This window comes from Ochotona princeps, chromosome 4, assembly GCF_030435755.1.
Source record: "Ochotona princeps isolate mOchPri1 chromosome 4, mOchPri1.hap1, whole genome shotgun sequence".
Taxonomy (NCBI): domain Eukaryota; kingdom Metazoa; phylum Chordata; class Mammalia; order Lagomorpha; family Ochotonidae; genus Ochotona; species Ochotona princeps.
In genome coordinates this window covers 50,174,234-50,236,298 of record NC_080835.1, presented here as the reverse complement: position 1 = coordinate 50,236,298, position 62,065 = coordinate 50,174,234, and the positions used below count along the sequence as shown (strand labels likewise).

Below are 62,065 nucleotides of genomic sequence, written 5' to 3'. Positions count from 1 at the left end.
CTCTGGTGTGGTCCCTCTGTCCTTGGGTTCAATAAAAGTATTGTACGTTCTTAGGATCATTGCAGGAAGTTAATTGATTAATTGCAGGACTTAATTAATGATAGAAACTCCCTTAAAACTCTTTATGTTTACTTATACTTAGTGCATAAGCTCACATGTCATTTGAACCAAAATCTCAAGAGTTATGGCTTACTTTTACATTGTAGTACTCAGTATCCTGTTACTTTACATAAAACATACATGTATGGATTAAATGTGTACTCAGTAGAGCAGGGTAGGAGGTAAGCATTTTAATATTAGGAAACCATGCTAGAAAAAAAAAACTATGCTAGAGAACTATTATCAATACCTAAAACTCCACTGGAAAGGAAACGGTGCATTTCATTCAAGATGAACTTGTGAAATCACTATTGAATTAATAAAGATTGTAGATCTCTGTGTATGGATGTATGTGCTGTCATTTTCCATGGATTCCAAAAACAATAAGCATGGGCTGTTTTCTTTAGGTTACCATTTCAATACATATTTAATTGCTTGTGTATTTATTTACACCAGTGTTATGAGCTACTTGAAGAGAGGAACTCAGTCTCAGGCAGGTCTCCAATGAACATACCTGACATACCATATGTTCTCAAGAAATATTTCATGCACATTCAAACTGCAGAAGAAATTTCTTGCTCCAAGTCATGTTTGCCAACTTCCACTCTTCTCCTACTCTCACAGACTTAAGTTACACAGACAATGCAATATGCATCTCTACTTTCAAATCAAAGATGAACTCCCAGTGAAACAATGGAGTTTGAGGATTTGGCAGGGGGAAAAGGGGCATCCCTGAGTCTATAGAACTGTATCATAAAATAATAAAATAAATAAATTTAATCTTAAAAAATTACAAGGAAAACTCTTGGCATCATTGTCTTATGTCCTAAATTGGTCTGTCTCTCCTGCACACTCAATTGAAAAGAGTATGTACAACTGTTACAGAACACGGTATGGAGATTGCTCAGAAATCTGAAAACAAATCTACCATATGACCCAACCATCCCCATTCCTGGGCATTTTCCCAAAGAACATCAAGTCAGCATAGGGGAATTATCTGTACTCCATGTTTGTAATCAGCTAGAGTCACAATAGTGAAGATGCCATACCAACCTTGATGTCCACCAACAGATAGCTGCATAAAGATACTGTACTGTATATACCTGATGGGACACTACTCAGCTGCGCGAAAGAATGAAGTGCTATCCTTTGTAACAAAACGTATGTGGCTGGAGACCATGATGCTTAGTGAAGTAAACTAGTCACCAAAAGACAAATACCATTTATTTTTTGTGATGTGAGGTAGTTGAATATAGGATACAAATAGGAAAACATCCTGTAACATGTAAGAATGAAGCTGATCTATTAGGATTTGATTATTATTTATAGCCCTTATCTATGTTCCTGTGGAAAAGCAGTTTTTCTACTTGTAACTGGTTAAACATTATGTCTACAGGTGCCTAACGCTTGTGATCATAAAGTACATTAAAAGTATGCTTCAGAATTGAATAAAATAAAAATAAATGTAGGAAGGAGACCATACAGAGAGGGAGGATGGCTAGAGGGAGTATGTATAGTTAGCTTCTAATAGTTTTATTTAGGCCTGGATTGGTAGCATAGTGGCTAAAGTCCTCACTTTATATACACCAGGATCACATATGGGAGCTGGTTCATATCCCTGTTACTCCACTTCTCACCTAACTCTCTGCTTGTGGCCTGAGAAAGCAGTAGTAGCTGACCCAAAGCCTTGGGACCTTGCATCTGCAGGGCAGACCTGGAGGAAGTTCTGGGATTCTGGCTTTTGAATGTCTCAGCTCTGGCTGTTTCAGCCACTTGGGGAGTGAACCAGCAGGCAGATAATCTTTCTCTCTGTCCCTCCTTTTCTATGTAAATCTGACTTCCCAATAAAAGTAAACAAATCCTACAATATTGTATCTATAAAATACATGAAAGCTGTTCCCTCTATATTACTGGTTTTTTCTAAATATTGCCATAATCTGCATCAAGTTATCTGTATGTTGCAAACTGAAAGAAAATGACCTTACATACCACAATAATTACACAGTTCATGCATCTTTACAGTACACTCATAATGCATATTCAATTCAATTTTACAAACATGGCAGATGCCTCAGGGTCCCTTCTCTTGACAATTCCATTTGAACTCTTATTCTTAAACATATCTGTCTTCTCCATTAGTTCTTTGAGAGCTAGGTTAATGTCTGCCTTGTCTATGTTGAATTCCCAATTGTCTGAAAATTATATATAGCACATATACTCAACACATACTTCATGAGTAAATCGATGGAGGGAATTTCACTTTCATTTAGCATATTAATTCCTTGTGTTTCATGTGGGTCTCCATCTGGATTTATCACTCAACCTAAAGATACAGAAAATTTTTGAGAGAGTCGTAGATAATAATTTTTTCACTAGTAAGATATATTTTTTGCCAAAATTCTTCTTTCTTTATTTTTATTATTTTATGGTTTTTAGTTTTGTGATATCCCAGCTATCCTTTGAATTTTGAAAGAAGCATTTTAAAACAGGCACTTCCAAGGCATTTCCAAAATAGACATTATTAAAATAAGCATTTTTAATTTATTATCTTCCCTTCCCTTCCCTTTTTTCCTTTCTTCCTTCTTTCCTTCCTTCTTTCTTTCCTTCCCTCCTTCCTTCCTTCCCTCCATCCTTCCTTCCCTCCCCTCCCCTCTCTTCTTCTTTTCCTTTCAGATTTATTTTTGATGATGTTTGCATAGTTGAGAAGGATGAATGCATGCCCATGTTAATCACTGATTACCATGAGAAGGGTTGAAGATTAGGGGAAAGTGGATGACACTCTTGTTTCCATTTTTCTTTTTCTTTCCTGTATTGGGGTGTAGGGAGCAGAGGAAAAGCAGAGAAGCCCCACCACGCATTCTAACGGCATCAGTATCCGGTGATGGAGAATGGCACCTGATATCATCCCAAGGTCCCCAATGTGGAGCATGCTCTGAAGATTCTGTTCAAGTGGTGTTGATAGCTCTGAAGTGCTATTGATTTTGTTGCTACAAGGATAAGGAAATCCTTCCAAGGTCCATCTCAGAGTCTCCATTCATCCAGATATTTGCTGTCAACACTGGGCTGGGAGAGTTGTCCAATTTGTTCTGTTCTCCATCCTCTATTGTGGTACCAGATGTTCTCTGAAGGCTCTGATTGACTGCCATATCATTTCTGTGCATCTGGGCATGCCGTCCACTGTACCATCTTAGCAACTGATGAGGCTCAGTTCTGATACATGCACTTCATCCATCTGACCACAGATAATGCAATTCTCCTTGTGGTTGGGGTTCTGAGTCCAGTTGTTCAGTTGGGGAAGAGGGGAATCCCCAAAGAAAGCTTGTCTGAAGTTAAGAGACCTGAATTTTGTGTGTGCTAGCTGGTGTGGGGGTTCTGGCTCAGTCTAGTAGCCGCGTCAGGCTAGCACACAATTGGTGACTGCAGTTCCTGGGTCAATTCTGTCTCCAACCCCATGTTTTATACAAACTAATAGCTAATGTGGATCAGCCCAACCCTGCCCACCGCACACTCAGCCATCATGTACATCAGTGGGAGATGCAGCCGATCAGAGCAATCCCAAATAAGCCCACCATGCCTGTACCAGCCCTAGTTCTTACACATTATGGTGTGTGCAGCACACTGGTCCAACTTATCCCACATCTATCTTATTCAGCTTTTGTACACAACAATGGGTGCTGCAGCCTAGCTCAACCCAACTGACCTCAGTATCCAAACAATACTTATGCTCTTGGGTGCTACCTTCTGTTTAGCCATGTTCACCCCCAGCTCTGGTTCTCATGCTCACCAGTGGGAGCTGCAGCCCATCAGAGGTGCTAATAGTTTCCACAATAGGCCCATTCCCATCCCTGGAGCTTGCGCTTCCCAGGTGGTTCTGCAGTCTAGCTTGACTGGACTTGTCCCCAGTCTCAGCACTTGACAGCTGCACTTACTCTGGCTCGTGCATGCACCAATGGATATTGGTTGCTTAGCTCAGTCTTACTCTCCCTTTAACCCAGCTCACATGCAAGACAACGGGTGTTGTTGCCCTGCCTAGCCCAGTCTGCCCCTGGTCCCAGTTCTCACACACTGCATTAGGAGCAGTGGCACAGTAGGGGAACTCAACAAGCCCCCTCCACCTGGTTTGCTCACCACATATGTCTTATATGTGTTGGTGGGTGCTGCGGCCCAGTCTGGCATGGCCCACCTCACCTCAGCATTCATCAGCATGTTCTATAGTTTGATCTGGCCCTGCCTGCTATCAGTTCCAGCTCTTGCTGGTTGGGGATTGAACCTAGCCTAGCCCAGCCAGACCCCAGTCACAACTCTAATATGAATTGGCTGGTGTTGCAACCCAACCTGGCCTGTCCTGTACCCTGTCCTGGTTCTCACACCTGCCAGTGGGTGTTATGAACTGGCCTATCCTGATTCGCCTCCAAACCTGACCCACACATTTGCCTGTGGGTACTATAACTTGGCATGGTCTGGGGTGCTCCAAGCTTTAGTTCTTGTGCTCACCTATAGGGACTGTGTTCTGCTGGAGGAGTTCCCCAAGCTCCTGTATCAGATTACCTCCCAGTGACAAAGGTTGCACACACTAGGTGCTTGGTCCAGCCCAACTCGAACCATCTTTTGTCCTTGCAGGAGCAACAGCTTTGCCTAACTGCCCTGCACCCATTCCAGCTCTTACTGTTGGATGCTATAGCCTAGGCTACCCCCAGACACAGCTCTCCCTTGGTTCGATAGGTGCCAGAACCCAGAACTGCCCATACTATACCCTCCCTGGCTCTTGTGAGCACCAGTGGGTGCCAATGTCTAGCCCAGTGTGGCATATCCCGGGCCCAGTGCACACTCAACCCGAGGGATACTACAGCCATGCCCAACCCAGATTGCCACCCTCATTACAGCTCTCACACTAACCAGTGGTAACCACAACCCAGCTGGGGCAGCGCTTTAGTTCTCCAACCAGGTCTGCTCCCAGTCACAGACCTTGCATGTGCCAGTGGTTGCTCTGACCTAGTCTGGCTAGTCCATACCCATCTTGACCTTTGATATCAGGTGCTGCAGGCTGACCTGTTACAGGTTGCCTCCAGTCCCAACCCTCGCTGGTGGGTACTACAGTTTTGCCCTACTCAGACAAGGGTCTTGTCTTATATCTAAGGAGTGGGAAAGAGGAGGCCTTGCAGACCAAAATCTAAACAAATGAGTACTAAATGTCCCTGTTCCTGACCACTAGATCCAACGTTTTTTGTCTCATCACATTTCTTTATGGCTACTCATGCTTCATCCAATATATCCATGAAAATGGTTTTCCTTGAGTCTCTGCTCTTCATTTCTGAAGTTTCTCCCTGTCTTGTAAAACATGGATCAAATAAATTTGTTATGCTTTTCTCTTGTTAAACTATCTTTTCTTATAAGATTTTGGTCAGGGTCCCTGGCATAAATGAGGGAAAACTTTTACATTTTTCACCTTTATACTAATTTTCTGGATTCTAAAATGTGCAAGTCATTACTATCAGCGTAGAGATGCAGGATGGTAAAGTGTTAATTTGATTGAATCAATGTTCTTATTCCAGACTGATCTGGGGCCTTGGGACCTGAGGCTGCTAGGTCCCACCTGGCTCAGTGCATTCTATTTTAAGTTCCCTAGAGTCCCTGGGGAGGACAAGGGGCATATTTTGGCAGCCCATGCACTCTGTCTTCCGTGTTTGCTTTTCCCTATTTTATACTTGAAGTAAGCTTGGTGCCTTTCGCACCCGTGACTGTCCTTCCTGACCCTGGGACTGCTTTTTGTCCTCTTTGGTCTGTCTGTCCTGTCGTGTTTCTGCAATCTGTTTATATTTCCATGTTTGCCAAATTAATTTGAGGACTGGACCTTCAAGGTAGGACCTGGTAAGTTGAGGGAGTAAAGTTGACGGGGAGTAGAATTATGAGAAACAGAGCTGGTAGATGGGCTCCAGCAAACAGGGAATGCCAACATTAGAACTTAGAAGAGAGTTCTGTGCTTGCACTCATATAAGAGAATGGCAACAAGAAAAGGGCCTCATAGGAACTTAATTCTTAGGTATTCTTATTATTCTTCCAAAAATGTTCCCAGATATTTCTTGAGGTAAAAAATTATAATCCTGATAATTGGAGAATAAGGAAAAACTGAGATGAGATTATTGGGCTGCTTGTGTTTATAGTCTATTAAATGTGAATTCAGAGTAAAATAATAGTGCGTGCTCTGACCGGGTAATGCAAGGTGGTTCCTGAGTACCATATGTGAGGATATTATCTAGTTTGGCTAGTGGTCAGGAAAGCCTGCTGGGGATAACACATGTGTGCATGTTATCTGAAGGAAGAGAGAAAATGGACTAGGCTGAAGAACTCACTGAGGCCAAACAGCAGTGGAGTAGAATTTTAGGCAGAGCTGGGTGACATATTCGGTGAATAAAGAAACCTTACTTTTGACATGCAGAAGGGATAAATGCCGCAGGGGCTTTTCATTTTGATGTTTCTCTTGCAGTCTGATGTTACTTACCGCAATCATGAAGACTGGGCAAGGAAAAGCACTGAATGTTTTTGAAATATAGTCTAAGAACTCTGTGCCCACAGCGGTGTCAACACCCACAGGGTCTAGTGAGTCATGATGTATATGCAGATGCCTCAGCAGGAAGCATGCATTGCAGAAGGAAGTCAGCAAGAGCCCAGAGCCTGTGGGTGCTATTCACACACTCAATGTGTCTGCCTGTTCATACTCGTGCACTTATTTTAGCAGTTGCAAGTAACTGGCCATATTTTGAATAATCCTTAAAATTATTTTCTGAAATCATCAGACCAAGTGGAAGTCATAAAAAAGGAAATGAGCGAACACTTTTGGATATTTAGATTGTGGGTCCCTCGGGAGGAGAGTGACCAAAAAGAAATGGGGGGACAGTGCTCTTTTGGGTTGCTGAAAAAGTTCATTTATAGAGTTTCAGTTCCTCTACACTTGGTAAAATAGTAGTCCAAACACAACCAAGACTTAGCTCATGTCTGTAAGCAGGGAGCTTAAGGAAAGTTAACAAGGTGCCTAGGTCAAAGCATTACTGAAATGGGGAATATATAAGGAGTACTATCTGCCCTTGGTTAGCTGATTAGACAGAGCACAGATGTTTGCTTTTCATCAACAATAACAGGAAAACACCCTCAAGAACTCACTGGGGGCAGCAAGCATGCTAGGAGAGGGGTCCACAGCCTCTTCTTCCTGGAGCTTCTTCTCAACAGGTTCTCAGCCTTGCATCTGTCACCCCTAGCTTATCTTGTTGGATGTGTTCTGAACACACACTTTATTCAAGGATCACAGAGATAGGCAAAATCCCTCTATCCACTGGCACATTTCCCATTCTGTATTGCGATGTCTTAGAAATCAATTCATCAACATTTGCCAGTGCATTAGCACCAGCTGCCTCTATTTACTTTGCCACAACAATCAATATACCTTGCTGAGTATTATAGAACAACTGTGAACATAGTGGTAGTAGTAGGTGTATGTCACATAGAAATGGGTTGTGGGCAGCTCAGGGAGGCACTATTAAGGTAACATGAAGACTCTGGACTGAGTTAATGATTGTGCCATGCTGCATCTATCTGAGTTGCAAAATATTAAAATATTTTTTTTTGTTTTCCATGTGCTTTTTAAATTATTTATTATTTTTAATTCATTAATTACATTGTATTATGTGACACAGTTTCATAGGTACTTGGATTCTCCCCACCCCTCCCCAAACCCTCCCACCATGGTGGATTCCTCCACCTTGTTGCATAACCACAGTTCAAGTTCAGTTGAGATTCCCCCATTGCAAGCATATACCAAACATAGAGTCCAGCATTTTATTGTCCAGTCAAGTTCAACAGCTTCTTAAATATACCCTCTCTGGTCTGAAGACAGAGCCAGCAGAGTATCATCCCGATCAATTAAAAGCTCCAACATACCATCAGCAAAAATTTACATCATTATGGAATTAATTGACATAGTAATGAGTAACCAATATGTTAAAATATTAATAAGCTTGAAGGAATGGAAAAAGTAAATGGGTACTTTGGAACATGCTGACTTTTTGTTGGCTTTTTAAGTCATTCTGGCAAAGAGAGGATAATTAATTCAAACATGAAAGAGTGAGGCTTATCTTAAAAATCATAAACTTCAGAATCTTCAAAACAGAACTTTCAGTTAAACCACGGATTTCCCATATTTCTATCAAAAAATAAACTTAAAAAAGCTACAAATATGGAGAGAAAATTCCAGAATCCAGACATTCAAGGAACAGAAAGAAAAATTCTCTCCAACCCCGCAAAAATCATGAGGAGCAAAAAATTTGTGTATTATTACAATAGAGAAAAGTTCAGTAATAAACACTGATTTTTCATTGAAAATTTGCAAGGTTGTATTAGACAAAGGCACTAATCGCAGAGCCAGTATACAACAGTCAGACATCTTGTCCAGGGTTTGTTTTCACAGTGAATTTGATTCAAAATCCTGACTTAGTAATTATTTTATGGCAATGTTTTCTTACGAAACTCCTAATTTCTGATAGGTAGGCAGGATTGGTTTCAGTTGTATGACTGATGTCTCTGGGAAAATATTGTTTTAGTACCATTCCACTTCCTTTATGTCTTAAAATAGGGACTGGAAGTTTGGCAGAGATTTATTGGCAAAACAAAGAGAAGAGAGATAGTTGATTATTTCCTGGAAAGGACAGCGAGGAAGACAAGGCTTTGAGGCAGATGTCTGTAGAGCAGTGTAACCATAGTTGTGACATTTTCATTTCCAGGTTGTGAGCCACATCCAATCCATGACCATCATGACCACATTCAATCTGAGTCATCTGGATCCAGGCACATTCATCCTCCTTGGGATCCCAGGGTTGGAGAAGTTCCATGTGTGGATTGGGATTCCCTTCTTTGTCATCTACCTAATGGGCATTATGGGCAACAGTGTCCTTCTCTACCTTATTTCCACAGAGCGCAGCCTCCATGAGCCCATGTTCTTCTTCCTTTCCATGCTGGCTGCTACAGATCTCATCCTGCCAAACTCCTGTGTACCCAAAACACTTAGCATCTTCTGGCTGGGCCCCCAGGAAATCAGCTTTGCTGGCTGTGTTACTCAGATGTTTTTTCACCACTGTAGTTTTGCCATGGATTCTGCCATCTTGCTGGCCATGGCCTTTGATCGCTATGTTGCTATATGCTTTCCTCTTCGGTACAACACAATTCTCACCCGTCAGTTTATTAGTAAGATTACAGTGGGCATTATCAGTAGGAGCTTTTGTATCATCTTCCCTTGTGTGTTCCTGTTAAAGCGCTTGCCTTTCTGCCGAAACTTTGTTGTCCCCCACACATATTGTGAGCACATAGGCATTGCTCGGCTAGCCTGTGCAGACATCTCCATCAATATCTGGTATGGCTTTGCTGTGCCTATAATGACTGTCATATCAGACCTGATCCTCATTGGTGTCTCCTACAGTCTAATCCTTCGTGCAGTCTTCAATCTTCCATCCCAGGATGCTCGCCAGAAGGCTCTCAGCACATGTGGTTCTCACATTTGTGTCATTCTTATGTTCTTCACACCCGCCATATTCTCTGTCCTTGCCCACCGTTTTGGTAACAATATTCCTCGCTCCTTCCATGTATTGTTTGCGAACCTCTATGTAACCATCCCTTCTGCACTCAATCCAATCATCTATGGGGTAAAGACCAAAAAAATTCAGGACAAAGTCATCCTCCTCTTCTCCCGCAAAGGGAAGCATTGACATGAGATTAAAAAGTTGGGAATGAAAGCAGGTAATTATACTTGATTTGAGAATGCTACTCACTTTTAAAATCCCTACAGTGTTGACTCAAATTTATATGCAACGGAGAAATCTACTATAGGTTGTAGCAAGTGGTGAGCCAAGATTACCAAGTAGATTTCAAAGGATACAAACAATTAGAGTTGAAGGACATACGTTTGCCTGAAAAAGATGGGAGATTTTTAGCTATTTTTGGAATAAAAGAGCATGTTAATCATATATAATGTAGACAGAAATTCTATGAAAATGTCTATGTATATTCCAGTGTTTAAAATTATATAGAGCAGTATATTAATTATAAATAATGTAGGCATATTTTTTATGAGTATATTTAAAAAGTTGAGTTAAGGTCTCCCAATTATGGAAACTTTGTAGGGAACTTTCCCAGTAAAAACCAACGATAACAGCAAAGATTACTGTTCCTAAAAGAATCTTCCAAGAAAATCAAGCATTTAAGACAGTAGTCTTCCTCAGACTTTAGTGAATGTAAGAATCACCTGGGGAACTCGATAAAAGTGCAAAATTATAGACTGTGTGATCTAGCTAAAGGGGATCTCTTTGTTGTTGAATAATTATGTAGGTGATATTGATATCTTGGAGTCTTGCTTTCATCTCATTCTGACGTTGAGGAGACGTCTCAACAAATTCACAGATTTGGTTAACAAATGATTTTTTTGGTATTTTTGAAAATAAAATAACTTTCTTTTATTTTCTGAACAGTTACTTCTGGATCAGTATATGCACCCATTATAAATGTCCCAGAGTTCAATGTCCTATCAATTAAAATGCATGATCATTTGTCTCCTTTTTACAATTATCTTCTCAGCCCAAATTTCTCTATTTTCTGCATAACTTTTTGGTTTCTGACACAATGCAATTTTGTGAAAAAACAAAATTCTGTCATATCTTTTAGTAACTATATAGATTAACCTTTTAATAACTTGATGTAGCAGACTTTTTATTTTATAAACATGGCCAAAACAGTATCATATCTTTCCTGATTTTCTGTAGATTGAACTGTTTGTCATTACTACAATAGTTCAAATATAAATGTCCCCATTCTTGAGTAGTAAGTTGGCCTAGGAAATAGATTTCCTGACCACTGCTATTAGGCCATGAAAAATCTTTGGCATTTTCACTTGAGGCCTTTAAAATACTAGAACTTGGAACCCAGCTGCCATGCTTTGAGCTTCTAAGATAAGATGGAGAATTTGTGCCTAACTGTTCTAGAGAATAGGACTAACTGAAATCCGAGCCAATGGTCCATGAAAAATGCCAAACTACCAGACATGTCAGTAAGCCATCTTGGACACTCATTCCCATGAAACAGAACTGGGTGCTGATTAAGAAACTGGTGATGGGGGCTGCTGCTTTGCTGTGGTGCCTGTATCCCACATGTACCCCAATTTGAGTGCCTGTGCTCCATTCTGACCCAGATCCCTTCTTATGGTCTGGGAAAGAAGCAGAGGATAGACCAAGACCTTGAACCCTTGCGTATATGTGGGACACCCAGAAGAGGCTCCAGGCTCCTGGCTTCAGAATGGCTCAGTTTGGGCTATTGCGAACATTTGCCAAGTGAACCATCAGATTGAAGATCACTCTCAATTTCTCCTTCTGACACTGTAAATATACTTTTCAAATAATAATAATTAAACCAATCTTTAAAATGAAACTGTTGATGCACTTTTGAATGTGGCTGGTCTAGAACTATAATGAAAAAATGACTGTTATGTGACTATTTCACACAGGAGTCTCAACTGCAATTATGCTGTCTCTGCATCACCATCTTATATCCTTCGTATTAGCATAAATAACTCCTTTATTTACTTCACAGATCTTCATGCTGCAAGGTCCTATGTACAAGGGACTGAACTAAAGAGATTTATATTTACCAGTTGGGTTTAGAGGCTCAGAACATGGATTTTAAATTCATCCCATAATGGAAAGAAGATTTGGGGATCTTAGAGAGTGTATTTTTGCTGCAGGAAAGGATACATATTGTTACACTTTTAGAGAGGACTGGGGCAAGTTTTCTTTTCTAGAGATGTCTGAAATGGTATCTTGTATCCCATGTAGTTTGTCGCCATGTGACCTTGCCTGTCTTCGAAAAGGTGCAGTCTAGTTACTCTACATTTCTTTGTGGAATGACTTCAGTGACTTCCCTGCAAAATTGATGTGAAATTTGAAGACATTTGGGGCAAATTTTAAGAACCAGTATAGTAAGCAGCTCTGTGGTGCAACAGATTAAGCCTCCACTGATTATCTTGGAAACCCACATAGTTGTTTAAATCCAAGTCTGTGCTACTCTGCTTATGATTGCAAAAGCAAGAAAATGGCACAAGTATTGGGTCCCTGGGAGACCCAGTTGAAGTTCCGCATTTCTGGGCTCATGGCTTCTGCCTTGACTGCCCCTGGAGTTGTGGCCATTTACAGAGTGAGAAATCCTGTAAGTTACTCATTTGTGTCGTCGAACACTTTCTGGACACTAGTACACAGCTCTTCCCTTCCCTTCCCTCCCCTTCCCTTCCTTTCCCTTCCCTTTTCTTTTTAGTTTTATTTACTTATTTACTTACATGTCAGAATTGCAGTAAGAAGGATCTTCCATCTTCCACTTCACTTTCTTTTTTTTTTTTTTTTTTGAATTATTTATTATTTAACTTCAGTAATTACATTGTATTATGTGACACAATTACATAGATACTTGGGTTCTCCCCACCCCTCCCCAAACCCTCCCACCATGGTGGATTCCTCCACCTTGTTGCATAACCACAGCTCAAGTTCAGTTGAGATTTCCCCATTGCAAGCGTATACCAAACATAGAGTCCAGCATCTTATTGTCCCGTCAAGTTCAACGGCTTCTTAGGTATACCCTCTCTGGTCTGATGACAGAGCCAGCAGAGTATCATCCCAGTCAATTGAAAGCTCCAACATACCATCAGCAAAAATTTACATCATTATGGAATTAATTGACATAGTAATGAGTAACCAATATGTTAAAAGTAAATGCGGGTTCCCCACTTCACTTTCTATATGGCTGCAATGGCTGGAGCACAATCATCCAAAATCACTAGCCAGGAGCTTCTTCTCAATCTCCCACATGGGTGCAGGGACCTAAGGATTTGGGCCATCCCCAGCTGCTTTCCCAGGGTACATTAATAGGTAGCCGGATCAGAAACAGAGCAGCTAAAACTCAACGTGGCTCCCGTATTGGACACCTGGACCACATGTGGTGGCTTTGCTCACTGTGCCACAGCACTGGTATCTGCTGGGCAGCCTTGATTGAGCTGCTGCTAAACAGCTAATATCCACTACACCAATTCCAGTGAAGACTGGAAATGACCACCATTGCAATGAAAATATTATCACTGTGTGAGAAAGATACTGTTAGTGAGAAATGTCCAACGGACTCCAGTAAATCTAGAGAGTCATAAGAGGTAATAATCGATTGTTTTAAAGCCACTTTCCTTCTGGTTAGCTTGCTTTGCAGAAATGAGAGTGGGACAATTTAATCCAAAGGCCTTGACATTTTACTTCATTCACTTAATTTCTTGAAGATATTTTAGAATTTATATTTGCACATCCAATTATTAATTATTCACATTTCAGACATTTCATGTAAAATTCAAACATTATTTAATATTTTATTTACGTTTGTATTGATTTGTTTTTGTTTGAAAAGTGAAGAGACAGGAATTACTTTTCCTTGAATTCTTCAAGGAATTGATAACAAACTGATAAATCAGTTGATTGCTAGTACTGCCCTCTCGCCTGTCTTGTTTCTCCCTGTTTCTTGATTCTCCTCCATATTAATTGTATGGTTTATTCATAAAAGTGCTTTTTAATATAATCTATCTATGTGTGTATGTGTGTCTTTTCCCCACCCAAACATAACTCTTAAGACACACTTTATTGTCCTTTGCAATAACACAACAACCCTATTTAATTCTCACTCTCAATACATTTTGCTCTTAAAGCCATAGATCCAACACTTTTCATTCTTTGAACTGTCAGTTTTTACTCTCTATTGAATCTTTCTCCCTGAACATAAACACTTGATAACATTTCTCCTAATGTTATTTCTTGATTCTAGTTTCCACCCAACATTATACCCAATTCTCTTGGGTTGTTTTGCAATATTAGCTTTTTGGAAGAGTTATTTATGCTTTTCGTTTCTTATTCTCTTCACCAATTTCTCCTTAATTTCTACCAAATCCCACGTTACTATTGCATAATTTCATTCTTTTCAAGGTCAATTGTGACTGTAACTGTTGTAACAGTGATGTTAGTCCTTTTACTGCTTGGCCTATCAACAGTATTTTAAATACTTCAACATACTATTTCAGTATACATTTTTCTTTTTTCACTTGACTGCAGCATTTATCTCCTAACAACTATTTCTTACTTGTCTCCTAACAGATATTTCTTTTTCCTCATGTAACCTGTAAATATTAGGGTCCAATCTTTATATAAATTCCCTTCTTTGTATCTATTTTATGATGATCTCATTAAACACACAGCTTTAAATATTACCATTGTTATGATAGAGCAGGTGTTAGCCACAGTGAATAAATTGCAACATGAATATTTGTGTCTCATATTGCAGTGATCTCAATTTTCTGCTAATGTGTTTCCTGAAAAGCCACAGGTGATAGCTCAAATGGTCAGGTTCCTGCCACCCTCACAGGAGACGAATTCAATTACTGGCTCCTGGGCATTTGGGCATGAACCAGAGAATGTGAGTTAGTTTTTCTATCTTTACCTTCCTCCTTCTTTCTGAATTTAGTGGTTCCAAAAGCCTGGTACAACCTGACCACACTTTTTGCATAAAGGTGGGACAGCCATTGACCTCTTGCTACAAGATGATGGTGACTCCTTCTCCTGCTTTAAAAAATGTTCAGCCTTTGGGAGAAGACCCTGACATGACTGGTACATTTCTCCAGAGATGTTATTTGTAAATTCAGCACTGGTGCTTCGAGTCCCAACAAAGCCTCCTTGGATTAAAAACACCTTCACAGGGTGGAGATAAATGAAAGTAGAGCTACTTGTGTTGGTTCAGAGCTTCTCTGCAGCTGCAGATTACCGAGGAGGCTAGGTGAGTCTTATACGTGATTGAAATGGACAGAAAGCAAAGCTGAAGACAGTTCTGCAAAGCCAAGGGCAGTGGTATGGGATGAAAGAAAGATATTACCTCATGCACAACAGTGATGTCCTTGGCTACTCTAGATGTCTGAGACAGCCTTCTGATTTTATTACACAAATTGCAATTCCAGAAATATAGCTTGTCTCTGAGTAACCTTAATATATGCCCAAAGTCATCATCAGCAGGTGCTTCTTTGCTTTGCACTTGAGTGCTTTATGTTGTACCAGTTTTAGTCTCCTACTATTTTCCTCTCTGCCTAAGGCAGCATAGTCAGGTGGATCTCTAGGTTCTGCCTTCCAGGAAACAATGACAAGAGTTTCTTTGTTTTTTCCTTAAAGTAATTTTTATGCACATATTAAAGGTATGAAGTTCAATGTCGAAACAAAGCCAGTGAAATGGTCAGTATAGACAAGTAGAATAGTTACTTTTTGCTCTCATATCAGACCAGTAAGGCTGGAATGAAACCATATTTATTTGGCAATGTGTAATTTTATTCCTGAGTGTCTAGGACCTTCACAGTATTTCCAAAGAATCTAGAGAATGAGCACCTCATTTGATATTCTATGTCTTTGATGTCTGATAACAGCTAGAAATCACCGGCTCTCCCTGCCAAAAAAAAAAAAATCCACAAAGCACCCTATTTTTTCTCAATACAGGCAGTATCAGAATTTCACATACATAAAGCTAGAAATCCTTGCTATATTATCCCAAAATTTTATTTTATTCTTGGCAAAACCAGGTGAACTGTGTCAATTAATGTCTTAATTAAAACCATTCCTCTAATAGAAGTAAGAAAAGCATTCTCTCACTTGTATCTTAGTGACAATGTAGAAAAAGCTTGCCCCCTTTGTGCTGATGATTCACAAGTTGATGCTGGTTCCTTGAACCAGGAGAATTAGTGAGAGGACCTTAGTGACCCTGCGACTGCCAGAAAGCCATCCTGTTTTCTATTTTGTGAAAAATTCACCTGACAGCAAATTGTGGCTGAATCTTGGATATCTGAGAAAAGTCTTTGATTTAGGAAAGAGGAAACACATGCCTTCGCCCTTGGATTATAGAACGAAGGAAGGCCAGGACAGTTTTCTGCTTGAGGAACTGAACGAGGCATCCTCCTTTCACTGAGGACATAGTTAGAAAAACGGAATCTGAGATTTCAAACTCACATGAGAAATGGATCCTTACAACTAACGTGTATTCTGTGACAGAGATTTGATTATATGTACTGAAGGGGTTTTTTTCTTGGTGTATTCTTAATAAATCCGGTGAAATATTGTAACTTGATGTTATTTTAGGAAACTGAGGATGAAGGGACGTGAGAAAATTAGTCCAGGAAAAACAGCTAGTGTTTAACTGGAGAAAAGCTGTCTTTTTAACCCAGGTGGTCTAAATCCAGATTCTCATCTGTTATTCTTCAGACTGGCCCACAGAGCGCTTCAAGAGAATGACAATATTGGGAGCCAAGTCACACAAAAAATGTTCATCGTTTAGAGTTGGAGATTCAATTTTATTTCCTCAAGGAAGCTTTCCCTGAGCGGGAACTGGCTCAAGTAACTTTTCTTTGTAACATAACTCATTATGGCACTTTATGCATTCCATTTGATTAATCCTGTGTTCATATTTATATTTTAAGTTTAATATGTCTTTAAGCATCTTTTTTATACTTCAGTGTATGTGAAATGCCTCAACTGATACATTGAAAACCCGCAAAACTTTTTTATAAAGGAACAAAATGAAAGACTAACCACAGAATACAAGTGCTCAAAAAACCTAAGAGATGGGAAAGAAGCACTCATGTTTAATATGGGTTTTGATCATCAACACTGGCTTATTGAAAACAAAAAGATTCTCAGAATCTAAGTGGGTGTGAAGTTGAGAATGATTGCTTCGATCATATATTCCCTATCACTAGAAATGGATAAGTAACTGCCACATGTCATTTTCAGAGCCTCACATTTGGAAGTCAGGCATCATAGATTCATTGATGTACAAATGCTTCATAACTTATTTCCTAACCAGATGGCAAGATTACATTGCATTGGCTTAAACATCTCAGATATGATCGAGACAGCTACTAAAAATCTTTACTTTTCCAAAATGGCTACAATGTGATTTTTTAAATTGCTTGCTTTAGAAATTATAAATGAATTTGAAATGTGCAAGAAGTTATGTAATATTACTAAAACTGGCAGGAAACGCCACTGTTATGACCTTAAAATAAAAATATTAAAATTGAAACTCATAGTATTATTATCTATCCAATTTTCAGTGTTAGAGTCAACTTGCAGTATGTGAGAAATGCATATTCTAGTTACTAACTGGATAAAAGTCATAATAGATTATTAGTTGGCCTTTTAATCATGCAGTTTCAGATGAGCAGGGACTGAAGGAAGATTATTATTTGTAACTATTACACAATTCTTTAATCCTATTATAGGTTCTACCACATTCTAAAATTCTTTTTAGGAGAGAATGACTGGATGAAGTTCATGTTAATACTTTGTCCAAAGCCAAAAATATTTGAATCCCAAAGACTGGACTTCAGCAAGGTAAGAACAATGAGACTGACTTCACCTTCGGGGTCATCCAAGGCAGGGGTGCTCAGGAGTTTTACCTTTCTTTTCTCTCTCTCTCTTTTTTTTTTAAAGATTTATTTATTTTTATTACAAAGGAGAGACAGAGAGGAAGATCTTCCATCCAATGACTGACTCCCCAAGTGAGCTGCAATGTGCCCATCCAAAGCCGGGAACCAAGAACCTCTTCCAGGTCTCCCACGCGGGTGCAGGGTCCCAAAGCATTGGGCCATCCTTGACTGCTTTCCCAGGCCACAAGCAGGGAGCTGGATGGGAAGTGGAGCTGCCGGGATTAGAACCGGAACCCATATGGGATCCCGGCGCATTCAAGGCGAGGACTTTAGCCGCTAGGCCACGCCGCCAGGCCCTTTGTTTTCTCTCTTTTAGCTTCCTATTCTGAAGCCGTGACTCAGGCGCCCTGTAATGTCTTCCGACTTAACTCATTGATAAGCTCCAGCCTCTGGCATGGCTTTTCTATTCCTTTGGCATTCCTCATCTTCTTGGAGATTTCCTGAGCATGCATCTATGAGATTTCTGGATTGACTAGCCTAAAATATCATAGTGCTAGAGTGGTCATACTCTAAAGCTGTTGGAGAAGACCAGGAGAGATACATTTTAAACTTTACTTATTCATTTGCTTATACTATTCGAAAGACTGAGAGAGAGAGTGTGTGTGTGTGTGTGTAAGTGAAACAGAATTCCCATCTGAGAATTATATTCTTCAAATGCCCACTATGGGGGCTCAGCAAGACCAAACCAGAAACCAGCAAATCTATTTAGGCCTCCTGGGGGTTGTAGGGCCCCAAGCACTTGATCCATCACCTGCTGCTTACTAGGGTGTGAATTACTAAGTAATTGGAACAGAAACAGGCAGGACTTGGTCTTAAATACTCAGCTATGATCATGTGCCAAGTGGTGACTTGACCTGCTGTGCCACATGAACACTTCTAGATATGTTTTTTTTAATCAGACCGATGTATATGACTAATCAGGAAAATAGAAATCATATATATATATATAATTACTTTATAAATGAGTTTAAAAAGTGGTGAAGAACACTTCTGGAAATGTAAACAGTGAAAACAATGATAGGGATAATAAATTCAATGAGACTGTGACTGATTTTTTAAAAAGATTTATTCGCTTTTATTGGAAAGGCAGATATATAGAGAGAGGAGGAGAAGCAGACAGGAAGATCTGCCGTCCGATGGTTCACTCTGCAAGCAGCCGCAATGGCCAGAGTGGAGCCTATACGAAGCCAGGAGCCAAGAGATTCTTCCGGGTCTCCCACACAGGTGTAGGGTCCCAAGGCTTTGGGCCATCCTCCCAGACTACAAGCAGGGAGCTGGATGGGAAGTGGGGGGGCCGGATTAGAACGGGCATCCACATGGGAACTGGCATGTTCAAGGCGAGGACTTTAGCTGTTATGCTACGCTATCATGCATGGCTGATTTTTTAGACGCACTCCCAAGAAGAAATAGCACTTTTCAATTATGTCCATTTACCCAAATCTGTTGAAAAATAAATCAATAAATCCAATTTTTCATTAATTATTCACTAAATATTATTTGCTGATTTAATGTATGCAAGGTGGAGTTGCTGCCAATAGGGAGAATAATGCTCAGAAATTTCACATATATTTATGAAAGGTATTTACATATGATTAGGCAGCTTGATATTTCTAAAAGCAGGCGTATGAAGATGTGCGTACTCTATTCATGGGGAAAAAAACCTTAAAGAAGGATGTCATAAGACAGACATTTTCTGACTTTTACGAGGTTGACAGGTGACCCCATGGAGATAGCCATTCTGTGCAGTAAGAGGACCATATTAAAAAGAATGCTGGTATAAGAAAAGATGCTTGTAGATATTTGATAGCTGGAATATGATGTGCAAAGTGGAATTTGGTGCTAGGTAATACTGGATGGGTAGACAAGAGCAAGCTCCAGAAGAGAATTGCATGATATTGCATCAGACTGCAGGAAACCCTCAAACTGGGTATCTTTGGAGAACGTACTGCAGAAACCACTAAAAGACACGTGAATATGTACAAGGAAATCACAAATGCCCGGGAAATTTCCCAGCTGGCACCATTACAATCCTTTAACTGAAGGGGAAAGAGGAAGATAGAATCTCCAGACAAAAACAGAGGCAGAAAGACCATTCCGATAGGGTTGTTCAAATGCTCTTCTTCTCACTTTTCTTCCTCCTTATTACTTCCTGCTGATGTTTTCTCATGCCAGATAGAATCACAAGTAGTCCTTCCATACAGTTCCTAAGTTCATACAGTTCCATAAACCAGGGTTCCAGGACCCAGAATGTAGTGGAGAGTACGTAATGGTAGACCAGATGAGGTTAATGTAAAGGAAGAAAGGGTTACATTTGCGTAGTAGTTGATTATATTTATGTTTTTAGAATATTTAGACAATAATATAAATTTTATGGAAGATGGAAATGATACAAATGGACACTGTAGACACAAAGTTACTTTGTTAATCCAAGAAGTGAGAGAACTGATGGGAAAGGAAGAAAAGAAATCAAATGGCTATCAAACACAGACATACATATGAGATGACATTATTTCATTTTCTCACTACTTTTAGGAGGATTAAGCTTCTGTGTTCTGCATTACTATGCACTCGGCATCTGTTGTCAATGGCACTGCCTTTCACCCCTCCACGTTTATTTTACTTGGAATCCCTGGGATGCAAGACAAGCATGTTTGGATTGCCATCCCCTTCTGTTCCCTGTATATCCTTGCTCTGCTGGGCAATGGCACCATCCTCTACCTCATCATGATGGACAGAGCTTTGCATGAACCGATGTACCTCTTCCTATGCTTACTCTCCATCACTGACCTGATACTCTGTTCTACCACATTGCCCAAAATGCTAACTATCTTCTGGCTCAGATCGCACAAAATTTCCTTCCATGGCTGCCTCACTCAAATGTTTTTTGTGCATGCAGTCTTTGCGACAGAATCAGCCATTCTACTGGCCATGGCTTTTGATCGCTATGTAGCTATCTGCCGCCCACTGCATTATACATCCATCCTCAACGCCACCGTCATTGGCAAGATTGGTCTGGCATGTGTGATTCGTGGCCTTCTCTTTGTTTTTCCCTTCATCATCCTCATTGAGCGCTTACCCTTCTGTGGACATCACGTCATTCCCCACACGTACTGTGAGCACATGGGTATAGCCAAGCTGGCCTGTGCCAGCATCAAGCCCAACACCATCTATGGTCTCACTGTGGCACTTTCAGTGACTGGAATGGATGTGGTTCTCATCGCCTCTTCCTATGTCCTGATCCTGCAGGCTGTGCTGCGGCTGCCCTCCAAGGATGCACAATTCCGAGCATTTAGCACTTGTGGAGCCCATATTTGTGTAATCCTTGTCTTCTATATTCCCGCCTTTTTTTCCTTTTTCACCCACCGTTTTGGTCACAGAGTACCTCCGCAGGTCCACATTGTGCTTGCAAATCTATATCTCCTGGTGCCTCCTGTTCTCAACCCTCTGGTCTATGGCATTAATACCAAACAGATTCGCCTGAAAATATTTAGCATTTTTACAGGGAGGGGATAACCATAGTCTCTACATACCACACGAACCACTGGCAAAGTTTACAGTGAAGCTTTTACCTACTTCAATGCCGCTTATCCATGAACTAGAGGTTGCTGCTTCTGCTAACTGTTGCAAAACACTGTCATATATTACCTGGGAGTTTTTTTTTAAAAGTATTTAGAACTCGTCCACATGAGTGAAATATTCAAAATACCATTTTTGGTGAAATTATTATTGATTGCTTAATAGGCCTGTAAGTTCTGAATCATCCTAGACAAAAAAAGCAGGAGGTTAAATAGTACATTTGGGGAGGACTATTCTCTCTGTGTGTAGAAATCCCATGTACCAGAGGGAGGACAAACCCATGCTCCGTTTCATTCTGCTTTTTCAACTTTAGTATTCATCTTTATTTTTCTGAGGTCTGAGACTCACTCCATCCTCAGCTTACTTAGTTAGTAATGACATGTTTGATGAGTTAGGGCCATACAAAAGACCATATTTTTATTGCAAAATATATGAAGTTTGTTATGCATTTCAAGCATGAATTTAAGTTATAATAGTTAGATTCACAATATTGTGTAAACATCATCACAATCTATTTCCAACATTTTTTATTCCCTCAAGTAGAAACCCTGCTATTATTAATAGCTTCCTATTTCTCCTTTCTTGAGACAGCAAACATTTTGTAATAATTTCTAAGAAACTATTTCTTTTTTTGTATTTGAGCATCTACTTGAAAATATCTCTAAGGATCAACCATCTATGAAGAACAACGTAGTTTCACAGGTGAATATAGCACAGAAGCATTTAATAGCCGAGTAGTTTTTTTTAATCCAGTCCTCTGTTAATGGGCATTTAAGTTGTTTCCATTTTCTTGTGATTATTGATTGTGCTACAGTGAACACTGGAGTGAGTGCATGTTGCTTTCTCATGTAACAAGTCTTTTGAAAATATTGCTGGATCATATGGTAGGTGGATTTGTGTCCTGCCTGCTCCATTTCCCATCCAGCTCCCTGCTTGTGGCCTGGGAAAAGCATAGAGGACAACCAAAGCCTTGGGACCCTGCACCTACATGGATGACCTGGACGAAGTTCCTGGCTTCTTTCAGTTCGAATCAGTTCGGTTCTGGTCGTTGCAACTACTTGGGGAGTGAACCAACAGATGAGAGATCTTTCTCCCTTTCCTTCTCTCTGTGTATATCTCCTTTTCCAATAAAAATAAATAAACCTTAAAAGAAAAGTAAGAAACAAAAATGGTACACACACAGGTTGGCATGTGCATTACAGAAAGATTTAGTTATGAGCCTGGGGTATGTACCAGTGCATTTGTGTCTGTCTAGTTACACGTCTTTTGAAGTATTGATTATTCCAAGCTATTTAATTTGACATTCACTTGTCTCTGACCTTATTTTTCTCTTATTGACAACTGATTCCCTACAAAGTCCTTCTAGAGAATTGGTTCTGTAGGAAGGAATTATAATAATCAAGATTCAAAACCCAGCTCAAAGATAACAACACCTAGAGTTGTATTGATGAAATATATGAAGTTTGTCCTCTTTAAATTAATAAACCGGAGGCCCCCCCCTGAAAAAATAGAATAGATAGTCAGAGAAATACAAGAAAGGCTTAGAACCAAACAAGAAATGATCAGCGTGGATCCACATATACCTTACTAGATAGGACACAAAGATTAGTTACTCCTCACTAGGGTATTGAAGATTTCTCTGCACACCCCTCCTAAAACTGTTCTGCCCCTCAACTGTTGACAAAGGATTTGTTAGATTTATAAGCCAGTTTAGACTATCCTAAAACCTACCAAGTTCAGCAAAAGTATGCATCAACACAATAAACTGCTAAATACTAAACTGAAAACAGACACGAGACCCTGAATAGTACTCTATAGCCACTTTAAGGTGTATAGCAGCCGGTTCTATGTACAAACAAAAATTGAAGGGTCAATGAAGTAGTCACAGGATATGGTTAAGAACTTGCATTGTTTTATCATATTGATTACTCAATACCATGACAATTAATTTCATAATGTTGTAAATTGTTGTTGATGTTGTGCTGGGGCTTGTAATTGATCGGGATGATATTCTGCCAGCTCTACCTTCAGACCAGAGATGATCTCCCCAAGAAACCATTGAATTTATCTGGACAATAAGATGCTGGACTCTTTGCTCAGTATATGCTTGTAATGAAAGACTCTCAACTGAATTTTATTTGTAATACTGCAACAAGGTGGAGGAATCCACCATGGGGGGAGGATAGGGGGAGGGGTTGGGGGAATCACAGGACCTATTAAACTGTGTCACATAATGCAACGTAATAAATAAATAAATAAATAAACCTTTAAAAAACTAAAATCTGACTCAATCTCACTTTCATTGTTTTGCACGATTTTGTGACTTATGCTTTGTGCATTTTGCAGTGGTGTTGGCAAGGTAATTTTTGACAAGCTTTAATTAATGTATTTATCTGAACTAATGATAAAAAATGTGGCTATCTCTGATACCAAAAAACAGGGGGATATTGGAACTGAAGAGAGTCTGACAATGGTTGTCAATGGATGATAGAGAATGCCCTGGGAAGTGTCTAGACCAAAGCTACTGACCTCAGACAAAGGTGAAAAACTGGAAATCAGAAAGACTCTAGGGACAGAAAGATTTTGAGGCTAACATTATTTTAACTGAGACACCCTCAGTAAGGATTGTGCCTCGGTTAACCATATTGACTGATGACTCCTAAAGTGGAGTAGTCCTTCGCTAGTTCTAAAACCTACAGCTGCTTTGGGAGAGGGTCTTTGGCAATGATACACTTTCTGGTCTTCTACTCTGTGTCAGACTCAGCATTATCTTCACCTACTCTCTCCTCAAGCTCCTCTAGGACTGGCAACATCCTGGAACAACCCCAGAATCCCTATCTCCTGGGAGCTCAGAGCAACTGCTAGAGACAATTATACACATAATCGTAGTGGTAAGCCGTGTGTCAACAGGAGGGAGAGAACACAGCTCCTTCTAGGCACCCTAGAGACTTTTACTCAGGTTACTTAAAACCCTCACCCCACCGTGGATGTGGAGTGCCTGAACACAGGGAATGGGGAGATTCAGAGCTGTGAGTGTGCTTTCCAAGAATCCAAGAGTCTCCTAAGAGACACATATGTGCATGTACATACACTCACACATATGTATCTGCAGAAGTTGTGGATTAGATGCCCATGTTCTCACTTTCAGGTAAGTGATTTAAGGGGAAGGTGTGGCCAGTTCTCAAGACCCCATAACCTGCCTAATCATTTGTCAGGAGATTCTCATTCTCTCAGATCCCACATCTGTTGAAAATGTATGTTCTTTAAATTACATGCAGATTTCTATTACAAGCCTTGAAGCAACCTTACTTTAAATGAACAATTTTGCTGATATGCTTCATCTTGTGGTTTATGAGGGAATATACAAGGGTACTTCAAAACGTTCATGGAAAAAGATGCATTCATATTGATACACATTTTTTCTTAAATCCATGCATAGTTTTTTCATAATATGCATTTCCGTAAACTTTGAAAGCCCTTTTTGTTTTATTTTGTTGATTTTCTTGAATTTATGCCCATTTTTCTTTCACATCCTTCAAGTTATGGTCTTCAGATACGCTGTTACAAATACAATTATTATTGCTAATATTATTAAAATACATTATGAATATTGCAGTATAATACTATAATACTTATACTACTATTTAATGTAGTATGTAATTTATAAAATTTAGCATTGAGATTCAGAATTATTTTTACATATGTTATATTCTAATCTTTTTACTACCATGAAAAGAACAGGTTTCATATAATTCAAAGAGCATAAGAAAACTTCTCTCCTTCCCTCCTCTCTCCCTCACTTTCTTATCCCTTTCTTTTCCGTTTGAGATAACATAATTCCAACTTACTTGTAATAGCAGGGTTAATATTCCACTAAATATAGCATTCAACAAGCAAAAAGTAGAATCTCCATTTTCATTTTAATGATCACTCATGTTGCCTCCTTGTTGCTTTCCTCAGGTACATTATCCGGGCACGTCCATGAATTCTTGTAATGCCACGCAGGGCCACCCACCTTTCTTCATTCTCCAAGGCATTCCTGGGATGGAGGACAAACACAGGTGGATATCTATCCCCTTCTCCTCCATGTACTTCGTCACAGTGCTTGGGAACTGCACCATCCTCTTCACCATCTCTACAGAGCGCTCGCTTCACAAGCCCATGTTCCTGCTCCTCTACCTGCTGGCCCTCACGGATCTGGGCATGTCCACCACCACCATCCCCAAGGTGCTGTGCATCTTCTGGTTTGGACAGAGTAAGATCAGCTATGAAGGCTGCCTGACCCAGCTTTTCTTCATCCACTCCATCTCTGCCATGCAGTCATCTATTCTGATGACCATGGCCTTGGATCGTTATGTGGCCATCTGTGAGCCCCTGCGTTACGCCACTATCCTCTCCAATAGTCGTATTGGCCTCATCGGCATAGTGAGTTTGCTGAGAGCCATCCTCTTTATTCTCCCCATGCCCATTCTCCTCCAGAAGATGCCCTTTCGTGCCAATCATGTCATTCCTACCACCTACTGTGAGCACATGGCTGTGGTGAAGATGGTATGTGTAGACACCACTATCAACCGGATATATGGTTTGGTGGTGGCTTTGTTGGTGGTTGGGCTAGACATCTCAGCTATTGCCTCATCTTATGTGCTAATCATCCGGGCTATACTACATCTGTCTTCTAAGGAAGCCCACCTCAAAGCAGTCAACACCTGCACCACACACATCTGTGTCATGCTTGTGTCTTACACTCCCTCACTTTTCTCTTTTCTCACTCATCGTTTTGGTCGAGGCATCCCACCCCATATCCACACCATTCTAGGTAACCTTTACTTCCTTGTACCTCCAATGCTCAACCCTATTATTTATGGAGTGAAAACCAAGGAGTTTCGGGACAAAGTGATCAAATATGGTTGCTGGAAGAAGGAGCCTGTCACCATTGCCCATGGTTAGAAATGTGTTAGATACTTCAGCAGTTTCGAGTTTGAGGAAGAGATATTAAGTGGATATAATTGCTGAAAAAATTGGAGTAGTATTAGAAATGTCACTATGGACAGATAAGCTACCAGAATGTTTGTCTATGGACCTAACCGTGGAGACAAAGGGCAATGTTTTGTTCTCAGTAATTCCAAAGAAAGACAGTACTTCCTGTGAAATGAAAATAATGAAACTCGCTATCTAAACCTGACAGAATGGTTGGACAAATTATATAAGACAGTTTTAACAACCTCACACTGTAACTTTGTAAACTGAATTGGAATGGTTCAGGTGAGAGCAGGCAAACAGCTTGCCCACCGTCAATGAATGTTAGATTCTCTCCCAAGGAGAAGTGAATGTGTGTGGTTGTGTAAGCTTCAAAAGAAAAGGGAAAAATGAGAAACTCCAAGGATAAACGAAGTTCATGCTTGGAAAATATCTTAGAATGAACTCCTGTGTTTGTCTCAACTGATTTCAGCATCTGAAAAAAATGTCTCACGCAAACATAGCTAGGAGAATGTTTTGTTAAGGCTCATCATTATAAAACACATTTTTATTTTTGTGCCAGAACTCTTTGGTCATGGAACTGTGAAAGACCATTTCCCTGGAATACCAGGATGGGGCTGCAAATAAGTACTTTGGGTGGGATATATAGTGCATATCCTGTAAGTCACCACAAACAGACATGTAAGTGAAAGTCCTGGATAAAGTGCTATGATTAATAACATGATTAATAATAATCAATAGCTTGCTGTGAAAGATCTCGCAGCAATTATTCCACTGATCTTTTTACAAAAACAAATCTCAGAAACAGAATTTTTTTTCTTCATATGATTCAAATGAGATTGAGGTGCAAAGGTAAAGTCTAAATATTTTCAAATATTAGCTTTCTGGTCAGTTTCATTGTATTTTTTTCCTCTGGTGAGTTTGCTAAATAAAAATTGAAAGTGTTTGGGCTGAAATCATGGTAAAGGATTTATTTAAAACTGAGCACAAAATATATCCACAGAGATGTGCTGTGAAAGCTGATTATGGAAAACTCAGGGAACTGGAGAAAATCAGGGAAGGAAAACTCAACTTGCTATTCCCTTCCTTGTGTGGGCTTTTGTCTCTCTTTTATTTATAGCTGGTCTTGAACAGATGGCTAGCCTAGCAGTTACGATGCTTGCCTCCCACGTGGTGCCAGATGTCAATGCCTGGCTCCAGCTTCTGACTCCAGGTTCTCATCACTGTAGTCTCTGGAACACAGCTGTAATGGCTCAAAAAATCAGCTTCCACCACCCACGAGGGATACTTGGATCAAGTTCTTGGCTCTGGGTCTCACCTTGGCCAAACTATTTATCTCCCTCTCTCCTTCTTTCTGCATCTCAGATTAAAAACTTAAATTGGATACTATACATTGGATGTTTCTGCTGCAAAATGAGTTGATATCTCTTGGAAATATGACATGACACTGATATTACCTGACTTATCTTTGTATCGATAGAATTATTCTTAGGCAAAAATGGCTTTATATCTCTTGGCCAAGTTTACCTCACTTGGTTTTTGTTTGCTCAGTATTTAAAAGTTGAATTAATGCACTATATATGTCTTCATCATTGCCTATTTTTTATGATCTATAATTATGCTTTACTGAACTCTTGTGATCATATAACTTAAAATTCTGATTGCATAGCTTGTCTAACTCAGTGCTTCTAATGAGCTGGCAAGAGCACCATTACCAAATACAAATGTGCTGCTATTCCCCAATTTTATGTTTTCACACATCTGTTTATAGACAATCCTAAATTATAACTTAGTCTAGATATTAAGAATTCAAAAGTCAAGTTTAGTTTTTTCACTCATTCTGGTCATGCTGACTCTGAAAGCTGCTGGTCTTAAAGATCATCTATCAAATAAAAGAATGTTAAATATTCTTTATTTGATAAACATAAATCACACTAAAATATCTTTCAATAAGGCAGCTGTTTAGATATAGGAAAGTCTTAGGGTGACATAGTTAAGAGCAAAAATATGAAGTAAAGATTTCTATCCTGCACTCCTGATTTTAGCAGATAAAGAGTACAAATAGGAACACAAGTGAATCTTGCTTGGTTCTGAGTTAGTGAAGAGGTTTTCCAAGTAATTAAATATGAATCCACTCTCCTACCAGGTTTCACCATTTTTATGAAAAGTTACACATTATTAGTAAAGTCCAATGATATCTTTAGAAAAGAATAGCAGCAAGAGTGTTTACTGCACTGGAATTACTACCCAAACTTCAATACACCCAGTTATATTTATTTAAGCACACAATGGATGTAAATTCTGGTATTGAGAAATAAATGGTCATGCACATACACAAGAGGTGAGATACTCCTCTTTTACCATAAATAAGGCAGTGGCCAACTATTTCTCCTTAGCCAATTTTTTTTGACATCAGCTATCAAGTCTGCCCTTCCCATTCTTCTCACTGCAGTGAAAGTAATTTTTGTTCTAGAGATGGATTTCTTGGGATTCTCCAAGTACTCCATAAGCGTGTTCTCTCCCAGGTGGCTTCTTCATTCTCATTGGCACCATATGAAAGAATCCACCCACTTGCCCTGTCTTGTACCCACACAGACCGTGATTATTTGATCCAGTCTTGTGTTTGCTTCCTTTCCCACAGCGTGATTCTGGGCACATCTCTGAACAAAACTCGTTTTCCCTGTGTCAACATCACCCCTTTTTAACTTACTGCTTCGTCAGCTGTGCTCCACAGACCCACACAAAAAAGCTGGATATCCTGCTCTCTAAGCCATATTTAGAGAATTTCAGCTTTGGCATGGGTCAAAGATCTAAATAAAAATATCCTGAATAATGATATAAACAATTACATGAGTACTTATACAAATAAATAACATCCACTAAGTTATCTTATTGGCATTATCTCTAATGAGAGAGACTAAGACATAGTGGCAAAGGCATTTCCAGCAAGCGAGAATCTAAGCCCCTCGAGTCCCAAGAGCAAATCTAACCCCAATCTAACTTGCATATCAGTGGCATATTTGGAAACATGATCATTAGAGTAGCAATGCAGAACAGGAGGAAGGAGAGAAAGCAAAGAAGAGTTTCTGTCCACTACTAATGCAGGCTTCAGTCAGGACCGCCTGCAGAGACATGCAAAAATACATTTCTCAACCATCTTCCTCAGGGATAAAAGAATTTTATCAGCTGTAAGATGCGTGACATATGCTAACTCCTTTTTACTTCTGGGTTATATGTTTGTGAAAGCAGAGTTGGTTGCTAGGGGGTGTCCCATACCATGGAAATAAGGAAGTCCTATGACAACAAATTCCAGTAATAGGTATAATCTGAGCTTAGGTTGGAACTAATCAGAGCAGTAGAGTCTTAACAAGAGGTAAGGCCCAGAGATATGGCATGTAAAGATGGAGTAACATAACAATCTATACAGTGCCAAGACTTTCTTTGGAATTACTGGAGCACTCAAACTTGCAGCCCAACACCTTGACCCCAAGGTGTCCAAATCTTCAAAATAAGTTATCTTTATTATGGAATTGAATTTATCTTAGCAATTATAGGTAATTCAGGTTACCTTAAAACAGGTTATTGAAAAGGATTAAAGAGAGTCTTAGAAAGGAAAGAGCTTCTGTAAAGGTGCACACTTTTCCTTAGTTTTTGCTTCTGAGTCTTATTTTTTCATAGAAAGCTAAGAAATACATTAATATCATTGACTTTTTGCTATTCATTAATTGAGTGTTGTTAAAGGGATATGTGTACTTATAAAAGTGATTAAATCTATAAGATTTATAATGGGCTTTAAGATTCTTTTTTCCTATTCCCACACTACTGTATTTTATAATTCTATGGAATGAGCTATACATTTGACTATTCATAAAATATGAGCAAGACAGAGAATGGAAACTAAACAGTTGAAAATTAGCACAGTGGCTAATATCAGAAGAATGAGGACCACAATTAAGTTGGCAATGTTAGGGAAAAATTGTTTCATCAGAGTGTAAGTGATTTCAGTAAACACTATAAATCTCAAAACCAGTCTTATCTCATGGAAGTCCTTTGCAGACACTAAAATGTGTTTCTAGTATATAATCAGAGAAAATGTGAGCAATAGTTGACAAATAACAAATATGAAGATTTTAGTTTATACTTTCTCCTATTGTATTTCAGATGTTTGCATTTTATCTACATATTATAATATTGAAAAAGCTAATAGTTTATTTTTATGTGTTTTAAAATCATTACTTTTTAAATAATATAAAGCATCACAACTGTTTTTCCTACTTTAACATAATGAAACATCATATCTTGTTTAGGCAACTTGAAATTTTGAAACATAGTATTGGGCAGCTAACTACTTAATTCTAGGTACAGCTTGGAGACCACTGTAAATCTGCTGATAGAATATTTCAAATTTAGGGCCCGGCAGCTTGGCCTAGCGGCTAAAGTCCTCGCCTTGAACGCACTGGGATCCCATATGGGTGCCCGTTCTAATCCCGGCAGCTCCACTTCCCATCCAGCTCCCTGCTTGTGGCCTGGGAAAGCAGTCGAGGACAGTCCAAAGCCTTGGGACTCTGCACCCGTGTGGGAGACCTGGAAGAGGTTCCTGGTTCCTGGCTTCGGATCGGCGCGTACCGGCCCATATAGGCTCACTTGGGGAGTGACTCATCGGACGGAAGATCTTCCTCTCTGTCTCTCCTCCTCTCTGTATATCTGACTATAATAAAGTAAATACATCTTTAAAAAAACCCAGTAATTTTAAAAAAAAGAATATTTCAAATTTAAGTGAATCACTAAGCATGAGCTTAATACAAAAAGATTCTCAACCTAAGATTGGGGTTTTGCATGTCTTTGATACAACATAAGACAAAGTAACCGCCAACAATTTCTCTGAGCAAACATGAGCTATAGCTTAAAATTACCACAAATGCAAAAACACTACTCTGAACTTTTTTGTTCATCCATTTTTCATTCAAGAATATTTCTTAGTTACTATTTTATATTAGCACTAACTGATCTATTTTATTATTGCCACAGCATTAGAGAATTTCTTATTTTGTTTGTCAGCATTTACTTCATCACCCATCACTATGACAGCGATTGTATCACTGCAAAGCCAAAAACATTTGTCATCTGAAATTTCACAAACCAAACTTTCTGATTCATGTGCTATACACATAAAGAGTTTAGGTGTGGTCTTATTACTCATACCTTGCTTTCCTCGTATCCTCCTAGTATTCTATAATGGCATGTAAATGTGGTACACAGATTTCCTACTATCTGGAGGCTAACTGATAGAAGAATCTAACTCCTAAAATTTGAAATCTGCAGCAGAGAATATGTTTATCTCATCTATAGGAGAGAATTGCTTTCCTTTCAATAAAGACTCTGTGTGTGTTACTGCATCTTAGTGGAGATAATATGCATAAAAATAAGCGCTATGGCAACTACAATCCATTCCCCCAAGAAATTGGAAGAAAGCACCCCACGAGTACATAGTTCCCAGCATTCAAAACATTTGCTGCATAAAGGTTAGTCTTGGGCCCGGCGGCGTAGCCTATTGGCTAAGGTCCTCGTCTTGAACGCGCCGGGATCCCATATGGGCGCCGGTTCTAATCCCGGCAGCTCCACTTCCCATCCAGCTCCCTGCTTGTGGCCTGGGAAAGCAGTCGAGGACGGCCCAGAGCACTGGGACCCTGCACCCGCGTGGAAGACCTGGAAGAGGTTCCTGGTTCCCGGCTTCGGATTGGCGCGCACCGGCCGTTGCGGCTCACTTGGGGAGTGACTCATCGGACAGAAGATCTTCCTCTCTGTCTCTCCTACTCTCTGTATATCTGACTTTGTAATAAAATAAATAAATCTTAAAAAATGAAAAAAAGGTTAGTCTGTATGACAAAACTAACGGTAGATCATCTATGCGATTAGGTCACACACAGCTTTGTACCTTCTGTCTCTCTTGGATTTCTGACTGCTTGGAAATTCATATTCCACATAATTGAGGAAATAATAACAGATTTATGGAGACATTTATATGGCAAAAATTGGAAACTTAAAGTAAAAACTTGTGGATGTATCTTTTTTAAAAGTGTGTTTATTTATTTAAAATAGTTACTGAGAAAGAAACAGGAAAAGGTCTTTCATCTGCTGGCCTGTTTCCCAGCTAGCTCAACAGTCAGAACTGAGCCAGGCCAAAGCCAGGAACCAGGAGCTTCTTCCTGCTCTCTTGCGTAAGTGGCAGGGACCCAAGCACCAGGGCCATTTTCTATTGCTTTTGCAGACCATTAGTAGGGAGCTGGATTGGAAGTGGAGCCACTAGGACATTACTCAGTGCCACATGGGATGCTGGTGTTACAGGTAATGAATTTACCCACCATGCTACAACATAGCATGTATCTTTAGAAAAGTAAACATTTCATCTCCACTCAAACCTTTGAACAACTGTAGCCTATGCTTATATTTTCACTCAAACATCCTGAAAAAAATCCGATTTAGAACTTACCTGAGGAAATGTCTTCCAGATTTTACTATCAAACAAAAACAAACAGGCTTTTGCCAGCATAAGTGGGCTCATAGCAGCCTGGGGGTTCAGGCTTGCAGGGAGCCAAGGGGATGGCATTGGTGTGGGTGTACAGGTATTTGAGGAGGGCTCACATCCAGGCAGGTGGAGTGAGCCTGGAGATTATACACATGCCTCATCCTGAGTGGAGGTGAGGAGGTGGGGAGAGCCATAGGTTAGCATGCTGGCATGGTGTGCTAGTGGACTGGGCTTGGGGAACTTTGGATTGGAAAACTTTGAACGGACTTGGATCTTGGATGGGTAGAGGGGTAGGGGCACAGAACAGTTTGGGTCCCTAATGGGCAGGCAGAACTCCAGCCACCACACCACAACACCAGAAGACTGGGCTTGGGAAGACTAGGCCATAAAACCCATATATTCCTGGGTGCAGGGCCTATGGATTGCTCAGGGAAGCAAGCATGGGGATGTGTGGGTGGGGCCACTGAGGGAGAATGCTGCAGGTGAGAAATGACTTCTGAAGGATTTCCACCAACAAGGCCACTGTACTCGCAGGTTTAAAAAAATTAAAAGCTAAAAAAAAAAAAAAGACTTTAATGGACTTTTCTATAAAAATTATGTACAATGACCAATAAAGACATGAAAGATATCAATACCATTGTTATCAGGGATGTACAAATTAATGTCGCCATGAAATAACAAAAAAACAAACAGAAAACTAATAGTATGAGATGTATGAGATAGCAACTGCTGGTTGTCTTGATTGCTTTGCTTGAAATTTGTTTTTCAGCAATAGGGAAGCCAGCGACAAACATTTTCACAACTTCGTAAAATTAGCTAGGCTCTGTTAGGCTTGTGAAATTATGGAGGAAGCATTAGATGTACATAGTACATCTGAATTCAGCAAATGAGCAGCATCAAAGGACGAAAGTGACTGCATGAGCAGAAGTCCAGACCCCTGCGTTACTCACTGGAGCACCACCAGTGTCCTGGAGTTTACAGAGAAAAAAGTAAAAATGACAGTTGATACTCTTAGTACTTGTGTGTATGTAAAATGAATGGCAGTTTGTTGTTGATTTTGTTTTGTGGCTTTTCATTTAAGGGGATGTATAGTAACTGTGTAATGGAGACTGTCATATCCAAATGTGAAGATATAATGCAGTATGTATCTCTACTTCCAGACAAAGATGGACTCCCAATGAAAATGTTAACTGTATCTTGACAATAAGATGCTGGACTTTCTGCCTTTTCCATGCCTACAATGATGGACTTATGACTGTTTATGAAGAACTGTACTATTATAATAATATAAGGGAAAATAATAGGGAGGGAAATGGGGCTTGGGGGAGGGAGTAAGGGAAATCCCAGGGCCTATGGAACTGTATCATAAAGTGATAATAATAATAATAAAAATGAAAAAAATATGGATGGCAGTTGCATCAAAACCACATTCAGACATGGTGCTTAAAGATAGCTAAGGAAAATACAACGAACAGTGCAAAAGTCATCTGGTGAAATGATAAAAGTCAAAGCAATGGCCAATGACTGGGATTATGGAAGTAAAGGGACAGGAAGTTTCTTTATATGTATGGCTCCTGGCTTTGACCTAGCTCAGTTGTGATCATGTGGAGAGCTGAACCAAAGGGTGGAATCTCTCTCTCTCTCTCTCTTTCTCTTCCTCTCTCTCTCTCTCTCTTTCTCTTTCTCTCTCTCTCTCTTCCTTTTTTCTTTCCTGTCTCTCCCCACTCTCTGTAACTCCAACTTTCAAACAAGTAAAAAAATGTTTTTAAAGATACAGTGATACTTGAGAAACTGAAACAAATATAAACTCTACACTAGAAAAGGAAGTTAATCTTGAATTATACAAAACGTGATTTTGTACACAGTTAACGAACATGAATACAGATATGATGGTAATCAGGGAATCCATGCCAACATTGTCTCTGCTAAGGATCATACAAAGCAGTATGTTACAATTCTCTTTTCCACTACACAGTTCAGTGAAACTGCAACCAATTTGATCATCTTATAAGCTCAGAAAAAGAAGGAAAAGAAAAGCATGTCTCCATTTTATGTTCTTTTAACAGCTCATCTGGAGAAACAACTACTTCTTGGATGGATTGGCAAAGATGTTGTCAGTTGTATAACTGCTCATTCACTCACAGGCTTCTTGCTAGGTCTCACAGATTATGGAGTTCCTCTGCACATGTATTTGGCCACTTTGTCACGGATTTCCTTCGTCTTTATACCATAGATGATGGGGTTGAGCAGTGAAGGAAGGAGAAGGTAAAGATTGGCAAGGAGAATATGAGCATGAGGTGGGATATGGCGACCAATGCGGTGAGTGATCGAGGACAGGAGTGCAGGCACGTAAGTGACAAGGATGACAAAAAAGTGGGCTGAGCAGGTGTGGAGAGCTTTATGGGTGGCATTTCGAGAGCTGAGACGCAACACAGACTGCAGAATGAGGGTGTAAGAGAGGCCAATGAGTAGTAGGTCAAGTCCCACTACAAGCAAAATCACAAAGAGCCCGTAGATCCGATTGGGTCTGGTGTGGTCACAGGCCATTTTCACCACAGCCATGTGATCACAGTAGGTGTGAGAAATGGCTGTGCGACAAAAAGTCAACCTTTGAAGCAGCAGAGGCATTGGCAGGATGAGAAGCACACCTTTGGCTAGAGCTAACAATCCCAGGCGTCCAATGAGGGCATGGCTTAGAATTGTGTTATAGCGTAAGGGTTCACATACAGCCACAAAGCGGTCAAAGGCCATTGCCACGAGAAGAGATGAGCGCACCACAGATGCTCCATGGATGAAAAACATCTGGGTGAAACAGGAACCAGCATCAATGTCTTGGTCATTAAACCAGAAGAGGCAGAGGAGCTTGGGCACCAGACAGAGAGTCGATACGAGATCAGCCACCATCAGTAGAGCCAGCAGCAGATACATTGGTGTCTGAAGTGTGGGCTCTGTGGCCACCAGGAAGAGGATAGTGCCATTGCCAATGAGAATAACCAAAAACATGGAGGCAAAAGGAATGGAGAGCCACATGTGCTGTGACTCTAAGCCAGGTATACCCATCAGAGTGAAGGTTGTGAAGCTGGAGTGATTGAGGATTAGCATGGCAGAACTATTGGTGGTTGTTAAAGTTTACACCTGTCAATGAGACATGGGCGTTGGATTGTTTCTACTAATTTGTGTTCCAATGACTTGTTGAGATGAATCCTAAAGAGAGAAAAAGACAGACTATCTCTTTAGTTTCCTTAGAAGTCACTCTCCAATTTCTGGTCAATCTCTAAGCACCTTTCCATATGAGCGATGCTGTAGTGGACCTTTATTCTTTATTCAGTAATTTCATACTTCAAAACATTTTCCTGCAGTTATGAGTAAAGTAACAGAGAACTTTTTAAAAAATCTTTGATGAAAGTATGGAAGACCAGATGAAAACATACTTTTCTCATTGTGAAGCCTCCAATACTTACAAAGAGCAGACATGATTTATTCCCTCTTGTTCCAGGAATACTTAGTTGTTTGGCAAACTTTCCTTAGAGTACTTTCAGTTTTCTATGCTGTCTCATTTTTTGAAGATCCACTCTATCATCATCATCATCATCATCATCATCATTTTATGATACAGTTGCACAAACCTTGGGATTTCCCTTACCTCCACCCTAAATCCCCTCTCCTCCACGGAGTTCCCCCATACCATTACCATAGTACAGTTCCTCATAAACTGTCGTATCTCCATCATTGCAGGCATGGACAATGGCAGAGTCTAGCATCCTACTATTAAGCCATAGTCAACAGTTTCACTGGTAGTCCATCTTTTGCAGATATACTCTTAAATACACTTTTTAAAGATTTATTTATTTGAAAGGCAGATTTACAGAAAGAAGAGGCAAAGAGATCTACCATCTCCTAATTCAGTCCCCAAATAACTACCAACAGCTAAAGCTGAGCTGATCTGAAGCTAGTAGCCAGGGGCTTCTTTGCGGTCTCCTACATGGATGCAGGATCCCAAGGGCTTGGGCTATCCTTTCTAGACCATAAGCAGAGAAATGGATTGGATATTGGGCAGCTGGGACATGAACCAGCACCCATATGAGATGCCTGCACCTGCAATTGGAGATTTAGCCCATTGAGCCACCATCCCAACTCTTGAGTTTGGTGGTACTGCCTTCTCTTTCCCTGAGAACTTTCGTTATTTGCTTTCTTTGAACAGACTAAGAGAGACATTTAGTTAATGTCCACACACAAACACTATCAGGCAGGTGCTTCCAAGCTATGTACTTATGCACCTGCTGAGCAGTCTTTTTAGGTCTTCGACATGATTTGCATATGATCTCTTTGTGACATGATCTCTTGCTTCCACTGCCACTACCCTTTAAGTGTAGATTGTACTATAGTCAATCTTGAGGAGTTTAGTTCAAATTAGTCCTATGGGCTATCTAAACATATTCTTTTTTTCCCCAGTTCTTATCAAAATTTAAGAATTTCTCCTTCCAGATATCTATGGGTACTGTTAACAATGATTAAATCAAGAAAACTTTCCACTAATGTTCACCTCTTGGGTGCCTGTTTTTCTGTCTACCACACGTAGTCCATTCTGCTACTTTATGTCATGGACCTTCAGTGGAAGCCCATACACACTGTTCCAAATGTTAAGGAACTTAATCTTATGGCATAAAATGATATTTAGAAATCCTCTGAACTAGGCTAGCATTGTAGCATAGTGGATAGAGCTATTACCTGTGATACTGCAGCCATACAGATGTCATTTTGAATCCCATTTCAAATGCAGTTTCCTGCTAAATAGAGCTGGAAAAGTCAGTGAAAATGGCACAAGTCTTTTGGCCCTTGCACTCTTATGGGAGACGAACAAGAAGCCTCTGGCTCCTGGCTTCAGTAAGGCCTAGCATTGACTGGCTCAAGTGGTCACTTAAACAGTAAACTATAAGATGAAAGATGTTCCTCTCTCTCCCTCTCTCTCCATAACTCTGAAATGAGTAAAATACATCATTTTTAAAAAGTCATTGCTTTCCAAGAGGCTGATGCATGTCATCCCTCATGAAAATTTATCAGTGTTCTGATCCAACAGCATTCCCATTTTTCAAAGAAAAAATAAGCATGGATAAAGTCTTCAAGCTTTATTTTTTAAGTGCCAGACCTTAAATTGTTGCTGAGACTAAAGCTACAAAACCATGTTCTCTTCAGGTAAGACTGCTCCTACTTGACCATCTTGACAAGAATGTTTATAACACTTAGGGGTGGCATGCACTTGGTTAAAACTGATTGTTTGCTTGAACTAAACCTAATCAATAACAGAAGTTAAGAGAGACACTCAGCTCTTGAGTTTTTGGTTAAAAAATAACACACTCATTCTTCAATCTATTCACCCATCCTCAAACCAAAACACTATATCCCCTTTGCCACAGCATTGTATCTAGATAGTATCGAACACACACACACACACACACACACACACACACACACACACACACACACAAAAACATTTAGATCCAAACAGAAGATCTAAGTTAGATTTGAAGATCCACCTCCTCATCAGATACTGTAGAATCAATCTCATCATATGCAGATCCCCATTTTGAGAAAATGTAACTTTCCTTATGGGGCTTTATAAATAATATTTATAAATAATATTCTTCTCACCAGATATTTAATGAGTCTCCTAAGCATATTCCATTCTGTTTCTGCATGTCTCTTCTCTTTACATTTTGCTCTTTGGAAATTATGGGCTGCTGTCAAAAAAATTACTTTTCTTCAAAAATTTGCTTTATCTTCTTCTTTTAATAGAAACCAGACTACACTATGAGCTTTTTGCATTCTGTATGATGAAATTAAAGCTACTCCTAGAACTATGTCACTGTTCACAACTGTAGATCTTCAGAGTCAGGAACCTATTAGATACTCTTGCTCCTTACTGTGCTGTCCATGTTTATTTCTCTTTCCACTGTAAGGACCCAAGTCTCTTTGAAACACAAGTTGTCAGACCATTCTATCTTTTTCCCCCTTCATTAATACACACATTCCACATCAGAAAACCTAGGTGCATGTAGCAGATAATAAAAATTTTCATGTGATCTTGTTACCAAACACATAAAACAAGTACAGAAACGAGTTCTTGATGGGAAGTTCCCTTTGCTTTTAATGCTCTCCACATTCCTATTCTTAACAAACCGATAGGCAGTTCAACCTTATTCTTGCTTTTCTCCTTTTACCTATGCTATGGCATTCCTGTATTTTAAAATCATTTCTTCTATTTAAGCAATTCTCACTTTCTTTTGTCATCATGAGATTTCAGGATTTGCCAAAACCACCTTGTCATGATTGATATGATCTTATCCTCTGGGCTCTTTGTTCCTTCACTAAATCCACGATAACCTTACCCAACGTTCAGAAAAGAAGCAGTCCTTGCAGATATTGGAGAGCAGTTTGCTGGGTGGCTGAGGAATAAATGTCAGTTAAATAGACTCAATAGAGGCTACAGAGAGAGATTGCAGGACAAAGAGTCTTACTCAAAGAAAGGGAGACAGGAGTAGCTGCTTTCATTATTTAAGTCAAAACTTACTGGGAAATGTTTTATTATATTCTTCCTACTGCTCTCCTTCTGGCAATCAGAGCAGTGCCTTTTAGAAACCACAACTTGAATCCGCCTGTGTCACGCTTTATGAAACATTGCTCTCTTTTCCTGTTGAGCTGAGAAGCTTCCTGTCCACTGTGACCTTCTTACTGTAGTTCTGTCCTGCAACACAAGACAAGCCTTCTGTCAAAGGCAGGCTAGAGCTCTGTGTTCAAGAAGAGAATGTTTCACTCCATTACTGCATCTTCCAGGAACCCTGGAACCTCCTTGATGCTCCAGAGGTTAAGGATGGTGGGAGGGTAGCATAGGTAAGTAGTTCATTCTGAGATCCCACGGGACTACTTATCGAATGACACCATCACCTGATGAGTAGCTCCCACAGGGTACTTCTGCACACTCCCAGTTTTCAGTTAATGATATGATGATGATGCTTTGCGATTCTCACATTGGATATAAAGTTTGGTCAAGCAGAAAATGGTTTTCAATATCATGGTACTACAATGTTGAAATATCTCACATTATGATATGAATGAATAAACAGTGCTTTTAGTCAAGGTTATGCATACAGCCGTCTTTATTGCATATTCTTGAACTTTGATCCAGAAATATTTTTCATTTCACACATTCTTGATGTGGTTTATCTTTACTAATACACAATATCTCTTCTTGGATCACAATGGCATTTTCTGTTAAGTTGATCAACAAGTCAAGTGAATTTTCTTTCCATAGATTCAGTTACAAAGTTGACTTATTTTACGTTATGCATGTAAGTGTTTTGTGATTTCTATGTGCTTTAATAATTAGACATACTTAGTTGAGGGCTTTTTATTTAATGTCATGGTAGCATAAGTTATAAAAAGAAAAATGTGCCAGTTGCTTCCTTTGTGGTGTTAACGTTTTTGTGCTGATTTTTCCTGTTTGTCAGTATCATTAAGATAGATCTCTGCAGGATAAGAATCTGATATCATGTAAGTTACACACAAGAATATTAAGAATGTAGCTTTACTTTGTTGAGAATTTGTGATTATGAAATGATATTTCATTTATATTTAAATATATTTATAGCCAATTTGAGCAATTCATTAGGAGCTATAATCCTTTCTGTTTAGTAATGACAGTTATGTCATATAAATGTTTATGTCTGTTTTTGGTCTTTTGCTTCAGATAATTCTAATGGGACAAATATTCCCATGGTGTTTTGTTGGTTGATTAGTTTATGCCCTTTATTTTTCCTAAAAATTTAATTATTTTTCAGGTTCAATAGAACTGTTTTTTTATTTTGAGTTTCATATAATGAGCATATCTAATTTTATATATTCCTGGTATTGCATTCTTCTTCCAGGCTTATGATGTGATATTCTCATCAATCATATTTCTAAGTATATTACTCCAATGTTTCTCATAATTTTTTGTCCATCTTTTTGTATTGACATTGCACATTATGATTTTTGAACTTTTTACTAAATTAATGAATTCCCTAATGATTCTCTTATGCTTTCTGTGAAAATGGCCATATCATTATGTTTTTATTCTGCTTATTATTGTTATTTTTTTCATTGTGTGCCTGTGACCTCCAGTACAATGTTCAACATGAAAGGGCTTGGGCTGATAGGTTTACTTTTTTGTATTCTTGTTTTGAAAACAACCAGAAATGCATCTAAATTTTAACATTTTATGTTTCCTCGACTGCTTTCCCAGGCCACAAGCAGGGAGCTGGATGGGAAGTGGAGCTGCCGGGATTAGAACGGGCACCCATATGGGATCCCGGGCGTTGAAGGCGAGGACTTTAGCCGCTAGGCCACGCCGCCGGGCCCCCAAAAATAAATCTTTTTTAAAAGGAATATAAACCAAATATCAGGGTAACAAATAAGAAAGCAAGAAATATTGGGTATGTCAAGATATTATTGAATTAAAAATATTAGATGAAGAAATTTTCCTGAGGCCAAGTCAATAACTGTCTTTAGTAATGTATAGAAAACTGAAAGTTGTTATTTTTTCATGCACCTTTTTTTTTTGGCAAAAAAACAGAAAATTCCAGAGGACAATGGCTGAAGGTGAAGCAGGGAGACTGTTAGCAAGAATAAAAGAAATGATCTGGTACTGTTGATAAATTTGACTTATTAGCAACATAACCTGTCACCCAATTCTGATGGGACCCTTATTCTGATAAAAATTCAAAAGTATTCCTGCAAATGCAAGACATGATACACAAAAGGACAGGAAAGTCCTTAGAACGTGAAAAGCCTGTATCACAAGCTTCATTAACTTTAATTCACCAAACCTGATGAAGCAATAAATCCTTTCATAATTCCAAAATGCTTTGTACCAAGAAAAACCACCAGTACTAATTAGGAAGAATTGAAAATCCATATCATGTTTGTTGATCATCAGTAACATCAATGGGCATAATAAAGCCATTAGTGACATAATAAATCCACCTTCCGTTGGACCATATTCATCAAGAAATGTATGCAATTAAGATACCCTGGGCCCGGCGGCGTGGTCTAGCGGCTAAAGTCCTCGCCTTGAAAGCCCCGGGATCCCATATGGGCGCCGGTTCTAATCCCGGCTGCTCCACTTCCCATCCAGCTCCCTGCTTGTGGCCTGGGAAAGCAGTTGAGGATGGCCCAATGCATTGGGACACTGCACCCGCGTGGGAGACCCCGAGGGGGTTCCAGGTCCCCGGCTTCGGATCGGCGCACATCGGCCCGTTGCGGCTCACTTGGGGAGTGAAACATCGGATGGAAGATCTTCCTCTCTGTCTCTCCTCCTCTGTGTATATCTGGCTGTAATAAAAATGAATAAATCTTTAAAAAAAAAACAAAGATACCCTGACAGTAACACTGTTAGGAAAATCATGACAACTATGCTTGCAAATGAGTCTTTGAGGATGAGAAACTTTTAAAATATCAATATGGAATCAGTGTCTATGATAAGTTATTCCAGAAGAAATGGTTAAATAAAGCAGTAAATTAGTCATGAACAAAAATTAATCAACCAGATTATTTTTGAACATTCATAAAACAATTATTTGGCCATTAACATATGTTATGTAATTTTTAAATGTTGGGGAAACAGGAGGCAGCAACCACAAATTATGTTTTTTTATTCTTTTTGTCTCTAGGAAACCCCGCAGAAGTTTTAAGTCGTATTATTATCGCTGATCATGGTAAGCCTAAATAAAACAGACTTGACCCCAGTTTCATTTATTTTGCATAGAGTTCCAGGACTGGAGGACATGCACATCTGGATCTCCTTCCCATTTTGCTCCATGTATGTGTGGCTTTGGTTGGGAATTGTGGACTCCCCTACCTCATCCACTACGAGAACTCCCTGCACAGGCCCATGTACTACTTTTTGGCCATGCTTTCCCTTACTGACCTGGTCATGTGTTCCAGTTCAATCCCTAAAGCACTCTGCATCTTTTGGTTTCATCTCAAAGAAATTGGGTTTGATGAGTGCCTGGTCCAAATGTTCTTCATCCACACTTTCACAGGGATGGAGTCAGGAGTGCTCATGCTGATGGCCCTGGACCGCTAGGTGGCCATCTGTTACCCTCTACGCTACTCAACCATCCTCACCAACGCTGTCGTTGCCAAGGTTGGACTTGCCACTTTCCTCAGAGGAGTGCTGCTCATCATTCCCTTCATTTTCCTCACCAAGCGTCTCCCCTTCTGCCGAGGCAATGCAATTCCCCACACTTACTGTGACCACATGTCTATGGCCAAGTTATCCTGCGGCAACATCAAGGTCAATGCCATCTATGGACTGAAGGTAGCCCTCCTGATTGGGGGCTTTGATATCCTGTGTATCACAATCTCCTACACCATGATCCTGCGGGCAGCGGTCAGCCTCTCTTCAGCGGACGCTCGGCAGAAGGCCTTCAGCACTTGCACTGCCCACATCTGTGCCATTGTTTTCTCCTATAGCCCAGCCTTCTTCTCCTTCTTTTCCCATCGCTTTGGGGGCAACATTATCCCTCCATCATGCCATATCATTGTGGCCAACATTTACCTGCTCCTTCCTCCCACTATGAACCCTGTGGTCTATGGTGTGAAAACCAAGCAGATACGAGACTGTGTTCAAAGGATCCTTTCTGTTTCTAAGGACATAACATCCCATGGCATATAAGAAGACTTTTGCCAGGAGTAAGAAGACAAGTAATATTAATTATTATTATTTCTATCTCTACATTTAGGCAGGAACTGGTAAAATTTTTCTTTGAGATCGTGTGATCACATAAAAAGAGATTGTTGAATAATGCAAAACCCAGCATATGCCTTGAGAAGCTGTACTTCACTCTCATGCTACAAAGCTTTTTATGAATGCATCACCTACTCATTTCTCTGAAGAGCTAGTATAATAGATAGCTAAACCAAGTTTTCCTTAAACTAACCAAAAAGAAAACTGATTAAAATGGAAGTATCTTGGGGCAGATATTTGATCTAGTAGTAAGCTCTTATTTGAGAGGCCCATATCCCACACTAGAGTCTACATGTGAGTCTCTGCTCTGCTACAATTCCAACCTCCTGATACATCTTGGGAGGTACCAGGTGAGAGTTCTAGTAGGAACATTCCATTTAAGATTGACATCAGTTAGGGCTGAGCATGGGGTCCTTACCATGGCATGCTCAGACATTGTTTTAGAGCCAGTAAGAAAAATGGGACAGAAAAAGCAGAGTAATTGGAGATGGATCAGAGGTGGTTCAAGGAAAGGAAGACAACTGAACATTCAGACAGTGATGACTGGAAGACCAATAGCATAAAAGAAGACTCAGAATTGCAGTGGCCTGCAGCTGAGTTTATTGTAGCAATGAAAAGCTGCGGGTCTGAAGGTAGGAGTCCTCCTAATCAGCGGCTTGAATCCCTGGATGGTTTCACATAGTAGTCGTTGTCCCAGTTGGTGTTAGACCCAAGCTTGTCTGTGGAGGTGGGTCTGTGGGCCTTCAGAGGGCCAGACTTTTGCTCTGCCTTGATGGATCCAGGCAAAGTATTTTGAAATTCTTTCAATGTGTTATCCAGATTTAATTAGTTAATTCTTTAATTACAGTATATTTTTTCTGGATTCTCCTTTCTTCCCTCACAAATTATTTTGGTAGCATGTATATTAAATTCTGAGCTAACTGCACATACGCTATTAAATCCTAATTTTATTCTATTACATAGTAAAATAAAATGTTTTATTAATACTAATTTTGGGGGATTGAGACATTTTTTTAAGTCAATTGTGTTTATTTGAAAGATTGAGTTCTGGGTGTAGAGGGTAGGTAGAGATTGGTCTTCCAGGAGCTTATTCCAAGTCTTCACACAAGGGTACAGGAGCCCAAGCACCAGTTTCTGCTGGTTTACCAGGTATATTAGCAGGAAACTGAAGAAGCTGGCACTCAAACCTGTTACTCATGGAATGCCAACAGTGAAGGTGGAGTCTTAATATGATAAGGCACAGCATCAGTTCCAAGAATTAATTTTTAATTTTTATTTTATTTTTATTTTAAAGGAAGATTTACAGAGAGAAGGAGATGCAGATAGAAGTCTTCCATCCATTGGTTCATTCCCAAATCACCACAATGATCACAGCCATGCCAATGTTTTTTTTTTTTTTGAAGATTTATTCATTTTATTACAGTCAGATATATACAGAGGAGGAGAGACAGAGAGGAAGATCTTCCATCAGATGTTTCACTCCCCAAGTGAGCCGCAAAGGGCCGGTGCGCGCCAATCCGAAGCCGGGAACCAGGAACCTCTTCATGGTCTCCCACACGGGTGCAGGGTCCCAACGCATTGGGCCGTCCTCAACTGCTTTCCCAGGCCACAAGCAGGGAGCTGGATGGGAAGTGGAGCTGCCGGGATTAGAACCAGCGCCCATATGGGATCCCGGCGCGTTCAAGGCGAGGACTTTAGCCACTAGGCCAAGCCGCCGGGCCCACAGCCATGCCAATGTTAAGCTAGGTGCCAGGAGCTTCTTCCGGGTCTCCCATGTGGATAAAGGAGCCCAGAGATTTGAGCCATCCTCCGCTGCTTTCCCAGAGCATAAGCAGGGAGATGGACAGGAAGTGGAGTAGACAAATCCAGAACTGGCATCCACATGGGATGCCAACATTGCAAAGTGGAGGATTTTCGAGTGAGCCACTCTGCCAGCCCTTCAAGAGTAAGTGTTTTGTTAAAAAAAATATTTTATTTGCTTTGAAAGCCAGAGTTACAAAGAGAGAAGAGATGCAGAGAGACATCTTCCACACACAGGACACTCGTCAGATGGCTACAATGCCCAGCCATGAATCAAATAGAATCCAGGAACTTCCATTGGGTCTCCCCTGTGAGTGACCAGGGCCCAAACACTTGAGCATCCTTCTATTCCTTTTCACAGATGGTAGGTAAGAAACTGAGTTGGAAATGAAGCAGCTGGGAGATGAACCAGCACTAATATGGGATGCTGGCGCTATACCACAATGACAGCCCCAAGAATTGATGTTGTCTAGTAATAGTAGGAAGGTACATCATAAACACTCCATGAATACGCATCTTTATTGATAAACTTAAGTCATGAAAATTTACAAAATACCATGGAGTTTTGAGTTGTGAATATTTGTGTGAGGCTAGGCCAGGGGATGAAGGACTTGATTAAATTCTGAAGGGGATTCCTCAAGTTATCTATGGAGAATCAGGGTACACCACAGCCTGTCAGAGTTCAGAATCTTGTCTCCCCTTTTTCTTCATGGAATGGAGCACAGACTATCTTAGTCAAGAACTCCAAGACTCTAGCCCCTTGGTGGCTTCTCAATTTTCCTCTCATTACAGTTTTTGCTTTAGAATTTATCAACCCAAATATTTTTAGTGTTTTTCCTTACTAAAAACTAGACAGGACCCAGCATGATAGCCTAGTGACTAAATTTTCACCTTGCATCTGCTGGGGTTCCATGTGGGTGCCAGTTCACATCCTGGCTGCTCCACATCCTATCTAGCTCCCTCTGTGGCCTGGGAAAGCAGAGGGTGGGTCAAAGCCTTGGGACCCTGCACCCCTGTGGGAGACCTGGTGGAACCTCCTGGCTTCGGAATGGCTCAGCTTTGGCCATTGTGGTCACTTGTGGAGTGAACCAGTGGACAGAAGCTCTTTCTCTGTCTCTCCTCTCTGTGTATCTGCCTTTTCAACAACAACAACAAAAACAAAAAATTTTAAAGCATTTATATGTTTATTTAAGTAATTTTTTAAAAAGAGAGAATTGGACAAATCCCAAAATACAAGCAAAAAAAATCCCTGTGTAATTTCATATTGAGAAAACTTAATACTCAAAATGGCTTCACATCTTATTTTTCCCCTAAAAAGACTTTCCCAAGGTTTCTTCAAAGAGAAAGTTTGTCTCCAAAACTTTATTTAAATCTCTTTTTTATGCCTATGTTTAATAAATCTAGATCCACCAAACCCAAATTAAGATCTTGACTATCTGATGTGATTTCAGTACTTTCCCCTAATTACATCCTCCCGCCCCTGCCTTCTCCTCTGGGTTTTTCTGCTTTGGGACTGACCTGGAATTTATAACTAGTGAACTGGCTGTCTTTCCACTTCAGCAGGCCCCAAGATTCTCTACACTAGTCATAAAATCCTAGAGCCCATCTTCAACAGCTGTCAACCAACTCACACTGAAGGTCAATTTACTTAAGAAAAATCCCCACAGTAAGTACCTGGTAGTGGCCAGAGCCAGTCCTACTTATCATTTGTAAAATTCTGGGGATGTCTCATAAAAGTTATGTTAGAAGCATTTGCATCATAATTCTCAGTGACCTTGCACTCCAAACAAATTAACCTGAATATTGAACGTGTTACCGAATTTGTTAAGGAAAAGTGGTCAGTATTCTATAATCATTATGCTCAAACACATGAAATTAGGTTAAAGTATTTTAACAGCCAATTTTCTTTAGAATCACATTCATCATTTTTTCATATTATGTCTTGTTGTATGTTTTGGGTCCTAAAGATGCTTCAGATGATTCTCCAAACATCCTATTTTGGTGGCTCTGCTATAAACCTAGCTCTCCAGCTCTACTAAACTTCTACGCATACCCATTAACATTTTGACTTCTAATGAGCACTTTCCTTAATCAGGCCTTGACAGCTACCATCCTAAGGCAGCAGCCACATAGGACCAGGCTGAAACATTACTCTTGTCATTTGGCAAAGATTTTAGGCACTTTAATAAAATGTAACCTTAACACAACACTAGGAACCGAAAATCAAGCATCTTACTTTATAGCATAGAACCAATTATTATAGAGATTAAGCCAAGTGCCCAAGCTGATAGGGCCGCATAATGCTGCGTTTTCATCCAAAGTGAATTTTTGCTGAATTGTATCTCTGATATTCAAAGGGAAACTGTGGAAGTGAAAGAACACTAATATTCCTTGGTCTAACTGTCAAGAAATCTGCATGTTTAACACATAGCAATGAATAAATTAACACAATTCTCTACGAGAAAAAAAGCACTATATGGTTCTTGCTTAGTTTTTCATGTGTTAAAAGGTATATTTTAAAGTTTTCTGTTATTTCAATCCAGATCACAATTTTTTTTTACTTTTTTTAATTTATTTATTACTTTTAATTCATTAATTACATTGTATTATGTCACACAGTTTTTTTTTACTTTTTTTTATTAATTATTATGCATTATGTGACAGTTTCATAGGCTCTGGGATCACAATGTTTTTAAGACTAGACTAGCTACCAGTTTTTATTTTATTTGTTAGCATTTGGAGCATAGTCACCATAATAAATAGTAATTGAGATAATAAATACTTCCCCCTTTTCAGCAGATAATATTTTCATACATAACATTCTTTAAGAAGCTTTTTTTCCAACAGGTTTCTATTGATAATTTTAAGCTTTTGTTTATTTGGAATGTAGAATTACAGAGAAGGAGAAGCAGAAGCAGAGAGAGTAGTCTTCCACCTGCTGGCTCACTCCCCAAATGGGTGCAGTGGCCAGTTTGGGGGCAGGCTAAAGCCAGGAGCCAGGAGTTTCACTTGGGTCTCTCACGTGGGTGTAACGCCAAGCACTTCTCCCATCTTCCATTGCTTTCCCAGGCACATTAGCTCAAGCTGCAATGGAAACGGAGCAGCCAGGACTGGAACTGAAGACCATAAAAGATGCCTATGCTGCAAGTCCTGGCTTAACCTATTATGCCATACTTATGGCCACTATATACATATTTTTAAAGATTTGTTTCTTTTTTTTTTTTAATTGGAAAGGCAGATATACAGAGAGAAGGAGATACAGAGATCATCTGTCTGCTGGTCCATTCCCCAAGTGACCACAATGACCTGCGTTGAACTGATATGAAGTCAGGGTCCAGGAGCTTCTTCCAGGTCTTCCATGAGGATGTAAGTAGGGTCCGAAGGCCTTGGGCTGTCCTGGACTGCTTTCCCAGGTCACAAGCAGGGAGCGGGAAAGGAAGTGGAGCAGCCAGGACAGGAGTCTGTGCCCATACAGAATCCCAGCACATGTAAAGTGAGGATTGAGCCACTAGGCCATCATGCCAGACCCAACTATATTGATTTTTTTAAAAATATAAATGGAATCAAATGCTCCTCTGATATGTTAGTCCTTACTGTATTTTCATTTATGTTAAAAATATTTTAAAGCTTTTATCTGGGATAATTATTTTTTATTGCAAAACTGAGCCAAAATATGCAGAGATTTTTCATTTATTTCCTGGCTGCACAATGTGTTTATTTCGTTTAATTTTTAATGAAGCGAATTTCAACTAATTGTGATTAAATCATACTTGCAAAGCGGAGGCTCTGGTACAACAGGTTAAGCTGCTGTCTACAACACCAGCAAGACAGAGCTGAAAGTGCAAGTCCTGGCTGCTTCACTTCTGATCCAGCTCCTAGCCTGGGAAGCAGTGGAAGATAGCATAAGTTCCTGGGCTCCCACTACCCTTGTGGCCGACTTGCATGAAAATCCTGGCTCCTGGCTTTGGTCTGATCAAGTCATTGAATATTTTCTATATATTTCCAACTTCAATTTATCTCTTTTCAATCAGCTAAAATACATTTTACACTTTCTAAAATTGTACATAGTTTCTAAATGTTCAATATTGTATCAGAAGTTTTCATTATCTTCTTTATTGTCTTAACTTTTTCTATAAATGTCATCTCAAATTATTATTTTTGTTTGCTTTCAAAAATTTCTTAAATTTTGTGTATTATATTGCCGGAGTCCAGCTCCAGCCGAGAGTTCGGAGCTCGGGAAGGGTGCGTGGAGTCTGCGATAAAGAAAGACACAGGCACTGACACTTGATGCGTTCTCACAACCATCCAAGAAAAAGCTGTCCTTTTTATTTACTCAAAACCTCACAAGCTTCTGCACAAGCAACTAATTGTTCTATTTTTTTACTTCAAGACTAAGGGGGCATGTACAGACATTCGGTCATTCCGTCTGCACTTCAGGGCTAAGCAGGTGCCCCTAGAGATAATTCTTTAAAACACTGTATTCATATTCTTCAAAGCAAGCCATTATTCACTCTTCAACAGTAGCCATGGAGCGGCAGCCAGGACTCCAAGGCCAAGGCACATGCGATTACCTGCTAATCAGTAGTACATTCCTACCACATTTCTATTTCTACAACTTGCCCATTATTCAATGGGAAAATAGTTTACAAGGGAAAAAATATAAATCTAAAAACAAAAATTACCAATATTAAATCCCTCTACAACTATAGACCCTATAACCCCATAAACAATAAAACAATAATCAAAAGCCCTTTTCTTTAATAAAAGCATCCTTAATTCCTCTAGCTAAAAATGATAAAAGCGGCTAAAACAGCTACATTTTCTGTGCTCCAAAAAATTGCAAAAACAGGCTAGCCTATAAAATAACAATAACTATACTTATTGCCATAGCAATTTCAGCTCTCACTCCCATCACTTGCATTCCCGTGGGTCCACTGGGTGCTACCTGACTGGCCAGGCCCTGGAAAGGAGGCAGATCCGCCTCACCTGTGACCTTCTGTCTTCCTGCTGCCTTCTGGCCTTGAACCAGTCATTATTTTAGGGCAGGGCACTCGTGCAATGCTCCCAACATTATATGATTCTAAATTATGAATTTTTCATTTTAGAGAGCTATTATGCTTTACTAATTCTAATAACTTAGTACCTCAATTTTATTCTTTTTATCTGGAATGATCTACTACAATTCTTCATATTAAGTGATCCATTCACTATTTAATAAGTACTTTTTATTTGTAATTAAGTACTTAAAGTTATACATTTATTTAATAACTTCTTAACCTTATTTTATGATTTTAAGAGTCCTTTTCCACTATTTTTGTGGTTTCTGCAAAAACTGTTTTATTTTATATTTGGTTCATCTATAATTTCAAACTTTTGCTAAATTACTCAAAAAAGTTATATTTCTTTTGTCATTGTGGATTTTTGTGTTTTGCTTTATGATATTAATTCTTTATGGTATGTTTCTTTGTTATTTCTCATTTATTGTATTAGACCATCACTAGTAACCATACTTTTTACATACTTACATATCCATAGTTTCTTATTTTTTGCATGAAGATTTATATTTAGATACTTTGTTACAAAATTGCCAATGGTACTATCAGATCTGTCTTATTACCAACATTTGTTAATTCATTTCAAGAAACACATTTGAAAAGTATCCCATCTGTGAATTTGTCACTTTCCACTTGAATGTCCTTTCCTTCTGAAGGGTGTGTTTAAGTTTGGGCTGTTCACAAACACTGCATTATCCTGCCAGTAGTTTTTTGTGTCATGTTATAATTACTACTTAAGCTGAGGTATGACTTTCCTATCAGCAGCTGACATCTTTAAACTGTTTTGCTTTTGTAAGAATACATGACACATTCTATGTTTTCGAACTTTGTATGTAGACCATCTCTCTCAGTCTTCTTTAAATTTAATCTGATGCTCTTTTAATCAGCTACTCTTTCAATTTAAAAAGATGCTCGTTCAATCAGCAATTGTAATCTCTAAGTATTATGTTTACAAATGTATATAACTTCTCTTTCTGACATTTTTTATTATGATTAACCAACAATTTTATAACTTTTCTTACCTTGATAAGACATCAGTTGTTCTTTTTCACCTCTTTGCTCTTTGGACAGGATTGTCTTTCTTATCTCTAACCTCTTTATTTTACATTTAAGAAATTTATTAAAGATATCTATTAAAGATATTTATTAAAATGTAAATGATATGATGAGAAAATGAAGATATTGAGCCTCCCAACAGTCTTAGGATCCTGGGTGATTCTTGCTGCAGCATTCCCATAGTGGCTGTCAAAGCTACCAGCAGTATGTGGAGTCTGAAAAAGCTGGGCTTGTAGAAGATGAGTATACTAGTGGTTGCCAAAGAATAGGGAGAAGAAAGGGAGAGGAATGAAAATATCGATCACTGGGTTCCAAAGTATCACTAGATACAAGTAAGGTTACATATAGATAATAATATACTTTATATCTTAAAAGAATAAACTAGAAGAATTTTGAATGTTTTCATCACATAGGAATATTTAACATTTGAAGAGATACATGTATTTGTCATGATTGGTATTACAAAATGTATGCATATATAAAACATTATATATAACAACTCGAAGTGTCTATAACTTGAAAAAAATAAATAACTTAGTAATCTGTTAAAATTTTTGTTTATTTTTCATTTTTACTAATGCAAATAGAATGGATTCCATTTATTCCATAGATATAGTTCTAAGAAGATAGCCATATTTTATTTTTAGGCTTGTGTATTTTTAAAAACTTTTCATTTCAGAATGTTTTTAGATTTATAAAACAAAAAATTATGATAGTTCAAAGAGTTCCTGTATGATCTACACTGAGCTTATCCTTGTCTTGCTTCTTAGTATGTCTGATATCTATGTCACAACCTACAAAGCACATTCAGCTTCCCTTATTTCTGATATCTCAGATTGGTGTATTTGTCACAGTAAATTAACCAACAAAGCTTCTCATTTGTTTGTTTGTTTTTTACAAATAAAAGAGTGTAGAAATTCCCTTTATCAATCCCATAAATAAAATTATTTAAAGCACAAGAGATACTAGTAACTGAATATTATTCTCCTAGAAAAGAATGGTCCAGGATCTTAGAGTTTCCAACAGCTCTACATTCCAGGTCTCAGAGTTCATCCTGATGGGCTTCCCAGGCATTCACAGCTGGCAGCACTGGCTCTCCCTGCCCCTGACCCTGCTCTACCTCCTAGCTCTCAGTGCCAACACTGTCATCCTGATCGTCATCAACAAGGAGGCAGCACTGCGCCAGCCCATGTACCATTTCCTGGGCATCCTAGCAGTGGTGGACATGGGCCTGGCTACCACCATCATGCCTAAGATTTTGGCCATCCTCTGGTTTGATGCCAAGGCCATCAGTCTCCCTGAGTGCTTTGCTCAGATGTATGCCATCCACTGTTTTGTGGCTATGGAGTCAGGCATTTTTGTATGCATGGCTATAGACAGATACGTAGCTGTTTGCCAACCTCTACGGTACTCATCAATAATTACTGATTCTTTTGTCATCAAAGTCAACTTGCTCATGGCTCTCAGAAACTTTCTTTCACCCATCTCAGTGCCTGTACTTGCTGCTCAGAGACACTACTGCTCTCAGGACCACATTGATCACTGTCTGTGTTCTAACCTTGGTGTTACTAGCCTAGCCTGTGATGACACGAAAATCAACAGTATCAACCAGATATTTCTGGCATGGACACTTATGGGAAGTGACCTGGGCTTGATTATTTTATCATATGCCTTGATTCTTCACTCTGTGCTGAAGCTGAAGTCAGTAGAAGCTGCATCTAAGGCCATGAGTACCTGCACATCCCATCTCATCTTGATCTTTTTCTTTTACACTGTCATTATTGTGATTTCTATTACTCATGCTGGAGGAATGAAATTTCCCCTAGTCCCAGTTCTACTTAATGTTCTGCATAATGTCATTCCTCCTGCCCTCAATCCAATGGTTTATGCACTCAAGAATAAAGAGCTCAAGCAGGGCATTATAAAATGTTTAGGTAAGGCCGCTAAAAAGAACTAACATGCAGCACCCACACACCTCTGGTATTTTTTTTCTTCATATCTATGCTTAAATTCTCCAACTTTGGCAGATGGTGAAAAATTTAGAAACAGAGAGCCCATATCAACTTTTCAGTAGCATCAACAGATGCTTAACAAAAGGAGGGCAACTAATATTTGGACTTCCTGGATTGCAAGCAAATTTTTTCATAACCAAGAGTAGCATGATGATGCTCATTTTTTCTCAGAGAATCCATGATCAATGCAAGTGGACATATGTTTCATTTTCTTCACTACTTGCTTTATATAGAACCTCCATAAAAATGTGAAATTTAGTGACTACAGCCAGCATTTTGCCAGTCTGTTCCTTTCAGCTGGACAATTTAGCCTTCTGACATTTGATGTAATTGCTGAGAAAGTAGGAGTTGACCAATTGATACAAATAGGTATTTTTCTAAGAAAATATTCCAATGAAACAAATACATACCAATGCTCAATAGCATTATTATCCATTATCCACTTGGCTAATCCCATCATGACCACAACACTATACCACCATGCCTCCTAAAATGACCGTACTTTTTCATATGTGGATATGGCATTTCTTCATGGAATCCATAAGTGTAATAGGAATACCTTAAGAGAATGACACTGATGGAGAACAGTCTTAACTTGAATAAAAATGCAAATATTTACAAGAATACAGACACAATGGAAAATATCTTGGTACTATTGATACGATGGCTGTGGGAAAGCAGTTAAGCAACAACACAGAAAGGCAGACAAATTTCCAGCAATATAGCGTTCAACTCTGAAGTTGATGTTCAAAATAACTCTTCAAGGAAGAGGTTGAACACTGATATTCTAAGTCATCTTGTTAGTCTAAAAGTAGAAGAAGGAACTATATGTATCTCCATACAGCAAAAAACTTAACATCAAAATGATGCATATGGGTAAGAGGGTTTATTTTTCACCCAAAATAGTAATTAAATGATCACAGATTCGTTAATAAGCCACATCATGGTAATTATTTTGCTATTTAATGTATCATGCAACATCATGTTGTAAATCTAATGTGTAAACCATTTTTAAAAGGTTAAACTTTGTTATATACTAAATTTAACAGGTTAAAATTTTGTAATATGAGTAATAGAAAATAAGAGACCAAATTGTAGTGAATGAAATAAAGTCGATAGTGCTGTAATATACATGAACTTTGAAAGCTGGATTCAGAACCCCATCCATGAAAAAAAAAATTGCAGGTTCCATGGTCTGAAGGTAGATTTCATGAGTCAGAGCTGGATTCCCTCAGTGGCCCTGACAGAGCAGTGGACAGCATATCCAGGTGCACTGCAATCCATTGGAGCCTGCAAAGAACACTTGGTACCATGACAGAGTACTGAACAAATTGGTCAACTACCCCAGCAAAGTGTTGGCAGTAAATATCTGGGAAAACAGAGACTCCGGGGTGGATTATATCAACCAGTGGATTTTGGAGGGATTTTGTTGTGTTTAGAGTGGTGAGATTGGCAGTAATTCAGAACTGTTGAGCTATTTAAACCTCTTGAGCAGACTCTCAGAGTATGCCCCACGTCGGGGACCCTGGGGTGGTGTCGGGTGGTTGTTCTCCATCCTAGGGTGCAGAGGCATCTGGGAGGCTGGGTGTGGTTTCTCTACTTGTCTCCCATTTACCCAGATACAAGAAGGAAATAACCCACCTTCCTGTAGCCCTTGACCCTTATCATCCTGGTCAACTATCATCAAAAATGAAAATAATTTTGAAAAGAAAGAAATGTAGTACTGATGATAGACACAAGGGACTATTTCTTCAGTACTCTATTTGACTCTCTAGAAAAGGTAAGTCCACATAAACAGAAAGCAAATTATTTCTTGCCAAGGAATGTAAGCAATTAATATGACATGGAGTTTCAGTTTAAAGTCAGGGAAATATTCTGCAATCACATAGTGATAATTACACAGCTCAGTGTATATATTGAAAGTCACACAGCTGTACATTTTAGAATTATTTCAATGACTAACTTCTAGAAACAACTTTTATCTCAATTTAGAAATATGAAAAAAAACAATAAAATTCATCTCTACTCATATACTGGTTTTCTGTAAAATAAAATCCGTGTCTAAGAATAAGGAAATGGAATATATGGTATGTCATTGTTTAGCCAAAATAATGTCAAATGATCTTTTGCATATGATTAGTTTATGTCAATTGAAACTAATGGAATGCGTTTTGAAATAGTATGTGCAAAGCTTTGTCATATGTAGGAATTATGCATTAAAGAATACAACAGGAGGTGAACCAAAAAAGTGACTAGATAAAATGCTCCAGACCCTTCCCGGGTCACTAGTCCCGCGGGAGGGCATGAAAACTAGGACGGGGCTGAGGTGGCTAGACAGAGTGGCACTCAACATCGGGAGGTCTGGATGGTTGAGTTGGTTAGATGTAACACTAAGTTTTAATACCCATTGACAAGTACAAGAGCCAAATGGGATGGGGGACAGACTGGTCTACTGCTACACATACTGGCAAACCAGGGTAAGGGGTGGGCCTGATGGTGGTTATTGTAGGTCGCCCCGACTAGGCTGCAGCTCCCACTGGTTGATGTAAGGGCTGAGTATGTGCTGGGCAGAACCAGACTGGACTGCAACACCCATTGGTTCCAGTGCAACTCGGGACCGAAAACAGAACCAACCCAGCAATTGCAACCACCAGCTGATCGGGGTGATGGATTGTGCTGGGCCCTGTGCTTGCTAGAACATACAAGAATCTAGTCTGGTAATACCTCAAGGTTTCTTTGGAGATCTCCCCAATCGAACTGCTGGACTCAGAACTCTAACCAAGAAAAGACAGAAGACAGAACAGGTCAATCATTCATCTCAGCTGTATATTGTTGGCAGTGAAATATGGGGCGAACGGAGACTTTATGATGGACCATATCAATCAGTGGACGACCTCGTCGAACGAAAATGGCAGCGATTCATAGCTAGAGAACTATTAAAACCACTCGAGCAAATATCTCAGAGCATGCCCCACATCCGGGACTTGGGGTGGGCGAGAAACCGGATGGGGCTTCTCCCTCAATATCCCCCTTTACCTCAGATACATGATGGAAACAATATGGACATAATAGTATTACCCACTTCCCTATACCCCCGAACCTTTTTTTTAACAGCAAATTAATTATGTAAAGATTGTCAACAACAATACAATAAAATTAAATTTAAAAAAAAGTGCTCCAGAAATCATTTTCTCTACGAAGAAATCAGTTTGGAAAGGTATTCATACCCCAATCATTTTTCACAAGAATTGAGTATGAGCATTACATAGCCCACTGTGGCATAAAACTAGAGTTTTTGAGGCCCCACATTTAAATAAATTTATAAAATGAAATATACATAATGTCTAAGCAATATCTTAATTGCAATATAACAAAAGCACAGAAAATGACACAAGTAATCAGGGACATGATGAATTTTCACATGAACTTCCAGGAAGAAGGAGTGCCTAAGGAGATCTCAAAGGAAGAAAAATGTTTTTCTCAGAATACGTGTTGGTTCACGCATGCCACATCCTATTCACTAAACTCAACGTAACCACTCTGTTGACTTTTCACAGCATTTGTTCGTTTTGCCTAATTGTGAAATTCTTACTCCCGGAATGACATCTTGTTATTAACTAAATAACCCACATACATATTTCTGTTGATTTTTTTCCATTATTGTTATCAATGATTCCTAAAATTACTATCTAATTCTTATGGTTTCTGTGAGTCTAGCCTTCATATTCTTATGAAGAGATGACAGAATCAATATTTTCCAAATGTTATCTGAACAATACCATTTTTCATTGTAAGTTTTTAAAATTTTGACACATAGTAATTGTACAGATTTAAGGGGCACATCATGATACTCTAATGTATGCACATAACATATAATGACCAGACACTGAAACACCAGCTGAAACATTGTGTTGGGAACATTCAAAATCTTCTCTATGATTCTGAAATATATAATGAGTTGTTACTCATCCTAGTTACCTTACCGTGCTCCAGGGAACATTTGAACTTATTCTTCCTAGTGCTCACTGATCTTCTCTGCATACGGAGCTTCCTTGCAAATCTTCCCAGATCCAGGGACCATGATCCTACTCTCGATTTTTAGAGCCACGTTTTTTTTAGTTTTTACATCTATACGAACATGAGCTTGACTTATTTCACTAAAAAAACTCCTCTAATTCCAAGTTTCTTCAAATGAAAGCATTTCATTCTTTTTTAATAATCGATTTGCATACATATACCATATTGTCTTCATACATGCATTTATGTATGAATGACTGGGTTGATCTTGGCTTTTTGAATAAGGTTAAAATATCATGTGAGTGCAAATGTGTCTTTGACAGATTTCATTTTCTTTGAATATATCCCCACTAGTAGCATTGCTGAATGACACTGCATTTCTACAGTTTTTAGGAATCTTCACACTTTTTCCTTAATGGTGATATTACCTTGCATTAACAACCGTATAAGAATTTCTCATTTTGTGCCTTGCCAGGATTTGCTAATTTTTTTAATTATAGTCATTCTAATTGGGATAACATTTTACCATGGGTTTAATTTTTATGGTTCTGGCAACCAGTGATGTTGATCTTTTTTTCACTTATTTTGGTCAGTTGTGTTCTTGTGAAAAACATTTTCTGTTGCCTGTTCTCAAAGTAAATATTAATTATACTTTGCTGTTGGGTTTTTTTGATCCTTATACTCACATATTCTGGCTATTAACCCAGTGTCAGATTAATAGTTTGCAAACATTTCTCTCCAATCTTCAGATTATGTCTTCACTCTAAGGATTATTTCCTTTGCTGTTTAGCTTAACAAACTGCTTCTTGTCAATTTTGGGTTTTGTGTGTGTGTTAACTTTTTTTTTTAATATATTTTCATCTATTTGAAAAGGAGCACACACAAGAGAGAAAACTTTCCATTCACTGATTCAAGTGCCTGCAGACACGGCTGGGAAAGGTTGAAGCTAGCCTGGAACCCTGTCTTGGTATTCCCATTTTTGAATTTGAACCATCATCAGTTTCCTGGAAAGTAAAACTGTCAGGACCCAAATGTGAACTCCAATACTGGTTTTTGCATTACAAGTGGTGGCTTATCAATTACACCAGAATATTGTCCCATTTTTTTTTTCATTACTCATGATTTTGGAGTCATAGCCCAAAAAATCTTAGCCCAAGTAGATGTCTTGTAACACTTTCTGGATTTTTTTTCTAGTAGTGTCATAGTTTTTGTCCTTACATTTAAGGCTTTGATTCCTTTTCAATTGAATTCCCTATGCAGTAAAAGATAGGAGAATAGTTCAATTCTTTTGCAAGTGAATATCCAGTTTTCCCAGGATTTGTCTGTTGCAAAAACTATTTATTGCAGAAATTATCCCTTCTTCAATATGTGTCTCTGGTGTCTTTGTAAAAAGTCAAGTAACTAACACTGTTTTTTTCTTTTGTTTTTCTCCTTCAGGTGAAAAATTGATGGAAACAAAAGAAATATACTTCACTGCCAAAAAGCAGCAACACATTGGTTCTGGTATCAAACAGACTTCATCCTAACTTGGATTTTTTTTTAAAGATTTATTTATTTTTATTACAAAGTCAGATACACAGAGAGGAGGAGAGACAGAGATGAAGATCTTCCGTCTGATGATTCACTCCCCAAGTGACCTCGACGGCCAGTGCTTTGCCGATCCGAAGCCAGGAGCCAGGAATTTCCTCCAGGTCTCCCACACGGGTGCAGGGTCCCAAGCCTTTGGGCCCTCCTCGACAGCTTTCCCAGGCTACAAGCAGGGAGCTGGATGGGAAGTGGAGCTGCTGGGATTAGAACCGGCGCCCATTTGGGATCCTGGCGCATTCAAGGCTAGGACGTTAGCCGCTAGGTCACCCCACCGGGCCCTTAGCTTTTTATTAATAGAATGACTTAAGAATAATTATTCAGTGCTATTCAGCATTATTACTAACATATGGGTAATAATGATATCATTTATTTAAACTGTAATATCATTAAATAAATCATATAAATATGTAGAATCTGGGTGTTTTGTGATATTTCTACTCTAATTTTAAAACAACATTCAATTTTATACTGGATTGTGCCGAAAAGAAGACCTGAGAAAAGAATTTTACTTGAAGGATGTTTTGTGTTAAATGACACTGGGAAACAGTGGTTGGAGAGGCCATATGAGACAGGGATAAAAAGGAAGTGACCCTAAGACAAAAAGATACATAGTTACTGACTGCAGGCAGAAGGCTCCACACAGAGATTCTAAGAACAATGTTGTGTTGTGTCAGCATTTTCTTACCTAGAAAGTGATAAAACTCAAACTGGTTTGCTCTGTAACTCTCACACATGAGAACAACCAAGAAGGAAGATAATCTAAATAAAGGAAACTGATAAAACAAATTACAGACCAACTACTATAGTTGGTTGAAAAGCATGTTTTCTATCAGCATCAGACTGATGTCAAGATGTTTTAGAAACCACATGTGCTGGATCTCCTTGCCATTCTGTTTCATGAACATTATTGCTGCAACAGGGAATTGCTGGCTCCTCTAGCTTATCAGCTATGAAGAGGACCTGTACCGCCCCATGTACTACTTCCTAGCCTTGCTGTCCCTTACAGATCTTACTGGGTGCACTCACGGTGTGTTATGTATCTTTTGGTTCAGTCTCAAACAGAATGACTTTCATACCTGTCTTGTGCAGATGTTTTTCATCCACATGCTAACAGGCATTGAATCTGGTGTGTTTATGCTAATGACTCTGGACTGCTATGTGGCTGTCTGCTACCCTCGACGTTATTCCACCATCCTCACCAGTACTGTGATTACTAAAGCTGGTCCCATTTACTTTCCTCGAAAGGGGTAGCCTTTTTCACCAAACCTACTGTGACCTTATCTCTGTGGCCAAACTATCCTGTGGCAAAGACAAGATGAATGCTATCTGTGGTCTCATAGCTGCTGTGCTAATTGGGGGATTTGATATGTTCTGCATTTCCATGTCTTACATCATGATTGTTTGTGCTCTAGCCAACTTGTCATTTACAGATGCTCACCATAAAGCTTTCAGTACCTGCACATCACAGATATATGCCATTGTCATGACTTACGTCCCAGCCTTCTTCAACTTCTTCGTTCATCGCTTTGGGGAACTCATCATACCTCACCATGGCCACATTTTTATGTCTCTTGTCTCTTGTCTCTTGCCATCTCCCACTTTAAAGCCAGTTGTGTATGGAGAGAAGACCAAGCCAATCCATGAAGGAGTGACAAATTGCTTTTTAGAGAGAAAAATATATTGAATATGAAATAAATCAATGCTATATTACACTTCATTTAATACAAAACAGAAATTATAGACCAAGACTCAACATAAAATTCAAAAATCATGAGTTTAGGAGACAATGCTTGTTAATAATATGCTGTAAAATTCAAGAAACAAGTATTTAAATGTTTAATCAATTTTCTAGAAAAGTGAAATTGGAAGCTATTAAATTTGTTACATAATTTAACTTTAGTTAGTCCCTCTGGAATAGATGTATAAAATGTAACAGGACATGTAATTTCAAGTAAACTTGTTGTGCTTGTTTCACTTTGGTCTAAGCACTGTTGGGAATACATAGCAAAGAATAAAGAATATCAGCTAGCCAGCCTAATGAGACTCCAGAAGATGCACATAAACAGATTGTGTCAATGTTAGAGAAAAGCATGACAGACTGCCCAGAATGTCAGTGCTAATTCTATCAATCCTGTCATCCCCTTGCTCTGTTTACGTGAAACTGGCAGCACTTCAGGGAACTCTTTGCCTGCTCACTTGGTTTTGATGCTGTGCTGCCGGGACAATCATTTGGATTCATATGGCCATTCTCATACTTGTATATAAGATGAGGTAAATATGGTTATCATCACCACCTGGGAAGTATGTTTGGCATTAATGTCAGTAAGAATTTGGAATGACTCACTGGATACACCCACTTGAGGAGAGGAAAAAATACTTAAATAAAAACTATATATTTTATGAACTGTGATTGCCAGAACTGGATTGCTTTAACCGACTTTAATATAGAGGGAGATATACTACAGTGGTCAGCAGGTGCTACAGCCTAGCCTAGGCAATCTCATCTGTCTCTCATGCACACCCATGAGTGCTTCAAATTAGCTCAGCCTAACATGTGTCCAGCACTGGTTCTCAGGCTTATCGATGGAAGCTGCAGCCCAGCAAGGAAGTGCCCACAATTTCTCTGTCAGGCCCTTCTGAGCCTCAGAAATTGTATACACTGGTGAGTGCTATGGCCAAGCCTGACATGGCCAGCCCCCAGTCACAGGTACTGTGACCTAGCCCAACTGGCCCACACCCATTCTGGCTCTCACCTGTGGGTGCTGCAGCCTAACCCAGCCTGACCCACCCCCAGACCCAGCTCATGTGTGACCTATCTAGTACAACAGCCTAGCCTAGCCCAGCACATATGTATTTGGGCTCTCATGAGTGCTAATGTGTGCTTGAGCTTAGCCCAGCCTGGTCCATCATCAGACTCAATGCATACAAGCACCAAAAGATGCCATAGCTTTGCCCAGCACAGTCCACCCACAGCCCTGGTCTTAAGCAGGGGTTCCCAAAGTTCTTCTA

The 62,065-nt window shown here is 39.3% G+C and overlaps 6 protein-coding genes and 2 pseudogenes across 6 annotated transcripts; 6 read left to right on the top strand and 2 right to left on the bottom strand.

Annotated features, from left to right (window-relative positions):
* The first annotated feature begins 8,891 nt into the window (after positions 1–8,891).
* On the top strand, positions 8,892–9,848 carry LOC101524969 (olfactory receptor 52H1-like). Its single transcript, XM_004590097.2, has one exon. The coding sequence runs from the start codon at positions 8,892–8,894 to the stop codon at positions 9,846–9,848; it is 957 nt and encodes a 318-aa protein (XP_004590154.2).
* Positions 9,849–20,230: 10,382 nt separating this feature from the next.
* On the top strand, positions 20,231–21,181 carry LOC101524726 (olfactory receptor 52D1-like). Its single transcript, XM_004590096.2, has one exon. The coding sequence runs from the start codon at positions 20,231–20,233 to the stop codon at positions 21,179–21,181; it is 951 nt and encodes a 316-aa protein (XP_004590153.2).
* A 3,986-nt stretch (positions 21,182–25,167) lies between these two features.
* LOC101525205 (olfactory receptor 52E4-like) lies at positions 25,168–26,191 on the top strand. The gene is given in 2 exon segments (XM_012928313.3): positions 25,168–25,212; positions 25,214–26,191. Coding segments are annotated over 2 exon segments (1,023 nt in total).
* Positions 26,192–28,578: 2,387 nt separating this feature from the next.
* On the bottom strand, positions 28,579–32,783 carry LOC131479992 (cytochrome c-like; annotated as a pseudogene).
* A 2,130-nt stretch (positions 32,784–34,913) lies between these two features.
* On the bottom strand, positions 34,914–35,849 carry LOC101525683 (olfactory receptor 52P1-like). Its single transcript, XM_004590098.2, has one exon. The coding sequence runs from the start codon at positions 35,847–35,849 to the stop codon at positions 34,914–34,916; it is 936 nt and encodes a 311-aa protein (XP_004590155.2).
* A 6,644-nt stretch (positions 35,850–42,493) lies between these two features.
* Positions 42,494–43,458, top strand: LOC101525923 (olfactory receptor 52N4-like). Its single transcript, XM_012928314.3, is given in 2 exon segments — positions 42,494–42,602; positions 42,605–43,458. Coding segments are annotated over 2 exon segments (963 nt in total).
* An 8,979-nt stretch (positions 43,459–52,437) lies between these two features.
* On the top strand, positions 52,438–58,995 carry LOC101526171 (putative olfactory receptor 56B2). Its single transcript, XM_004590099.2, has 2 exons — positions 52,438–53,374; positions 58,907–58,995. Exons 1-2 carry the CDS (start codon positions 52,438–52,440, stop codon positions 58,993–58,995), a joined length of 1,026 nt encoding a protein of 341 aa, XP_004590156.2.
* A 928-nt stretch (positions 58,996–59,923) lies between these two features.
* Positions 59,924–60,751, top strand: LOC101526419 (olfactory receptor 52N2-like; annotated as a pseudogene).
* Positions 60,752–62,065: the final 1,314 nt, after the last annotated feature.

Excerpts from the sequence above, each read along its gene's own strand:
- LOC101524969 (XM_004590097.2), top strand. The coding sequence starts at position 8,892 with ATGACCATCATGACCACATTCAATCTGAGTCATCTGGATCCAGGCACA.
- LOC101524726 (XM_004590096.2), top strand. The coding sequence starts at position 20,231 with ATGCACTCGGCATCTGTTGTCAATGGCACTGCCTTTCACCCCTCCACG.
- LOC101525683 (XM_004590098.2), bottom strand. The coding sequence starts at position 35,849 with ATGCTAATCCTCAATCACTCCAGCTTCACAACCTTCACTCTGATGGGT.
- LOC101526171 (XM_004590099.2), top strand. The coding sequence starts at position 52,438 with ATGGTCCAGGATCTTAGAGTTTCCAACAGCTCTACATTCCAGGTCTCA. Across the intron at positions 53,375-58,906 it reads GGGCATTATAAAATGTTTAG|GTGAAAAATTGATGGAAACA; the intron begins GTAAGGCCGCTA and ends TTTCTCCTTCAG.